This window comes from Hevea brasiliensis, chromosome 11, assembly GCF_030052815.1.
Source record: "Hevea brasiliensis isolate MT/VB/25A 57/8 chromosome 11, ASM3005281v1, whole genome shotgun sequence".
Classification (NCBI taxonomy): domain Eukaryota; kingdom Viridiplantae; phylum Streptophyta; class Magnoliopsida; order Malpighiales; family Euphorbiaceae; genus Hevea; species Hevea brasiliensis.
The window spans coordinates 11352864-11424952 of NC_079503.1; the positions used below are offsets into that span (position 1 = coordinate 11352864).

At 31.6% G+C, this 72089-nt stretch overlaps 1 protein-coding gene and 2 pseudogenes across 6 annotated transcripts; 2 read left to right on the plus strand and 1 right to left on the minus strand.

Annotated features, from left to right (window-relative positions):
- Positions 1-2906: 2906 nt before the first annotated feature.
- On the plus strand, positions 2907-10567 carry LOC110650819 (nicotinate phosphoribosyltransferase 1-like; annotated as a pseudogene).
- Positions 10568-12801: 2234 nt separating this feature from the next.
- LOC110671691 (uncharacterized) lies at positions 12802-37179 on the plus strand (annotated as a pseudogene).
- Positions 37180-37904: 725 nt separating this feature from the next.
- On the minus strand, positions 37905-43246 carry LOC110671716 (clathrin interactor EPSIN 1). Of its 6 annotated transcripts, none has more exons than XM_021834265.2 (12): positions 43122-43246; positions 42920-42968; positions 42767-42818; positions 42405-42483; positions 42205-42283; positions 42004-42087; positions 41739-41884; positions 41398-41655; positions 40869-41020; positions 39486-39682; positions 38576-38996; positions 37905-38350 (listed from the first exon to the last, which is right to left on the minus strand). In XM_021834265.2, the coding sequence occupies exons 5-12, from the start codon at positions 42268-42270 to the stop codon at positions 38124-38126; spliced, it is 1551 nt and encodes a 516-aa protein (XP_021689957.2). In that variant the 5' UTR covers positions 42271-42283; positions 42405-42483; positions 42767-42818; positions 42920-42968; positions 43122-43246; the 3' UTR covers positions 37905-38123. The 6 variants fall into 6 exon arrangements, with proteins under 6 accessions (XP_021689957.2, XP_057985852.1, XP_021689961.2 ...); XM_058129869.1 differs by having other exon boundaries at positions 42748-42818; XM_021834269.2 differs by having other exon boundaries at positions 42920-42945; positions 43122-43186.
- Between the last annotated feature and the right edge of the window lie 28843 nt (positions 43247-72089).

The window sequence follows — 72089 nt, forward strand, 5'->3', positions numbered from 1 at the left end:
TTAGATACTCACCGTCTGCTTAGGGCCGTCCAAGTTTTTGTCTTAGCCTATGTGTTTGCAGGCCACAGGACAACGGCTTCTTCTTCACCTGAAATTTATCCAGTTGAATTTCTGTTCGGCACTTCTTTTCGGAGGAGTATATGCATATGGGATACATTGTATTTTAGGAAGGAAAATTGAGTCACCCGAACAATCCTAATTATCCATTAAAGATCTTGGATATTGTATGTATTTTTATCTTAAATAAAACAAGAAATTTTATGTTCTCATCCATTTATTAAAAGAAAATGCATTTATATTAATGCTTTATTTTTATGATAAGCGAAAATTTAAATTTTTATAGAAAGTAAACCATTTTAATAATGTTCTTGTTTTAAATTGAATATTTTAAACAATATTCACTCTATGCAATATTTTAAATATTTATTCACTAAATTTCCACATTAATGCTGTTAGAAGAAAGAATACAAATAATGAAGGAAAGGATTGTGTATTTGTCTGTGTCTCATTTACAGAGATATTACATCTATTTATACATGAGAATATGAACTAATTTGGACAAGAATAATAATTGCTATAATTATGCTACACAAATCTCTTATAATCATGCTAATTGCTGTAATTATGCTACACAAATCTCCTATAATCATGCTAATTGCTGTAATTATGCTAACACCCCCCTCAAACTCAAGGTGGTAGCACAGGTGCCAACTTGAGTTTGCTTAAGAGATCCTGAAAGCGAGCAGGAGGATGCGTTTTGGTGAATATATCAGCGGTTTGGCTGACAGAGGAGACAGGAATCAAACATATGGTGCCATGAGCAACATGATGACGTACAAAATGACAATCAATTTCGATGTGTTTGGTACGCTCATGAAATACATCATTATGAGAAATCTGTATGGCACTTCTATTATCGCAATGAAGCATTGTGGCAGAAGAATGAGTGACACCCAAATCAGTTAATAACCACCGTAACCAAAGTAATTCAGATGTAGCATCAGCAAGAGCACGGTATTCAGATTCTGTGCTAGAACGTGCAACAACACTTTGCTTTTTGCTACGCCAAGAGATAAGAGAATTACCCAAGAAGAAACAATAACTAGTTGTAGAGCGACGATCTGTCAGATCACCAGCCCAATCAGCATCAGAGTAGCCAGATAATACTAGGGAGGAGGTAGCGGAAAAGTGCAAACCATGAAAAAGAGTGCCTTTGATATAACGAAGGATTCGAAGTACTGCAGAGAAATGAGTTGAGCGAGGAGCAGGTCAAGTAACTGTGAGAATCAGAAAGATAATGAGGAGTTTCTCTTACACGGGTAGAACGACGAAGAGTAGTGCTAGGAGGAGATGCAGGCGCAGGTACTGGATCAACAACTGGTGCCAATTCAACAGGGGCAGGTGTAGTTGGGCTAATATTGAGCACATCACAATCACTGATCAGACTTGAAACGACTTTTGGAGGAGTCGATGAAAATAGAGAGTCAGTATTGACAGAGTGATGAAATTTGGAAAGAGAAGAGAACATAGTATTTTCTCAAAAGGTAACATGACGAGAGATGCGTAACTTAAAAATGCATTAAAAAATGATGTTGCGCTCCAAATTGCATGTTAGATTTGGACTGGACCACCACGCATGCCAGTAAGCCGGCTGGGGTGGGATGATCCTATCGCCGGGTTTGATCCTTCACATCAATATAATAGCATCGGCTTTACTCGTAACTGAATTTATTGTGAGATATCTCAATGTACATCAATGGGGACTTACTTTAAATTTAATGATAGGTCTTCTTTTATGTAAAAGAGTTAAATCGAGAACAATAGTTAATGATTCTGAACTTAAGACTTTAGAAACTACTATCGTTATGTTTAAAAGTTTTTTTTTATTTATTAAAAAAAATATTTTAGAATTGATTCAAAAGAAAAGCAGGATGGACTAGAAAGAAATTGAGAAAGTGAGTAGCAAATCTGTCTTCAATCGTTAGATTTATACAAAATTAGAAAAAGATTTAACCTTTATTTTTTTATATATATAAATTATTTAATTTCGATTTGAAGTGCATGCCATTTTTTTTTTTGTTGCATAATGGACATAAATCAAACTTAGTATGGAGTGAAAATCTAGTTATGTTCAAAATGATGATTTTTGTGGTTATTTTGTTTTGACCACTATTGGAATGGTAATAATAATTGTTCATCTTATAAATTAAAAAAAAGAAAATTTATAATTTAATCTCTAAATTTTAATTTACATTATATTTTAATTTTTAAATTTAATTATTTAATTTTTAAATTTTATATATATTATATTTTAATCCTTAAATTTTGATAAATTTATTATTTAGTTATTTAATTTTAATATATAGAATAATTTAATTTTTATAATTTTAATATTTATAATAATTTTATATAAAATAATTAAATTATTTTATATATTAAAATTATAAAAATTAAATTTAAAATATGATATAATGTAAAATTTAAAAATTAATTTTTTAAAATTTAGAGATTAAATTGTAATATAGGATTAAATATAGGAATTAAATAATTAATTTTTTAAAATTTAAAGACTAAAATCTAGAAATTAAATTATAAATTTTTCATAAAAAAAATGAAAATAAAATATTAGAAAATCAAAGTAAATATAGAAAGCACAAAAAATAGAAATTAGCATTATCTAGTATAATTATCATATCTATACAATAAAAAAATATTAAAAATGCAAAAAAAAGAAATATGAATTTTCCGATTTCCATTTCCATGTATCTCTAACCAAAAAAAAAAAAAAAAAACGACCTTCGCTTTTGACGGTCTTTTCTAAGCCGAAGCTTGTGTCTCCTCTGTCTTCTTCGTCACGCTCACGTGTTTCTGCTTTTAAAGACTCCCTGTATATATATGCGTCGCTGAGCAAACAAGCGAAGCAAAAATCACAAACGATTCCTGTATGCTAGTGCCCTAGAAGGAAAAATAATGGAGGTGAAAGCCAATGGTCCGAATGATGAATCGGGTCGGATACCGGACGGCCCGACGAATCCTATGGTCACGCCTCTTTTAACGTATCTCTATCAGTTCACCATGGCTTATGCTTACTGGAAAGCCGGCAAGCATCAAGAGCGAGCTGTGTGAGTGTTTTTTTTTTTTTTTTTTTTTCCTTCCTTTAACTCTGTTTGTTTGCCTAGAAAATCGATAAGGATAATTGAGAAATGGAAAGATATAAACTCAGTTCAGTAGTTAAATCTTTTTGTTTTTTTGATATGCAAATGTTGTTGTTGTTTATTCTTTAACTGCTATAATACGAGTCTTCTGTGTATTGCATTATTTTCTTCAGTTTTGATTTATATTTTCGGAAGAATCCATTTGGTGGTGAGTGTACAGTCTTTGCTGGATTAGAAGAATGCATAAGGTTCATTGCTAATTTCAAATTCACCGAGGATGAGATCTCTTTCATCCGTGAAACTTTGCCTGGTTCTTGTGAGGTAAATAAAATTGAAAGCAGTTTATTCCGATTCTAGTTCATCTCTAGATTTTCAAATTTTCTGGAATTTTTATTTTTCAATAGAACATTCAAAATTGTTTTTAAATTTTGAGAGAGGAAACTCGAATTTGCATAGTTTGAGCAACGTAGGAACATTGATATAGAAGGCAGGCAGTGTTTACTATTTTCTCCAGTTAAACACGTTTTAAACTTAAAAGTATGAAATTGAGGCTAATTATGCCAATTGCACATATCTTTAATGCTTACTTGTATCTCTAGTACTGGCATATCTAACAATCAATGTGATACATGAAAATTTGGATTCTTTTTTACATTCAGGATCATATGTGCTTTATTTTTTATAAGCTGATGTATGTTAATATTATCATGACATTGCGCATATGCATGTTAACTTCAGGTGTAGTAAATGTTTCTTGCACTGTGAAAAAGTTGCTAATGTTTTTTTATGGCATGAAAAGAATTGACATCTAAGTTCATAAAGGCTGTTGGTATGATGCCCATATTGTGATGCTGATGCACCAGTTAAAAGGAACAGTTTAACTTGGACACGTTTGCCACTTAGGTATTGAAGCAGCATGGCTGCCCTAGAACTAATTGATGTCAGATTCAGACTGAGATGGACATTTGCAAAGGCCTAGAAATATCAGAGGCATCCTTTTGTTTCCTTTAACCAGGATGAGCTCTTTGCCCGTGGTTGTTCTTTAAACTTGCACCCCATTCTATGGTTTATAATAATGTGAAATGATTTCATTCAAAAAGTTACCACGTTTTCTAGTCTTAGTTCTCTCTAGTGGTAGTTCAAAATGATTTTTGAAATGTTGCACTGCCATTTATTTGATCTGTAAATTTCTACTGAAAAATAAATACCTGTCTAAGCAGTATTTACTGTTAATTGTAGGATGGCTTCTGTGATTATCTTAGAGGACTTGACTGCTCTGAAGTTGAATTGTATGCTGTTCCAGAGGGGTCAGTCGTCTTCCCAAAGGTTCCCCCTGCTACGAATTGAAGGGCCAATTGCTGTGAGTAACAAAATTCTTGTTTTTGCTCCAATTTTTTTGGCAGTTTATCTATGCTTTAGGCTTTGTTTGTTTCACATAAAACAACTTGTATATGGAAAATATTTTTTTAAAGGAAAATAATTTTTGAGAAAATAACTCATTTTCTGCTATTTAGTTGCAGTACTGAGAATTAGTTGGAAATTTTTTGACATATAGGGTACTTTAAAGTCATTAACATGAATACATGTATGGAAAAATGTATGGACCTATAAAGACTTCATATTTTTATATTTATAAATGAATGTGAGATTACTCAAAAAATGATAAATTGTGGTTTTATGGTTGGCTGCCATCACTGTTGGAGATAGCCAGAGAGGATCAGCGGTGGTCAATAGACTAATGAGTATGTACATATGCGGTCTCCATACACACACACAAAAAGTCTTTTTTTTTTTTTTTTTACCAATCTTTCTAAGCATTCCAAACACTGGAAAATATAGAAAACATTTTTTGGAAAAATAATTTCCATGAAACAAATAGAGCCTTAGTTCTGGTTTATTTGTATCTCTTATGGTAAAACATTTTTACAGTGAAATAGACGTTAATGCTTATATTTATTGTATTAGGTGGTTCAATTGCTGGAAACTCCGTTACTGAATCTTGTTAATCATGCATCACTGGTGGCAACAAATGCAGCAAGGCATCGATTTGTTCTGGTTTATATAGAAAACATTTTTTGGAAAAATAATTTCCATGAAACAAATAGAGCCTTAGTTCTGGTTTATTTGTATCTCTTATGGTAAAACATTTTTACAGTGAAATAGACGTTAATGCTTATATTTATTGTATTAGGTGGTTCAATTGCTGGAAACTCCGTTACTGAATCTTGTTAATTATGCATCACTGGTGGCAACAAATGCAGCAAGGCATCGATTTGTTGCTGGAAAAACAAAAATGCTGCTAGAATTTGGGCTTTGACGGTCTCAGGTTTCCAATAGTTATTTCTTTTTTTTTTTATCTATTTTTTGTAAAGCACTGAACTAAGTTCTTTTTATGAAAAAGATCTCTTTATCTTACATATAGGGCCCCGATGGTGGAATAGGAGCATCAAAGTACTGCTACATTGGAGGATTTGATGCAACAAGGTAATTTCTGGTGAAATTATCTTGCATCATGCATTCATCTTTACTTCCATAAGATAGATTCTCTTAGTATTATTTTGCCTTTCTAATATTCCTTCTAATTCATATGATGACGATCAATTCTTACATATACTTACTGATTAACCGTCACATGAGAAGTTTCTTGAATCAAAGTTAATCATAAAATGCCAAGGAAATAGTTCCATTTGAAATATGATTGTCTAATACGGGGAAGTTCTTTAGTGTTTAATTAAATTTGAAAATTTAAATATCTTTAAAACCATTCATCCTAGCGCTTGGCTCAGATGATATGAGTCTGGGTTGGGAGTGGATAGGTGTGTACATCGATCTCTTTAGTTTGGTTCTGTATGAAAATGACTAAAACCAAACAACTGAAATTACTAAATCCATAAAGTGAACTGAACCAATTTTAATGGAAGAACCAAACCAGTTCTGTTTGGTTCATCAGTTTTAGCTATCAAAAATGGAGGAATGCACGGAATTTGTAAGCAATCAAGGCAGCAGGCACATGATTGTTATCGCATAAGCATTTAAAAACAATTCCCAAAAAAAACAAAAAAATAGAAGACCCAATTTAAATTTGAGGCATTCAAATTCATCAGTTTATGACATGTTAGAAATTTGAAGACAATAGAGTGTTTCTGTGTTAGGTTTTCGAAAGAAAAAATCACAAACCCAATCATGGGAATCTTCACATTTGGCCTTTGGCCATGCAGGTTATTGCAGTTTTGTTCGTTCTGAAAACTGAACTGAACTGAATATACAAACCGAATAGTGCTCACCCATAGTGGTGGATATTGGTTTGATTTCTTCTTTCGAAGACAAGGGAATATATCTTGGTTTACTAGAAAACATAAAGGGTAAGGATAACCTATGCATAAATTATCTTATAAATCATTAATGGTGGTGATGTCAATTGACAATTTGTTTCATAATGAGCATGTCAAATCTGAAGCCTCATCAAGGTTTCACATCCCATTGATTTTCTAGTATAAAACTTCCAGATCTGGAATACCTTTTCCTTTATGGTTGGTAAAATTTGGAATTGTTCTTTCAGGTAGGAATTATCTTTCCTTAAGAATTTCTTTTATGCATGGGTTGGCAATCCCTGGTGCTCTTTTGTTTAATTCAGTTTCATAAAAAAAAAGTAGAAAAGAAAAGAAAAAGCAAAGAAGCATTGTTCTTTTGTTTTAGGTTGACCTGGAGATTATTTGAACTTTTAATACCATATACTAATTCTTTAAGTTCTTGATCTTGACTAATTTTTTATATGTCTAATTCTGCAATTCTTTGTCTCTTGACAGCAATGTTGCAGCTGGGAGGTTCTTTGGGATACCTCTTCGTGGAACACATTCCCATGCTTTTGTTAGTTCATACATGGTTTGTAATCATCACAACTAGCTTGAGACATCTACCTTTGTTGTTATGATGAGTAATTTCTAAGCTCAGTACTTTAAAATGATGCATAATTTATTTATATGTGCTTTGAAGTAGCATCTTTGTTTACAATGCATTCTCTTTTAATGGATATGCTTAAATTAGGATGGCAGTTCTATTTCTATTACCCTTATTTCTGGAAATTTTATTTTATGAGAATTTGTTTTGTTTTTATGTCTCTCTCAAATAGGCAACCTCTGCTTTTGCTCTTTCTTCTTGTAATCAGTATGGTCATTATTCTTGTTTTCTTTCATCTGGAGCCTGTAGCTGCTGGTACTTGACATTGACACTGAGTCATTCTTACTATGTACTAAAATTCCTTTGTATGATTGTTATTGAGGATCTAAGAAATACCTTCATGTCTGACCATGTAAAATTTATATGCCTATATATAACATTTTATGATAGTATTTCTTTGCTTTGAGTTTAGTTACTCTTTTGCCTGATTTATCCCTCTGTTTGCAGAGCCTTGATGAGATTGTGGAAAAGTCACTCCAGAGCTCTGACGGCTCAAGCAGCTGTGAGGATTTTGTCAGTTTGGTTCAGACATGGTTGGACAAAATTAAGGTGTCATGCATTGCCTTTTAGACTAATATTATTAGTTGACACAGTCCACATTACGTTTGTTTATCTAGAGATGACTACATAAACTCACTAATTCTAGTTAAAAATTTTTGCACAATGCATACCAATGAAACCACTCCATTTATTTATTCGCTCATTAATAAAGTTGGGCAATCATGTACTGGATTGTGGTTATAATATGTAGTGAAAAATGTCAAGTTTTTGCACTAGTGGTCTTAATTTAACCTTGCGTCCGTCCATACAAATGCACACCATAAAACTCTTGATATAATGGATGGCATGGCATAGCAAGTGAGGACATATGAAGTCTGAAATTCTTTAAAAATAATTTAGCTAGTTTTCTTAGATAGGAAGAACTAGTGATGGCAATGGGAATCTTGCATTAATCTCAAGAGGGGTAGAACATATCAGGTCTTATTATATAGAAAGACAAGAATGTGATCAAGGATTCGATTTTGATTGAAGTTAAAAATGGGGATGTCATTCTTTTCTGCTAGAAAATAAATGTGCACATTGCCTGAGCTTATTTGTGTTAAAGCGCCATAATCCGCTTTTACTACAGATGCAGATGTTTTCATGTTTTTATTGACTGCTAATTATGTGAATAATGGCTTGTTTAGCATTTCTCTTTCTTTCTTTAATCCTTCTATTTGCCATAATTTTCAGTTTGTTAATATTTTACATGATATGCAGTGGTCAAATTCATTACGTGGCGTTTTTGTTGAGACCAATCAAAGCGAGCTTGCAGCTTTCACCTCATATGCGCTGGCATTCCCAAATAATTTCCTAGCTCTTGTAGACACATATGATGTGAGTGAACATTTTGCATAGTGGCTTATCATTCTTCATTGCGTGGATGGGGTCTATTTGCCTCAACTTTCTGTTCTTTTAAAATCACACATGCACGAACAAGTGTATTTCACACTTAATGTGCTATTTTGTAACTGAATAACTTAGTTTTGATACATTTAACTGCAAATGCTCAAAAGAATGAAGTCAAAATGGAACAGATGCTTAATTGTAAAGATGGCATTTCTTATGAAGTTGGTATCATCAAAATGCTTGTATACTACTTAAATATTTGGTTTTTTCAAACCATATATCCTTTGGTTAATTTAGGCATTAAAAAGTCTATAGCAGTATGCTAGTGTCCATAACTATAGTTCAATCAGTATATAGCATATATGCATCATATATATTGTCCTCTCTCTACCCTTCTGTGTGTGTCTCTCTGCTGCTTGTTATTTAGTCCAGGTGTATTTGTAATTAAGGATGGCTTTACCTCACTCTATCAACATCTATTTTACCAGGTTATAAGGAGTGGAATCCCCAACTTTTGTGCTGTTGCTCTAGCGCTCAGTGATCTGGGGTAATTCTGTAACTTTGCTAGTGTATATACTTTTTAACTATGTAACAGTTTCTTTTTTTAGATGATGACAAGGTTGAACTATTTCTTAAACCTTACTTTCACCTCGGTGACTGTATCTCTATCTTGATGCTCTTGGTCTTTTATGCAATAATTATTCAGTTGTTGTTAGGCTGAATCAGCATTGTGATGAAGATGATGATAACCAGAATTATTTATATGACGCATTCTTTAAATCTGTGTTTTAAACACATTAAGAGAAGATCCATTACTAAGACAAGAAGCTGCCATGCATAGTTGCATAATGCACACCATTTCAAATGTCTTTCTTTTATCTTCATAGCATGAGCATCCCTATGACATATAATGTCGGTAATCTTGTCCATATGATTAAGCATTTAATTGTAATTAGTTTTCATTAGTGAGTTTAGATGGTGTGCTGTGCAGCTACAAAGCGGTGGGCATTAGGCTGGACTCTGGTGACCTAGCATATTTGTCATGTGAGGCCCGAAAATTCTTTTGTGCCATTGAGAAGGAATTTGGAGTGCCCGGTTTTGGAAAGACTAGTATCACTGCTGGTAATGATCTCAATGAGGAAACTTTAGATGCTTTAAACAAGCAGGTAATTATTCTAACTCAAAGGTGCTTTAAGCAAATTGCATGTGTTTGCTGCTTTGGAACTTAATGAAGGCATTTATTAATTGAAGAGAGCAAATATTACAATGGCTTCATTCTTGAAATTTCTGTGGTATTGTGTTCATCAATATATACAATATATGCCGATAACCGATAATGACCTTTCTTCTGACTCTTCAGCTGCATTCTAAGAAGAGATGCTCATCTCTGAGTATTCCAATCTCACTGTTGAAAATGAGATAATAAAATTATATGACAGAGATAAGTGAGGGAGTCAGAAACTCAGAATATAAAGGGTGACCTAGTGTACAAAGCATCCCACACTTTTGGGCACTGGGGAGGGAATCAGAATATCTTAGGGAGAAAAAAAGGAAGGAAAATGAACTTGTGTTTCAGTTGATGCTTCATGATTGAGGATAACGGGTTTATAATATTTAACCTTCATGAAAAAAATGAACATAAAAGAACTTCAAAGCATGTTGGATAACATTCTTAGTCCTTGAGGATTTGCGAATTAGTTGCTTTTTACTATAAGCACTGATGGGTCAGTCACCTTAATGTGTCTTGCAATCCTCCCTTTGTAACCAACTTCATCCTTGCCCCCCTTTTTTTAAATAGAATGCCAATTCTTCATACCTAGAAATTGCAAGTTTTGTTCTCCTTCATGCTGTTTATTAATTTGCCCTTACTTTTTAATTTGAGTTCTCAATCCAAAATTATAATTTCTCCTCTTTAAATCAATTTATATCAAATATAAATTAATTAATTAATTAATCTCCATTAATTAATTTCTCATAATTAAATTCATATTTAATCAAATTAAATATAAATTTAATTTATACTATACATCCAATAACCTAGATTTGATTTCAAGCTATGCTAGGGACTTTGCAATTTTATTGTAAACTAAACCTCTTTTTAATTAATTAATTAAACTCTTTAATTGATCAATTAAATCACATTTTAAATGGCGATTAGCTTGTGTAAATGTGTGACTTACTAGGCTAATGAGAAATATTGGCAATGAGAAATATTGGCAATGAGAAATGATATTAACTCTTAATATCATTAGAACTCTTTCTTACTGTAAATGATTTCTCTAAATCATTTTTGGCATCTTATAGACTATGATTGACACCTAGCATAGTATGCCATGGCCACCCAATCAGTAATAAGGAATACCTTAAATGAACCTTTAATCATATGTTATAATGCACTAAAATCTCTCCGTTATAAAATCTCAATTCGAGCTGGAGTTATGATTAATGTCAAACCCCATTTGCTATGAATATTATGTTCTTTTTTAATTTTAGTTCTTGATTAATTAGATTTTATTGTCAGAAACTCTTTTCTGACTAAATCTTTCTATTCTGGCCAAGAACTTGAAACATCAAGAACAATTAAATGAACATAGGATTTTATCCCTATTTACTTAGGGTAACGGATTCCATCTTGATCAACACCTATCTCCATATATAACTAATAGGAGCCAACACATGCCCATATACTCATACACAATACAATTATGAAAGCAGTATCAAACTCAAAATTCTTTGTTTTTTACTTGAAAATCTATTTGAATAAATGTTGTGAATAAATTGTGATTATTTTGGCTTTGAGAATTTTAATTGAAAAATAATGTGTTGTCCACTTTGTAAATGAGAATTTTGAAATGAATTATAATTTATGAATAATATGAAATAATTGAATTATGTCATGCCAAGTGTGATTTGGAAATCACACTTGGCATGACAGTTCCATTGTGTTCTTTCTCCATTTATGGAGTTGAGATTTATTTTATTCTTCCCTCTTTGGCTTACCAGTTTGAGATTGAGATCGGATGAGTACTCATATATTTGAATTTGGATTATGTGATTTGAATGTGATTTGGAAATCACACTTGGCATGACAGTTCCATTGTGTTCTTTCTCCATTTATGGAGTTGAAATTGATTTTATTCTTTCCTCTTTAGCTTGTCAGTTTGAGGTTGAGATCGGATGAGTACTCATATAGCTAGCTAGCCACCTCCCTCATTAATTTCGGTTAGTGAGGTTGTAGATTGCTTTGTCGTAGTGTACAACACGGCAATGATCTTGAAATTTTGTGTCATGACCTAAGTTGTGTATTTATTGGCAACACCATGGTTTACAGTTTATTTTGATAAATTGTTATTAAAAATCTTGACAATAATTTTGTAAACTGTGATTGTGAAAATTTTAATTTCTTATTATCAATGAATAATTATATTTTTTATGGCTTTAGAAATTATTATTGTACACCACTGAGTAAAATTACTCAGCGATTGCTTTTTCTTACTGTCGCAAATAGGGAGAAGGATAAAGCAGCGAAGTGAGCTGCTAAAGTTGCAGGACAAAAATCTATTTTTGGGTTTTGTATGGGTATAACACTTTATACCCTTGTGAATTTCTTTTAATATAAATTTTTGTTCATATGTATCTATTGAACTAGATAAGCAGTTGTACAATCAAAATTGTAATAATAATATTTTGTTCTCTCATTTTGGAATTCCAAATTTTATATTTGAATTGTACTAAATTAAATGAGATTGAGATTGTTTGAAAATGTGTTGGATTGTGTTGACCTTAAATGGAGTTGTGGGTATTTATATGCATATTAGAAGTGTTTTTAATAAATTTTGAAGAACTGTTTTCTCCATTTCTAGTCGGTATTTTGTCGAAATTTTTGTAAAATTTTCGCAACACTAAATTAATTAAAAATTGTAGCTTATGTTACAACTTCAATTAAAGGCTTTTAATAATTATTCAATATTACTTTACATTTTAAAATGATTATAAATTGGTTTAAAATTTCTTGTAGTGTATTCAATGGGTTATCGGTAGGCGAAGTTCGATAATTCATTAGGTATACTACGAGATCATGTTATGCCTTATGGAGGGGTAAGGTGTGATATGTTTTAATAGTATCAGAGCCACGTTTTGAAATGAGTTTTGAATTATGAATTTGAAATATTTTTTTGATTAGTACAACTGCTTAAATGTTCTTAATTGATACATATGATATATTTACATCATGAATATTAACTAATGGGGATAATTCTTTTTGTGTTGGTTGCCAGGGAGTAGAATTTTTTAAACTTAAATGGAATTAAGGGATCGCTCAGTTGAGCAATTAGTTAACACTGAGGTACAAGAGGAAGTCCCAGCTCTTCAAAATGTTAGTGAGTCAGCTGCAGTAGCCCCACCCATGCTACAGTTTCTTGCTCAGTTCATTCAGCAAATGGTTGCCTTATTCCAACAGATGGCTAGTGTAGAAAGAGATGATTCTCATTGATATCAATTAATCTGTACATGGGTATTTATATACAATTGATTCCTATAATTGTGTTATACTAATTAAGAAGAAATCCTAAATAAGAAATCCTAAATAGGAATACAGAATACAAAATATACACAGAAATAATATAATGATTGACTTTCCATAACACTCCCCCTCAAGTTGGAGCATAGATGTTAATCATGCCCAACTTGTTACAAATGTAGTCAATCCTAGCTCCATTTAGAGCTTTTGTGAAAATATCTCCTAACTGCTCTCCAGTTTTGATATGTCCTGTTGAGATGATCTGTTGTTGAATCTTTTCACGAATAAAGTGACAATCAATCTCAATATGTTTGGTCCGCTCATGAAATACCGGATTAGAAGCAATATGGAGAGCAGCTTGATTATCACACCACAATTTCGCAGGCTGGAGGGTCTTAAAACCTGTCTCATCTAGTAATTGAAATATCCACATTATCTCACATACTGATTGTGCCATGGCTCTGTATTCGGATTCAGCACTAGATCGAGAAACTACACTCTGCTTCTTGCTTTTCCAAGACACCAAATTTCCTCCAACAAGCGCAATATCCGATGGTTGACCTCCTATCAACCTTAGATCCAGCCCAGTCGGCATCTGAAAAACATTCAACATTCAAATGCCCATGATTACCATATAACAAACCTCTTCCTGGAGCTCCCTTCAGATAGCACAAGATTTGTCCCAAGGCTTCCCAATGAGCAACAGTCGGGGAAGACATAAACTGACTTACCACACTAACGGCATAAGCAATGTCAGGACGAGTGACAGTAAAGGTAGTTCAATTTTCCTACCAATCTCCTGTATCTCTCTGGATCTTCAAACAACTCACTATCCCCTGCTAACATTTGTAAATTTGGAGTCATTGGTGCACTACAAGGCTTAGCACCTAATTTTCCTGTCTCTGTCAATAGATCGATGACATATTTTCTTTGAGATAAGAAAATACCATTCTTACTTCTCAAAACTTCAATACCCAAAAAATACTTTAATAATCCCAAGTCTTTGGTCTGAAACTGGGTTTGGAGAAAGATTTTAAGAGATGAAATACCTGCAGAGTCACTCCCAGTGATGATAATGTCATCCACATAGACTACCAGGAGAATTAGACCAGCCTCAGATTGCTTATAAAATACTGAGTGATCACACTTACTCTTTTGCATACCAAATTCTGTCTTGCTTCCTTTGAATCTCCCAAACCAGGCCCTAGGACTTTGTTTCAAGCCATAAAGAGACTTCCGAAGCCTACAAACTTTACCCAACTCCCCTTGAGCAACAAACCCAGGTGGTTGCTCCATATACACCTCCTCCTGAAGATCACCATTAAGGAAAGCATTCTTGATATCCAATTGGTGCAGGGGCCAATCATATGTAGCTGCTAAAGAGATAAACAAGCGATGCAGTAAGTTTAGCTACGGGAGAAAAAGTGTCGAGTAATCAACCCCATATGTCCGAGCATATCCTTTTGCTACAAGGCGTGCTTTTAACCTAGCCACAGAACCATCAGATTTACCTTTCATGTAAATACCCATTTGCAACCAATAGCTTTCTTACCGGTGGGCAAGGCACGGTTCCCATGTACCATTAGCATCTAAAGCCTCCATTTCCTCTTTCATAGCGACACACGGCCGAGGATGAGACGGTGCCTCACCAATGTGATTAGGGATAGGAGCGAGTCTAAAGAAGTAACAAAACACCGAGAACAAGAAGACAATTGATTATAAGAAACAAAAGAAGAGATAGGGTAAGTACATGAACGTTTACCTTTACGAAGAGCAATGGGTAAATCTAGATCGTAATCATGATCGGTATGAGGTATAGGATCTCCCAACGAAGTAGGCGGTGGAGGATGAGTCGGTAATCTCAATCTCTGGAATAAACATGAACAACGGGAGGCCGAGTAGGTCTAGAGACAGAAGAAAGCAGTGTGAGAGAGGACTAGACATTGGTTGACAAGGCGGTATATATTAAGATATCATCCTCCTCCCCGACTCTCATACACGGATGATTGAGAAAAAATGGAGTGGACTCAAAAATGTGACATCTGCAGAAACAAGATAACGATTAAGAGTAGGAGAGAAAGCTTGGTACCCTTTTTGAATCCGGAGTACCAAGGAAGACACATTTGAGAGACTTTGGATCCAATTTAGTAACTGTGGACGAACATCACGTACAAAACAAGTACAACCAAAAATACGGGTTCAACGAAAACAAATATTTTGTAGGGAACAAAGCAATTATAAGGAATATCCCCATTAAGAATGACGGCATACGATTGATCAAAAACATGCCGTAAGCGCATCCGCCCAAAAGTGTTTAGGAACTTTCATCCGAAAAGAAGAGCACGAGTTACCTCAAGAAGATGCGATTTTTCTTTCGGCCCACGCCATTTTGGGATGGGGTATCCACACAGGAAGACGATGAAGAATGCCATTTTGTGTCATGTAAGATGAAATTGTCTTTGAAAAATATTCTTTAGCATTGTCACTTCTTAATATGCGCACATAAAAATTAAATTGAGTTTTGATTTCATTACAAAAGGCACAAAAGATAGAAAACAAGTCAGAACGATTCTTCATTAAATATAACCAAGTAACACGAGAGTAATCATCAACAAAAGTAACAAAATAACGAAATTCAGTTTTAGAAGTAAGAACAAGGACCACAAACATCGAATGAACTAACTCAAAGGGGATGAAGCCCGGTTTATTGACTCTAGACACGAGAAGGCAAACGATGATGTTTTGCAACCGACACAACTCACATTCTAGTCTTGATAAAAGTGGATCGAGGACACAACTTCTTCATGGTAGACAAAGAAGGATGACCCAATCTACAATGAGCTTCAAGAGGTGTTACTGATCGGAGCAAACAAGCGACGCGGTAAATGATTTTCGAATGTAGAGACCACGACTCACGTCCTCTACCAATAACTGCTTTACGTCGTAAGATCACGAAACAAACAATGATCGAAAAAAGGAAATAGAACAATTTAAGGTGCGAGTAAGTTTACTAACAAAGTAGATTAAAAGAGAAATTAGGTAGACAAAAAACAGATGACAAACAAATATACGAAGTCGGAATCGCACTTCCAGAACCCATGACACCATAAGTAGAACCATCATTAAAGTAATGTGAGAGGAAGTGGGATTAGGTCAAGCGGATAGAAGACTAGAATTACTGTCATGTGATGCATTGCACCGAATCAATAACCCATTTGGATGAGGAAGACACAAGGCATGTAGTGGATTTACGACTCGGCGATCGTAGTGATAGGGGCTGGTAGGCTTTAGAGATGCACGATCTTTGGGAAAGCGTGCAAAATCCTCTGCAGATACCAAAGCAGTTTTCTCGGAGGAAGATCTTGTAGAATCCTCTGCGCCATATTTGCCATATGTGATCGCTGATTTTTCCTCTGAAGTTGCGTACAATTATATTTTGTATGGCGGTGCTCATGACAATAATAACAAATGACTCCTCTTGAGTCTGATTAGAACTAGCCTCTCCATTCTGATTACTTACATTGCTGTAATTCCTCCTCTACTTCCTCTTCTATTACCACGTTGTCCATTTGGATTACGGCTAATAAGAGCACTCTTGTGGTGTGAAGATTGGGTACTCTGCATGCGAAGGACCCGTGTGAATGTTTCATGCAAAGAGGAAATCTCGAGCTGGAAAGAATCGAGATTTAGCGATCTCATACTACGAAGGAAGGCACAAGAAAACTCATAACGACGATTGCTCCGTTGGGCTCTTTGAACTTTCACATCGAACTAAAAGGCAACAATACATTAAGTTCCTCATATACGTTCAAAATCCATAAAATAAGCCGTGAGAGACTTATTCTCTTTCTCAAGACGGTAGAATGCCTTACAAACATCATAAATACGGAGATATTCCCTTTACGAATCTGAGAAAATCTAAGTAATCCATCAATTCCTTAACAAATTCACGGTGATTAATTAAACTAATTACCTCACTTTGTGAATCGAGTTCCATTTGCAAAAACAACCGAGCATCCTCCCTTAGCCAAGTTTGTTGTGTATCATCAGTAGGTGGATCTTTAGTAAGGTGATCATCCTTATCAATGCTACGCAAGTAGACCCTAACAGTCTTACTCCACTCCAGGTAATTCGAACCATTAAGTTTGTGTTCCGTGATCTTAGTCATCATCGGAATCACATCAGAAATAACATTCTTATTGTCTGCCATTTGTTGAGACAAAGAAAACTAACAAACGCTAATCCAAAGTCTTGTGATAACAAAATAATCCAAAATCACAAATCAAGTAAATACAGAAATAGGATCCGAGAGCCAAACCTCGGAAGCCCTTTAATGGTGTCTTTGGATCGTGCAACAGCGACACAGTGGTGGAATGAGGGGATTGAGGCGTGGCAATGTTGATCGGTCGAAGCAGTGGTCGTGCCAAGGTCTCTCTGGAATGGGTGGTGAGAACAAATAGTCACCCTAGATGGCCTGCTCTGATACCATGTAGAAAGAGATGATTCTCATTGACATCAATTAATCTGTACATGGGTATTTATATACAATTGATTCCTATAATTGTGTTATACTAATTAGGAAGAAATCCTAAATAAGAAATCCTAAATAGGAATACAGAATACAAAATATACACAGAAATAATATAATGATTGACTTTCCATAACAGCTAGAAACATGCCAACACAAGCCCCAACCCAAGTACCAGTAGTGCAACCACAGCCTCCAACCAAACAGTATAATAAGCTGATAAAATTTGGGGCTACTGAATTTAAGAGCACTGTGGATCCACTAGAGGCAGAGCAGTGGATTGAAAAAATGGAAAGGGTATTTAAAAAGCTATACTGCACGGAAGAACTAAAGTTTGAATACTCAGTCTCTCTGCTACAAGGGGATGCATATAAGTGGTGGAAGACCATCCCACATAGTTTATTAGAGGCCCCAGTCCTAACCTAGTCAGATTTTCTAAGGAAATTTAGACAGAAATGGGTCCCTGATACATTCTTTGACATGAAACTACAAGAATTTTTAAGTTTGAAGCAAGGGGATAGAACAGTAGCAGAATATGAGAGGGATTTCTCCAGGCTAAGCCACTATACTGGAAGCCTACTTACCACTGCTAGAGATAGATGTAAACGCTTTGAGGCCGGTTAAGACCTAGTTTGAGAGTGCAAGTTGTGGGGTTCAGACATCAAAACTTTTCAGAGCTGATTGCACAAGCCCTGGAGCTAGAGAGAATTGAAATAGAATGGGCACTTAAAAAGGGATTAGAGAAAAAGGAGAAGGGTGGAAAGGCTACTGGTCAAGCTTCTGATAGTGGATCAGGAAAGAAGAAAAATTTTGAAAGATTCAGATCTTGCAAGTCTGGTAGAGGTAGATGCCACCCAGGTCTACCCAACAGACATCCAAGGGGACATTGTCAGTTCGCACCTGTGAGACATGTGGAAAGGTGCATGGTGGAATATGCTACAAAGCCACAGGGGCATGTTATAATTGTGGCGACACTGGTCATTTTGCTAAGGATTGTACGAGTACTCATATGCTATGGATTGTAATAATAATATTTTGTTCTCTCCTTTTAGAATTGCAAATTTTATATTTGAATTGTACTAAATTAAATGAGATTGAGATTGTTTGAAAATGTGTTGGATTATGCTGACCTTAAATGGAGTTGTGGGTATTTATATTTATATTGGAAGTGTTTTTAATAAGTTTTGAGGAACTATTTTCTCCATTTCTAGTTGGAGCTTTGTCGAAATTTTTTTAAAATTTTCGCAACACTGAATTAATTAAAAATTGTAGCTTATGTTACGACTTCAAATAAAGGCTTTTAATAATTATTCAATATCATTTTACATTTTAAAATGATTAGAAATTGATTTAAAATCGCTTTTAATATATTTAATGGGTTATCGGTAGGCGAAGTTTGATAATTCATTAGGTATACTACGAGTTCATGTTATGCCTTACGAAGGGGTAACGTGTGACAATATTAATTTATATAATGAGATTGCAAAGTTAGAGTAATGTGAAAGAAATTTATTTATAAAATTAAAAAATATGATAATTTTTAAAATGTATTTTTGTGGCTTAGTTATTATCATTATACAATTTTCATTTTTATTATATTAATATTTTGAAATTTTATATTGTGATGTTATTTAATATAAATAATTTTAAAACTTACTTAATATATTATTTAATATATTTAATAAGTATTTTTATTTTTAAAATTATAGATTATATTATATATGTTATAAAGGCATCAATTATATATTAAAATATAAATATAAATTTAGTCTAATTAATTCATATTAATTATATAATTAATACTCTTGAATAGCCAATTTTCTTTTTCTTATCCTTCTTATATGTCTCTCGTTTTTATCATTTTAAAAATCTAAAACATATAATAATTTAAAATTAATATTAAGAGGTATTTATCTTTTCACATAAATATGTTCAAAAATATAATTAGACTTTCTTATAATTTTATGGTCAAAATCAACAACTTAATTAAGATTGACTAATAAATTAAAAATAAAATATATTTTCATAAACATAAGGTTGTTGATAAATTAAAATAAATCTACATTTAAATTAAATAGACCTAAAAAAATTTAAAATATCATGCAATTACATGTATTGCATCAATATTAGGCAACAAAAAAAAATCAATATATGTTAGTCTATATAAATATTATTGAATTTGCAAGAATTGATTTTATTTGGTATTAGCAATAATGACAAAATTCTAAGTATCACATTCATGTGCAACTGCCCTCATAAAATGATACTTGTAACATACAAAAACTTAAAAAATTTAAAAAATATAAATAGATTTTGTCTATTGAAAAAGAAAATAACAAAAAAAAAAAAAAATTCAAATTATAAGTTAGTTAATTAAGTTTGAGTTTTATTATACGATAATAGAGTATGTAAATATAAAAACTATTCATTGCTAATTTTAAGAAAATAACAATAAATTTATAACAAATAAAATATTGATCATTGAATAGAATTTTATAACTATTGTTATAAATACTAATTTTTTATTTAATTAAATAATTAATTTTAATAATAATTTTATAATTATGTTAATTAAATAGTTATTTTTAATAGTAATTTTATAATTAAATATTATAAATTTATAAATATTTAGAATAATTATAAAAGTAAATTATTGTAAGTGAGATTCAATATTTAATATTTATTAATTTTATGTATTAAATTAAATAATTTTAATTAATTAATAATACTTATAATATTATAAATATAGAATTATAATGAAATTTTTATTATAAGTATAATTACTACTAAAATAATATTAAAATTTTAATCAATATTAATTACAGTAACATTAGAATTGAAATTATTAATAAATTTAGAGACGAATGATTCGTTACTAAAATTTATTAGTAACGATTTTATATTGAATATCTTCTCATTATTAAAAGTATTAGTAATGGATAACTTATCATTGAAAGATACAAGCCACAGGTTTGTATAGAATAGCTCACCTGCTAAAAGTATCAGATCTATTATCATTAAAGATAATTAATGACAAATTTTAGTCACTAATTATATAAAAATAAAATTATTATTTATTAAAAATTATTTCTGCATAATAAATTAAAAAAAAATCAATTATATATAATACTTATTAAACAAAAATATTTTTATTATTTTTTTCTTTTTCTTTTAATTATATATATATATATATATATAATATTTTTTCTTTAAAAATATATTATATATACTTATAAACTTAAAATGAAAAAAAAAAAAGTTCAACGATTGCATAGCATAATTAAGGTTTTTAAATTTTTTAATATCATAAGTAATATGAAGAGAATCCTAACAATTTTAAAATTGATTTTAATTTTTACTAATCAATTAAATTTAATAATTCATTATTATAATTAATTTTAAATTACATAACTAATTAAATTTAGTTATTTCATTATTATAACATTAAATTACTATAGATTTTTTGCATGCACAGGGGCGTTCGACATTTAGAATTGAAATTAGAATCAATTTTCAATTCTTTGATTTTTAGAACCAAAATCAGAATCAAGTTACAGTTTTAATTTTAGTTCGATTTTAAGTAATTTTTGAATATGGTTTCAGTTCTTATTTTAGAGTTTTGGCTCCATTTCTATTCCAATTGTTATTTTAATTTCAATTTAAATCTTAATTGCACTTAAAATTATATCATTCTTGTGTTCATTTTAAAAGAGTGAAGATAATCTTAAATTTCTAACATCAAAATAACAATTAAAATAAAAATATTAACATCAAAATAATAATGTAACATACACACATATATATAATCCTTAATAAGTAGATTATATTATCTTATAAAGGAAATATATATAATTAAGAATTAAAAGTATATTAAATAATAATATGTGATTTAATCATATGATTAAGGATTATAAAGTAACTTAATGTATTTATTATTAAAACTATTAAAAAAATTAAAAATAATATTAAATTATATAAACTATAATCATATATGATAATCATAATCATATAAAATTATATATAATTTTACTTAAATTATGTCTAAAAAAACATATAATTTAATATTGAGTTTAATTCTAATTTAATATTCGATTACAGTTTGATTCTTACCAAATCAAAATAATAAAAACAAGTTTAGTTCTATGCGATTTTGTTCTTACAATAACATTTTTTTTTCAATATTATTTAGTATGATTTTTTGATTTGATTTAAAATCCTATGAACCATGCACAATCCCTATATTAAATGTTTTATAATTTATAATAATTTTATTTATATATATGAATGTGTGTTAAATTTAATTATTTAAAATTAAATTAAATTAATATTGAGAAAATTAAAACTCAATAAAAAAATATAATTTCATAAAAATATCTGACATATTTTAATATTTATATATATATATTGAAATTCAATATTAATAATTAACGGTGTCTAATATATTTTAAATTATAAAAAATTGTGATAAAAATTAAATATTTATATTCTAATAAATAATTAAAACTTAAGAATAAATTATGTTCATCACAAAATTTTAATACCTATTTCGAGAAGAGCTAAATCTTAACAAAAATAAGAGTTCAAATTCTTTCCATGCATTATATAAAAATTAATTTGTAATAGTATATTATAATATTCAATTTAACACTATAAATAATATTAAAATAAAACTATTTTTATATATTTACAAATCGCTTCTTCATTTATATGTAAAATAAGTATACAGGAATCTTATAATTCACAAAATTTTTCAAAAATATTTAAAATTTTATATTTTACACTTATACCCTTTAAGGCCTTTATTTTCTTTTTTTTTTTTTTTTGAAAAAAAAGGCCTTTATTTTCTTAGTAAAAGAAATATGATTTAATAATTCTCATGGTAATTTGAATCAAAATCAATGCCAAAGACTCATCAATAAATTGCACGATGCTCAACTCAATTCAACTCAACTCAACTCAACTAAGCCTTTATCCCAAAAATTTTGGATCGGCTATATGAATTCGCTTTCTCTACTCTAAACGATTTTAGGTTAAATCCTCAGAAATGTATAATGCTTATAGGTCATGTTATACTACTTTCTTCCAAGTCATGTTATACTACTTTCCTCCAAGTCAATTTAGGTCCACCCATTTTTTTCTTTCTATCCTCTAACCTAATGTGCTCTACTTGTCTAACTAGAGCCTCCGTATGTCTACGCTTTACATAACCAAACCATCTCAATCTTCCTTCTCTCAACTTATTTTCAATTGATACCACTCATACCTTTTCTCTAATACTCTCATTATGGACTTTATCTAGTCTAGTATGGCCACTCATCCACCTTAACATCTTCATCTCTGCAACTCTTATCTTAGACGCATACGACTCTTTTAGTGCCCAACAATCACTACCATATAACATAGTCGGTCGTATGGTTGTACGGTAAGTTACACGATGAAAAATAAAAACACGTAAATGCCCACATATTGAATTAATATGTTAATGAATAATAAATTTTTTCGTAACATATTTTTATCAACCACGAGTCGGGTTCAGGAATTAGTCCTTCTGTACTTATTCCGTAGAAAATTGGGTAGAGCACGCTTTCTAACTAAAATATTTCTTTTTATTTTAAGTTATAATTATATAATATAAATTTATTTATTAAAAATATAAATTATAAGTTAGGAATGTAAATTTTAGACATAAATACTTTAATACATTAAAAAATTAATTTTAACAAAAAATAATAATATACTACTATTGGATAAGTTATAAGAATTCAAGGTAAATATATTTTCTTTTCGTCACTGTCTTATACAGTATGAAAGTCATAAAAAATTGATCAAGTAAGATTAAAAAACAATTATCCTCCTATTTTAACTCTACTAATGGGAATCAATACTTAAAAAATATTGAATAATTAATGATTTTAAAAAATTAAAAATTAGATATATAAATTATTAAAATGCAATTAAATATTAGCAATTAATATTAAGCATTGAAGTAAAAACCTACACAATTAATTTTAATTAATTTGATATTAAGATTTAATTGTTATTTTGCAGTATAAAAGTATAATAAATTAGTGATAGAAAAAATAAGAAAAAAATAAATAAATAATTCTAAAATAACGCATTTTCGTAATGTCAAAAGTTGATATTCAATTTTTCTTTTAATTGTGAGATTCACATATACGGATTTATAATTTTTTTTATAAAATAATATTTTAATTGTAATTATGTAAACTTCACAATTTTAAAAATAATTAATATTTCTCTTCTAGTGATCATGTAAACCCTATGAATTTCAATTTTGATTATTGAATAAATTTATAACTAAATTCTAAAATTAATATAAATTATTAAAATTAAAATATTTAAATATAATTAAAAAATTCACATAGATTTATTTATTTATTTATTTGTTTTTATTAAATAGAATAATAAATAGAATATTTATTTATTAAATAATAAGTTTTAAAATCTTAATTTTTCTTTTTTTTTTTTAAAGACTAACAATTGGGGACGGGTGTGCATTAGGCTTTAGCAGTATTTAGTTTAAATTGATAAATCAATCGAATCTCACTATTTTACTTTAATTGATTCGGTTTTTCAATCCCAACAATTTAGTTCGATTAATAATTTCTAATAACTTTGATTTTCAATTCCATTTTCTTACCCATTATAACCGAACAACAAATTAGACAAACTAATGACTGCATTTTAAGTTTCGTTGGCCTTTTGTATCGTTTAATCCTACAGGTTCAGGTCACATTTCTTTTCTATTCTCTTTCTTATTGTCATCTTTCATTCTCTCTCATTTCATGTTCTCCTTGGTACTCTTCACTCCCATTGACTTTCTTTCTTCTTCTCTCTTTTTCTCCAATCGCTAGTCCCACTTGCCTAGCCTCTCTTCTTCCTCTCTTTCCAGTGCGTCTGTTATCCCTTGGAAGGCCATTCGAAGGTTACACCTCCTGAGCACTGCACTGATGAGTGAGCTCCCATTCCCATTTTTCTATACTTTATTGTTTATTTTCTTCATCTATTTTTGTACAAATGGATTATTGTTTGAATAGATTGTCCCTTCATCCAATGTAGATTTTAAAATGACCTCCTCAATTAAAATAGTTTTTGTTTGAGGTTTGAGAGACTTCACTAGTTTGATGGTTTCTACTTATTAGTTTGATGTGATCTTGTTCATACTTTATTTCCTTTGCAGAATATTCCTAAATGAGGTTGGGTATAAATGTTTAGGTGGTTCCCTTTATTTTATTTTTATCAATTAGACTAGCTATTTTTGTGATGTTGTCATGTTGGATTAGTAATTTTTGTGATACTATGATCTGGACTAGTCATTTTTTGATGTTGTGATGCTGTTTTATCTTTATGAACTTTTATTTATGGATTTTAATCCATTATGGTTATAGACTTGTAGTGAATATAAATTTGTATTAGATAATACATCATTTAGTTTTAAATTTTAAAATAAGTTGATTAATAGATTATTTTATATTATCATTTAAATTTGTTGTCATATATAAATGAAAGTATAAATAAAGTATAAGAAAAAAACACATATATCATATGTGTTTAAAAATATTATTTTTTAATAATATAAATAAATGATATTAAAAATATTATTCTTTTCTAATTATATTTTTAATATCAGATAAAATTTTACTTATTAAAATTAAAAAATTTAAAATAAAAAATTGATTTTATTTCAAATATTAATATATAATTTTTCTAATAGTAGTGAATACAAATTTGTATTTGATAATACATCCTTTAATTTTTAAAATAAGTTGATTAATAGATTATTTTATATTATCATTTAAATTTGTTGTCATATATAAATGAAAGTATAAATATTTATTTATAAAATATATTAAATTTTTATAAATAAATTATTGTTTTAAAAATATTATTATTTAAATAGAAAATATATTATTAAATTTCATAAATAATTTTTTTAGTGAATATATATATATATATACACACAAATTAGATTTGAATATTTTATATAACTAATAATTAAAATAAGACATTTTTGAATGATTAGATAAACAAACCATCTTTTTTTTTTCAATAAATATTTTTTATACACACAAATTAGATTTGAATATTTTATATAACTAATAATTAAAATAAGACATTTTTGAATGATTAGATAAACAAACCATCTTTTTTTTTTCAATAAATATTTTTTATATTTTAAATTTCAAATATTTTTTACAATTAATAATTAAGAAAGTTAAGAAGTTAATTAAAATAAAAATTTTAAAATTTTTTATTGTTTAAATTCTAAATATTTTATATTTTTAATAAATTACTTTCATGATTTTGTGAGTTTATTTATATGCTTTAGCTTTAATATATATAGAGATTGAAAAAATTTTGTAATTGAAAATGTAAATTATTTTAAAATTACTAATTAAATGTGAGTTATATTTCATTTTTAGCATTTAATATATATAGAGATATTAAAAAAATAAAAAAAAATGTAAATCATATTTTAAAATTATATAAAACATTTTTTTAAAATTTTAATCTCATTTAATTTATTAGTTTATGACATTTTTTTTAAGAATGTGGCCCATGTTTTACTAATATAAAAAACATTCATTATTTATTAGAAATATATATTTTTTGCCCAACTGGAAAAAGTTATTGGCCATATTAGAAATTCAATTGAATCTTAAGTTTTTCATAAAGCACTAGTTTTTAAATTGAAAGGCCAACAATTAAATTTTTGACACACTTTTAAAGTACTAATAATTTAAAAAAAATAATACTTAAAAAAATTTTAAGCTTTAATTGTATATATGGTAATTAGTCTTTAATTTAAAAGTATTATGTTTCTTATCGACACTTTTTAAAAGAAATCTTTAAAAAAAAATAAAAGTTAAAAATTATTTTATTTAATTGTATATAAATAAAAATTAGATTTTTATATTAAAAAATTGAAGGCCATGATAATATGCTAATGTAATTAGAATATGTGGGCCAATAAAAAAATCTTTTAATTAAAAGAACTTACCAAATGAAAAAATTTAATGATCTTATATTTTAATAATTGGAATGTACACATTTAATTTTTTAAAGAAATTTTACTTGTTCAAAAATTGAGTGATTCATTGAAATAAAATACTTGCAACTAAAAATATTATAGAAACTATACGATAAATATTATCTTTTGTTTCAGCTGCAAACAGTTTTAATGGGATAACGGATAAGTTTTTTAGAGATGTTGTGGAAAATGGAATGAGTTTTGGTGTTGTTGTGGTTGGTGCAAGGATGCATTATAGATAAAGTATCTATTAAGAATGAGAGAAATGGATATAAAAAAAAATGTATACAACTTATTGTGTTCGGAAGCTTTCAAACCAAATCCCTTTTACATTCAAAACTCACATACACAAACTAGTCTCTCATTTTACTTTCTATACATTTGCTTTCAACTCACTTGCCTCCAATGCATTGTAAAGACGGCTATTTAATTGTGCGTTGCCTTGTCCCACGTCATAAATTAGAAGATTTAACATATCCTTAATCAAATCTTAGTCAAGGATTTGTTCAAAAATTCATTCAACCAAAATCTTACACCATGTCAAGTGTAGAGTACGTGACGATTATGTGGACTACACATTTCAACATATGTTCAACAGTATCTATAATTGTTGTTGATATTGTAAGGGATGCTCTGGTCCATGTATATATAAATAAGGCACTTGGTAAACTATGTAATTCTTTTCTTCGAGAATATATGAACATTAGTTTCATATCTTCACTGATGTTCTTGGTTCTTATAATACAGTAATCACATTAACTATTCATCTAAAATGGTGAATCATGCAAATGACAAAAATTTTGTAAAAGTTAGATAAAAATTTTGTAAAAGACAGATAAAAATGATCGTAGATCACTTAAAAATAAAATAGTATAAATTCTATTAAATTCTTAATTTATATTGATTCACTCACTGTTAAAGCTATGAAAACTAAATCAGTTTTAAAAGCTTAAACTAGATCAAGGCGAAAGTTGAGAGTGATCCATATAAGCCTGTGTCTTATAAAAAGAGGACAATCTACACAAGCATGAAATCACAAGTGTTTCTTACATTCAAATGATTCGCTTGAATTCATGATCCATAGTATCATGAGAATGGCAAAAAATTTTCAAACAAAATTGATTGCAGTTCATCTAAAAATAAATGGCATCAATTCTGTTCAGATCTTTAATTTATTTTCATATGGATTTACTATTAAAGTGACAGAAGCTAGTATATATAAGCGTATGGATGAGGGACAAACTTCTAAACAGACATAAATATGCTTACTTTTTAAATGATTTACAAAATTATAAATAATTTATTACAATTTATTTAAATTAATTTTAAAATTTATATAAATTTAAAATTCATAGTTCTAATTGTGGTTAACATCTGTTTAATTAAGTTTTCTTTTTTTTTTTCGCAAGTCAAAATAAAATTTATAAATATGAATTCATTAAAATTATAAATTATTTTTTCCATAAAAAATCGCAACTTTCATGTTCTTTAAAAAAATTTATAAAAAAAATAAAAATCAAATATTTATAATTATAATTATAATATAAATCAAACTCAAATCATGTTACTTAAAGTGCTTTTAATATTTTTTTTTCTTTTTTTAAAGGTTAATTTTTTAATTAGTTATTAAAATTTATTGCTTTATCATAATATATGAAAAATATAAATGATAAAAGCACATCTATCCATAATTCAATATTAATTAATAATATATATAAATGTAATAATAAGTGGGTAAACTTTTAAACGGATAAAAATATCCTTAAATTTTATATTATTTATAATTATACTATTTTTAATTATTATTTATAATTAACTAATTTTAAAATTTTATATTAATTTAAATTTTTAATCTTAACAAAAATTTTAATCATACAATTAATTTTATTACAATTTAAATTAAAATCTTACCAAAAATTAATTAATAAATTAATATTTCCTTAAAAAAATCTTGAATTTATGTTAAAAGAATCAATTTCAAATTAAATAGCTTTTAATTACACTAATAGTTAATACTCTAAATTTTAATTAATAAAATTCTATTTTTCTTTAATTATATTCCAATTTGGAAATGTAAAATTAACAAAATTTTAAATAAAAAAGTAAATACTATACGTAGGTAAAGGAAAATAAAATTTATGGAATTATACCAAGGACTTCAGCGATAAAAGAAAAAAAATTTTCAAATCTTTTTTAACAATATATGTAATTTGGTAGTTTAAATATATTCACTAAACAGTTATATAGATAGATATGGCAAAAGTTTTTATATACACTTAAGAGCAAACAAAAAATAAAAAAATACAGGAAAACAAAAATTAAATAGTTATATAATTATTATAATTAATAAAAATTTATAAATTATACATTTATCAAACAATAATCATGATTTTTTTATAAATTATATATTTTATTAACTTTAAATAATAAAAAATAATCTAATTAAAAAGTCCATAAATCATAATTAACATTTATTATAATACTTTTCAGCCGTTGATTGAGAAATTAATTTTTAGAGAATTTAATTTATGATTTAAGATTAAAGAGTTAAAGTGCCATAGAAAAACTAAATTTAACGTTTAAGATTTTAAATGAATAGGTATATTTTTAAATTAAATTTTGTTTAAAATAATAAATTATAATAATTTTTACAATTATAATTATTATAATAATTATAATTTTTAAAATAATAAATTATTTTTAAAGTAATATTTTAAAAAAAAAATAAAAAATGAGTACGAGGGTTTACCACTATGTACAACATTGATAATAAAAATATAAAATATTCAAAAAAATTAATAAATTTTAATATATATATATATATATATATGTATATTTTTTAATTATAATAACAATTTTTACGTAGAGATAATTTTAAAAGTATATCATTTGATATTTAGTATGTTATCATTAAACTGACGAAATTTTTATTTTATTAAATTAATATCTTAAAATTTAATGCTATCATATCATCCATATATTATTTAATAGAGTATTAATATAATAATAACACTAATAGAAATGAAAAAAAAAAAAAGTTGTCATATTAGCATTACGTTAATTGATATAAAGATAATATGATAACATAAAATTTTATGATATTCATTTAAAGAAAATAAAAATTTTCTCTCTTAAATAATCAAACAATAAACCACTTAGTGTATTTTTTAAAATTTTCTATTTATATAATTATATTTATATATAGAGAGTTTTGTCATGTTTTATTAGTTGAGATTTTTAATTCAATAGAGTTTTTTTAAACATTATATTTGATTTGTTTCAAAAAAAAGTATTTTATATTATTTTTACGCTATTTTCTTCCCTTTTTTTTATAAACTTTGTATGTTTTGTTGTAACATTTCTCATTATATGTTGGTTTGTAATTAATTATTTAAATTTTATTATTATTTATTATTATTACAATTAGATCAAAAATTTGAATAAATTAAAAATAATTTTTTAAATAAAAATTATAACTTAAAAACATATTAAAAAAAGATAATACGAATATGTAACTCCTGTGCCATAAAAAATTAATTTATATATAAATGTATGAAGGGAGAATATTGACCTTATTCAAATAGTATTTCATTTTTAAAATTAATTATAATTATATTTTTATAATTTAAATTAATTTTAAAATTTATATATATTTAAAATTTTTAATCCTATTTATATTTAATTTTAGTTAAATATAAAATTTTATAAGAAATAATTACTTAAAATAAGAAATTAATAAATAATAAATATTATTAATCTATCAATTATTTAAAAAAATATATATTTATGGCGACGGATAAATAATTTGTCATAAATAATCTATTGCTAATCCATATAAATTTATCTTTAATACTATTTAATTACAAAAGATATGTCGTTAATAATTGTAGTAATAGTGGTATTCAAATATTATCATCTCTAAATTTTTAGTGATAGAAAATTTATCGCTAAATTCTTGATGATGCTAATTCTGTAATATACTATATAATCATTAATAATTTTTAGCAATGAAATATTTATCATTAAATATTTAATAATTTTATTTTTGAATATCAAATAATTAATGTAAATTAAAATTTTAATATTAATTCTACTTATACTAAAAAATATAGTATAATTCTTAATATAAAAATTTTATAATTATAATTCTTATTAATTCATTAAAAATTATTTAATTTAATTTTTTAATTGTTTTAAATATCTATAAAATTATAATTTTAAAATTTTATTTAATTTTTTAATTTTATATATATATATATGCACACACACTAGAAATGAGGAGAATAATTGGAGGAACAAAAATATTCTTCACATTATCATAAAATTATTACTAAAGGAAACGAATTATTTAATTAATAAAATTACATAAATATTTTTTAAAAAAATTAAATATTTAATTAAATTATTAAAATGAAGAATTTAAATTTTTAATCCAATTGAAGTACATAACCACATTATTGGTTATAAATTTATATTTTTTTTAATTATTTATATTGATAAAAGTATAATTTTAATCAAACTTAAAATTTATTTTTATATATAAACAAATTTTATTTATTTCATTTATTAAGGATAAAAAAATAATTTTATATTCTCAAATTACTATTCAATACAATAAATTAAAAAATAATTTTAATTGAAAATTTTAATGAAATTATTATAATTGCATTTCAATTTTAACTAATTTAGGTAAATAGAATAAAATTAGTAATAATTTTACCATTTAATAAAATCAACTAAAATTTTAAATAAAATTAAAAAAAAGTGCTTAGAGTTTTTTTATTAATTAGTCCTATTTTCAAATTAATTTTATTCTTTACATCAATAAAATATTATAATTTATAAATATATTAAAAATTGTAAAGAAATAGTATTTATAAAAATTATTTAGATTTTATTTAGATAATTAATTATTTAAAATAAAAATAAAATTTAATTTTATACCAAAATAAAATTGAAAAATCATAATATCAAATTTAAATGCTTATTTGTTTTGAATTTTTATCTATTTACATAAATTTTATATTATTATTTAATGGCTAAATGAGTAAAACGATCAAAACATTTATAAGTTTTTTAATTTTAGCCCAACCTTTTAATCTTATCAATTTAATTTCAAATTTTGACATTAGTTTTAATTTTATCAATTAGTCTAATTGGATTATTTAATTAATTGATAAAAGCAATTCAAATATTTACATATATTATTGATATTAGCTATTTTTTTATTTTTATATCAATTTTGACGGTTATTTTTAGATTGATAAAAATATTATTTTAATTAATTTATCTATCGTTTTAAAAATTATAATTATATTTATTTTAATTTTATTATTTGTTTACATTTTATTTTCAAATATTTAATTTTTTTCTTTTTTTTTCTTAAATTTGAAATAAAATGATAGGAAAGATGTGAATTAAAATATAAGAAAAAAAAAGAGAAAAAAAATTTAAAAATTCAAATAATAATACTAGATATATTATTTATTTATTATTTTTTTTTATGAATATGGAGTTTGTTAAAATTAATAAAAATACTAAAATTATTGATAATATTAATAAAACTAAAACAAGTAACTAAAATTGATAATAAATAAAAAAAATTGAATTATTTTTGCAAATTAATGAGTTCAATTTTTTTTAATTAAATTTTTGTTAAAATTGAAAATATTTAGAAAGATTTATGATTAAATTGATATAATTAAAAGTTTTTACTAAAATTGATAATTGACATAAAGATTTTGATTTTTTTGTCATTTAACCTTATTTAATTATGTAATATATGAGTATTTAAAATTATATTAAAAAATAAAATTACTATAATATATAATTATAACAATATATTTTTAAATTATATAATTTAACTTTTCATTAACTTATTTACCACTTTTTTTAATTTTTAATGCACATTACGTATATTTATATATATAAATATATAATAAAAATTCATTTAATCATTAACCTAACTTTTTATTTATAATATTCTATTCTTTTCTAATAATTAATTAATAAATATAAAAATATGAATAGAAGAATATACAAAATATCAAATTATATTTAAATTTTTTAATTTACAATAAATAATAATTGACATATTAAAATTTTAGTTTTATTATAAATCTTATTTTGGACCTACATAGATAAAGATTCTAATTCGTAAATAATTTTATCAATAATAAATGATAATACATAATTTAAAGACTTAATATTTTTTAAAAATTTTTTATAATTATAGCTAATTATTTATTTAAAAACTCTTAGCTCATAAATAATTTTATTAATAGTAAATGATAATTTATAATTTAAAGGCTTAATATTAAAAAAAAAATTCAAATTTTTATAATTATAGCTAATTTTTTAAAATAATTTTAGCATGATTTTAAAAGTTTTTTAAAATTATAATTAAAATTGATTTAAATCAGTTAATATGATGTAATTTTGATTGTTATTTTCTCTTTTAATTATAATTTTGATTATCAATTTATTTTAATCTTCATTACTCACTAAAATAATAAATATTTAAAATAAGCTAAAATTCTAAAAAATTAAAGAATTGACTATCATAGCAAAAAGTAGAAAAAAAAAATTAAAATGTGGAAAGGGGAGCATTAGGATTTCTAAAAGCACTTTCATTATTTTTATTATTTATAAAAATACAAAAAAAGTATTTATAAAAAATTGTTAGTTTAAATTCTTATTGCATTAAGATAAAATTAAATAATAAAATACATTTTTTTTATCTTTTACTTTCTATTTTAAATGGACTATAATAATTTTATTAGAAAAATTGAAATTATTTTGAAAATAATTTTTAGTAAATAATAAATTTTAATTTGTAAAATTAAAATATTCATATTTTCATAACCTATTTATGGTATTTTATTTATAATATTTTAATCACTAAAATAATGTATATTAAAAATTCTATTTCATGTATTTTATTTATAATATTTTAATTAACTAAAGTAATATAACTTGTTAATTTTATTTTCTTATAATTTTTTTAAATCAATTTTAATCAGAAGTAAAATATAGTTATACTAATATATAACTAAATTTAATTGGATATTAAAAATAATATATAATGATAATATTATATTACATACAAAAAATTAAAAGAAAATTATATAAAAGAATTTTAAATCACGAATCAATATACCTTAAAAAGATTTTGAGTTTATTCAATAAAAATAATTATTAAATTAATAATTAAATGTAAAAAATAGTGATATATATTCTTTACCTTAATCAAATCAACACTACCTAACTTCTGGAAATTAAAAAGGTCTTTACTTCAATTAAAATTAGACTGATGGTGGTAGTTTCACATTCAACATAGAGTTATTAAGTTGAATATCTTACCTATTTCTTTTTTCATTTCTTTTTTCCCCTCTTTTAGACTTCTAATGTTGTTCAATGTTCATTTTTCTTTAAAAAATGTATGTTCAATGTTCATTATAAATTGGTTGGTTTTTGGCCCAGGGTTATAAACCAATGAATTTGATTTGCACATAGTGTTGATCATTGTCTGGATTAATACATTATTTGAGTGTAGCATATCATGTTTGGAGAAGGAAGAGGTTCGCGTGCTTCTTAGACAGGTTAGTCTAAACTTCTTATTTTTCTTGTGGAGCTTGTTTTTATGTCACTATTCTTAACTTATGTTAACTCTGCCCATGTGAGCTTAGCGTAGTGTCGCTGTTGTCATATGGACTAGTTTTCAATAATAGTGGGTTTACATTAAGGATCAGCTTCAAGTCCGTACTTGTTTACTTTAGTTATAAATGAATTAATCAGTCATGTTCAAGATGATGTCCTATGGTACATGTTATTTGGAGATGATGTAGTCTTAGTGGTCGAAGCTGGTAAAGAGTGTTGTGGAGAATGCCTCTTGAGACTAAGGGTTTTAGGCTAAATAGAAGTAAGACAAATTATATGCATCATGAATTTAGCTCTCGCAGGAGGAATGAAGGTGAGATTCAATCGGATGGAGTTTTGGTTCCAAAAAGCGACCAATTCAAGTTTTTAAGTTTTATCATGCAGAAGAACTGAGTAATAGATAATGATGTAATTCACAGGATCAAAACAGGATGAATGAAATGGTGGAGTGTTATGGGTGTGTTATTTGACCGTAGGAATCTTGACAAAGTAAAAGGTAAGTTCTATAAAATTGTGGTCCAACTATGTTGTATGAGAGTAAATATTGGGTATCTAAGGTATAATATACCCGCAAGATGAGTGTGATAGAAATGTGAATTTTGAGATAGATGTTTGGTAATACGATGAATGATAAGATTAAAAATGATCACATTTACCAAAGAGTGGGTATTGGAGATAAAATGAGAGGGTCAATTAAGATGGTTTAGTTATGTCTAATTTATAACATCAAACACGCCAGTGCGGAGGTGTAATAAGTTAGTGGTGAAATGAGTGAAAAGAGAAATAGAGAAACTAAAATGACGTGGATGGAAGTAGTGTCAAAAGATTTATAATTTTTGGTTATTGAAGCAGAATTGGTTTCAAACATAGCAAAATAGTTGTATTCTTATCTTTTGTTGCAGCATCATCACTTTGCAATATCTTCTAGCTTGTGTTTCTAACATATGTTTTGACTTTCCAGTATTATCAGGACCCTAATTTCTGGACATACAGGCCATTATCCCAATTGATGATCCGCGCAGCTGCAGATGATGTTTGATTTATTCTTTACATCTACCATAAGATGATGAAGAAACTAAACCAAAGATTATTATGGTATCTAGCAGTTCGTGGTGCTTTGTGTTGTCGATGTTTCTGCATCAATGACAATGATTTTGCTGATTGGCCATCTGTCCCTCCCAATCCAGGTTCTGTTTTTAACTGGCCTTACAAGTGTATTTAAGACTTCTTCCTTCTTCATTTTGGGTCAAATGGACTCTTTTCTTTCCCCCTCTCTTTTCTCGGGGTTTTTAATGGGAGTCGGGAAAAAAACCATTCTGAAATTGAAAAACAATCTAAGAAAATCAGTTAACAAAAAATGATAATAAATATAAGGTAATTTATAGTGGTGGAATATTTTTTTTTTCAGTGAAATAAAAACAAAACAATTTGCAGTTTTTTTTTTCAAATGAACTAATTATTTATAGATCATCAATAATAATAAAATTTACGCAAAAATAATATGAATCATGATATTGATAAATTGTCAGGAGAAAGCAATTAACTAATTAAGCTGGTTAACCGATATTTGGGTTAGGTTTTAGAAGTTATTTCTGGCTAACAGAACCATGTACTTTCCTAATCATTGCTTCAAAAAAATATGTTCCTGAGTTTGTAATGAGATGAAGATTTTCTGGTAGATGAATACAAGTCTAAATTTCAGAGGCAGCTGGCTATTTATAAGCTTGAAGCTACCATGTCAAGTGTGAAAATATACAACTTTAAAATAAGGGTGTATGTAGAGAAAAATGTTGTTTATACATGGGCACTCAAACAGGCTACCTGGTTATATCATGGAATTTTGTTGTTAAGGCATGTAAAAGTGCTTTAATTTTTTATTGAAGACTGGTATCTTGACATATTTTGTCTGTGTAGATAACCTTATAGCTGGTATCTTGACATATTTTGTCTGTGTAGATAACCTTATAGCAGAGGGTGGTGATCCTGAGGAGGAAATCCTATCAGTTCTTGATGTTCCCCCTGGAAGGATGGGACAGGTTATTGGAAAGCGAGGGGCTTCCATTTTGTCTGTAAAGGAATCTTGCAGGACATACCTCTCTCTCTCTCTCTCTCTCTCTCTCTCTCTCTCTCTCTCTCTCTCTCTCTCTCTCTCTATATCACGCTTCACACTTTTACATGTATGCCCTATGTTTTGCGCCTAGCAATATGGATATCTTGTTTTTAACATCGGGGTCATATTTTTGCAGTGCAGCAATTTCTTTGGAGGTTCGAACGGTCCACCTGACGAGGTAAGTCTCATAACCTATGAAACTTTACGTGACATAGTTGTCACATGATCCACTTGCACAAAATGGAACAGAATAGTTTGTTTTGTATCATTGGCAATTCAGTATGTTGATGTTACAAACTTCAAGAAAAATCAGAAGTTTGTTAAAATCTAACAACTAATTACTTGAAAGTGTTGGATTCCTAGATTTAGGAGCTGTCTATGAGAGTTGAATTCAGTTGTAGCTAGGGATCTCAATATAATGCAGATTAGTTTTATTCCATTCTAGTACCTAATGTTGGTAATTTTCTTGTAGGTATTCATAGTTGGACCAGTGAAACAGGTGAGGAAGGCAGAGGCCATGTTGAGGGGGACGATGCTGGAAATGTTTTAGAGAACCTTGTTTGTCATGCATCACAAACAGAATCTTCAGAACGAAAATAAGTTCCATGCATAGAAATTGCAGCTTAAATTTTTCAAGGCATTACCCGTACCCTTTATGATTTACTATGACAATCATTTGCTCTTTTTTACACTGGCTTCATACAGATAAAAAAACATTATGTTGTCTGAGGTAGGCTCACGAAGAAAATCCAAAAACCTGTAGAGGGTGTTCTAAATGAGTCGTGATAGAAAACTTAAGCCACTGAAGGATCTAAAACAATTAAAATCCAGCTTTTGTTTGCCTTAAAATCTATTGCAGACTTGTATTATACTAATCCAATGAGATCAGCTGCCATCGCGTCGCATTTCAAACATGTTAAATTAAATATTGCTGTAAATTTCGTTGTAATAACTTCAAAGCTTGATTGAGCCCTCGGCTGAAACCTGGCTAGACCGTCACCGCTGATGGGTTTTGGAAAAAAAATATTCATTTGCTTGAGCCTGATCCACTAATGCAGATTCAACAAGCATGTTCAGGGTTAGATTTAAATATCGTTTTTAAATAGGTCGAAGCATTGATGATTCTGGCCAATTTCCTTCCTAGTTTCATCGACCAATACATGTGATATCCTTTTCTTATGCCTGATAAGCCATGTTATGTAGCAAGTTTTTTCTAAACCTTTTAAAAAATGCCGTGGCAGGACAAATGGGGATAGCTGGTAGCAGCAATACAACAGCCCACCCCCACATGATAATTAGATAAGGGGCTTGATCTTTTTGTCAAGGCAGGCCATGAAGTTGGCAACAAACAAGAATCAATTCCATTACCAGCCCAGATTTTCAAACTCTTAAGCAACACCGTATATCAATCACCTTGCTTGGACTTGTTCAATGCTGTTTTCTCAACTATAATCAACGGAAGGAAATAAAATAATAACAAAAATTACATTTCTCCTGCTGCAATTACAAACAAAAATGCCACCAAAACTCGCGACTTTAGAAGGATGCTATCTTTACAATCAATTGAACATAAGCAGACTTTTAAAAAGTTATCCGCTCAGTGACAGATACATTAATCAGATCACTACGTTGTTTTCATGTATGAACAAGATTTAGCACACAAATTTGCTCAACATTTCAAATTTTCTTTGCCAAATGGGCAAAAGAATATTGAGAAGATGATCAGGGGAAAAATGTCAAATGGACAACAAAATTTACTTCTTGAAACTACCAAATTGGTATTGTTGGCTGCTGAGGCTTGAGAAGAAGTCTGCATCCATTGCCCGTGACTGTGAAGATATAAGCCAAGATCTACCAAGGCCAGACTCTGTGCCGATGGCTCTTCCCATATAAAACGAAGTTGGTGCTCCCTTGTCCTTTTCATCTTGCCCATCACTCAGATCACCCACAACACCAACATCCACCAATGATACCTTCTTAGCTGCAAGTAGGTTTAAATGGCAAGACAGTTAGAAAGAGGCCTTCAAATCAAAGCTAAACACAACTGGACCAGAATATCAAGAATCATAGTGCTAAATCCAGAACCAAATATGAGAACAATTTTCTCAGAAGAATAATGTACATATGCAAAACACTGATAAGCAGAGCACATGTCAAAGCACGCATGCGCAGAAAATGAATTGTTAACGAATAAATATATACTCACGAGCAGATATGTTAAGATCAATCAGTCCACGGCTTAGTGAATCTGCCCATATTCCAGATTTGACTTGGAAAGTCTCCTTTGGCGGAGGCTTGGAGTCTGAAGCATTCAGATTCAAAGTATTAAGGCTTCCATCATTTATGGGATCTTTTTCAGGTTTTGTAGAAACTGAATTGGAACTAGAAGATGCACCGAAAAGATCAGATCCATCAAAATTGTTCAATGGAACTGTCACAAATGGATCAACAATGTTATTGTTTGTAGAATCAGATTTTTGAGCCTTGGTATCTGGTTGCACAACTGGATCAACAGTGGAAAAGAAATCAATGGTTTGAGGAACTGCAGGAGGAACAACAGGTTGGGACGCAAACAGATCAACCTGAGTAGGAACAACAGGTTGGGTAGCAAACAGATCAACATGAGTCTGCTCAAATGATCAAAACAAAAATATTAGTGAATAATACTCTAGCACCTATTAAGTGGGCATACATTCCAAATCTAAACAAGTGTAATCATGCACCTCTAGGATTTGAAACTGAATTATTTTTTATTTTTGATTCCCGAATTTGCCTAGTCATTTATATTATCTGAGTAACCACATCAATAATTGATCATCTAGGAGAAAAGGTTCCAAGTTCCATCAACCATAGTCGGGCGAGAGAGGGAATGGGATACTGAACATTCATATCATCGTAGCTAAAATGACTACAGAATTCTTCACTCCTAGAAGTAAATGATTTAAATACACTCAATATTTCAATTTTCACAGATAAACAAAACAGACTAAATGGAAATCCTTACCATATGGTACCCGAAAACAATTAAACAGCTTTCTCAACTTTCAATAGGCATAAGAGAGCTAGAATACCATAGTTAATTTCATTTTCAGAAATTAGAATGAGAAAATACTGACCTGAAAATGAGAAGTTGCCCCCTTTTCTACTTGGGGTGGTGCTGATACGAATGTTGCATCAGCAAACAGATCGACCTCTGATGAGTTGCCATTCGTGGCTGATGTTTCTGTGGAAACAGATGTTGGTGCATCCACGAGGTCGCCAATCAAATTTTCCCCAAACAGAAAAACTTGGTTAGAAGTTTCAGCAGCTGGCTCTGTCAAATAGAATAAATCACAAAGTTGAGAAATGTATTAGTAACCATGACATGTGTATGACTTGCATGACAATGAATTACTACAGTACAAATGAGAGATCAACATTGTATGGCCAGTTGGCCACACACGAGGTTTTTAATAACTGAAAATTTCATATAAGAGAGAGAGTGTGAGTATTCTGTGTATATATATGATCACCAATTTTGGAATAAAAGTCATGTTATAAAATTCAATTTAATTCTATAAATTGAATTTAACTCAATTAATTTTGTGATAGAATTCACATGTTTCGAAGAACTCTTAAAATGATAGAGTTCAATTGAATTTTAGTGTTTGGAATAACTGAGAAATGATTTGAATTTATGTAATTTCCTATGCTAACCCAATTAAGAATACACAGTTGCTTTTAACGGCCTTTTGTCTTTCTTTTTCAATGATGGGGCCCACCACCACTAAACCAAACGGATTAAATTGTTGTGAAGTCACTCCATTTTTATAGTGATTTCCAATTGTTGCAAAATGATTCTCTTAAGAAATAAATTCTCACTTAAAAGAGGTTTTCTAGCATGAAAATGAGCAAATAAAATAGAATAGAGTAGAATTGAGTTCTCGCATAAGACTTCAAACATGATTTATATATTATATTGTTCATTTGTTATATAATTCATCTACTATTTTCTTGTTTATTATTGCCTTCTGGTTACGTATGAATGATGGGAACTAACTAAACCAGCCTCCAAGGCTATGCATTCAAAAACACTGCTTCACAATTAGGAAAAGATTGTTATATGCTCATCTTCTTTATTCATTCTTTCTCTTCCTCCTAGCCAATGCTATAACAAAAATTGTATTCTTTCCACATGAGAAGGCTCAAAGGTGTTCTTTAAACCATTATTGTCCAAAGCCTCTGATTTGAGAGTCTGAAAAAATGGACTTAATCTGTTTACATTTGTTTAATATTTCAAGTGTTTGTGCATCTGCAACAACTACAATGAGCAAGCAAGTCTGGAAGTACGATTTTCATATAAAAAAAGAAGGTTCACAAAGGATTTCCTAAACAGGCTTTGAATAGAGTGCATTAGGGCTTCTCACTAACTGCAGAAATGTATAATACACCAAACAAATTTAGCAAATATATGCATCACAGACATTCTCTTTGTGTAAGATATTGTTCAGCAAACTTACTAGAGCTGGAAGTTCCCCTGGGATCAAAATCATCATCATAGTTACTTGAAGGGGCACTTGAGCATTGTGAAGGAACAGAATTGTTCTTGTGAGGGTCATTTAACTTAGATGACAACTTTGATGCATTGACTGACACATTATTCTGATCCCTGCTGTTAAGAAAGAGAAAATAAAAGGCAATATAGCACAGTAAAATAAATTTCAGAGCCAAGTCCATTTGCATATATATGGCACAGGTTGACTTTTTAACCAAATGATACAACAAATGACTGATTCACTAAAGCCATTAAGAAGTATAACAGATTATGACACAAGAAATCTTTATCCCACCACCATCAATAATATCCAAATTAGTGATGATAGAGATCAAGCTGAATTAAATGTTTTACGAATACTGAGATTTATCTACCTACCCTGCCATAAATATATTCATACGCATGTTGGTGCGTGGATACAGAGACACCCACACATACACACATACACATCTTTAAATTATGATTTCAAGCATAATGTTGATGGAAAGCCAAACCTGCCAACGCGTGTGAAACACTTCTTCCGCTTGTTCCCTGGATCGTCACTAACATCCCCTTGATGTGACTTATCATAGTTATCCTTTTCAGTCTTTTCATCTCTATAGTGATCCCTGTCTCTATAACTGTCCCTAAAACTATCACCATTTCTAGTACCACTTATGCTGCCATACTGACTGCTACTCTGGAAGCCACTACTACCATATGAGGCTGCACCTGACTTACATGTTATTCCCGTGGATGAAAGACCAAAGTACCTAAAAATAGCAGCATACAACAGCTTAGCACCAAAAATGCTCCAGTCAAAAACATAATATCAGTTCATGAAAAATAAACTTACTTCTCACGGTTTGCAGCAGCTTTATTTCTGGTTTCTTGTATTTTTTCCTTATTATTCAACAGGGCCACAATATTGTCTGCCTTCTTCCTCACATTAAGTCCCACATCCTTTCCACTTGGCTCCACGTATTCAAAACTTGTAAGTGACTTAGCCAACCAAAAAATTAATAGGGGAAATGGAATGTCAGAGAAAATTCACCTTCACTCTGAATGCTATAAAAATGAGCATTGACAATTTTAGTTGAGTATAAAACGGTAGTACTCACTGATATCTGGAATGTATGTTCTATTATGTCATCAACAGCACGCTCAGATCCATGTGCCACCAAATACTCTATAACAGATAATGCCTGAGATCAAAAGTATTTCAACAAGACAGCAAGGTTGGGAAGTACATACAAAATGAAGCTACTGCTTCAGTATTGCGACTTCTGAAGTATAAAATCTAAGAATACAAAAAGATTTACCTTGTAGACAAGACGCCAGTCCTTGCCTTTTTCACCTAATCTTGTCCACAGAACATTCATAACCATCTGACATTCCGTGCTAAGAGAAATTGCAGGAAAATAGACACGCACAAGAAAAAAAGTCATCTTTCACAAAAGCATTACCATCAAAAAGATTCCATTCAGGAAACCAAAACAGGTGAAAGCAAGTCGGAACTTACAATTTATTAGCGGCCTGCGCAATCTCTGCCAATGCAGTTCCATGAGGACCCCAAGGCGCATCATCAGTTGCATCAACACCTAAAAGGTCAAGCAAATAACAAATAAAACAAACCAAAAAACTACAGTAATTCAAACTCTATGATCTAAAAGCTGAAACTACGCCAAATTTGTAACTGATGGATAGTAGGAATTCATATAAAACATTAATATGGTAATCTATAGCATAAAATGAGGTTAATAAAAAAAAATTAGCATCGTCTTTTGAACTGATACTGCATAGATAATTAAAATTTTCTACTGAAACAGGAAACATTATTTAACAATTTATCAAAGAAAAACTACACCAAATGAATTGTATTGCCTTCTGTTCGATCTCGGGAACCTTCAGGACCTTAAGATTGACCTCTCTCTTTCTGGAATTAAAAAGAAAAATAAAAAATATGCAAGGGAAAAAAAAAAGCAACGCGAAGAGAAATTGTGAAGTAATAATGCAATGAGAGGATTGGAAACTCACATTTCACGGACTGTCTGGTCGAAGACCTTCATGAAATCCATGATTGGATCTGCGGAATCAAAATTAGAAAAAGGAAATGAAATATTCGATCAAATTGAGAGGTAATAGTATGCAGATATGCAGAACTACGGATTGATTAACGTAGACTTCATTAAGGAAAGGAAGGACAAAAAAAAGAGAGGGTAAGTGGGAGAAGTGGAACCTTCAAATGGAGATGTTAACAGCTAAGAATTGCAGACCTTGGGGACGTGTTCGTTGCAGTGAGGAGAGAGAAAAGATCCGCAGTCAGTTATTATTATTATTATTATTATTATGCCTGTGATTTTTTATTTACTGTATAAGATGGATTGATGGATGCCAGCATAAAAACAAAAGCAAAAACCGACGCTTATATTTTTATTTTATTGGGTAAATAATTAATTAATTTCCAATTTAACCTAGATAATTAATTTATTATTATTATTATTATTTTATCTGAAAACTGCTTTTATTGAAGAAATTAAACCATAACTGAATTGGGAGTCTCCTTAGACTGTACCGTTTTATCAGTGTTTCTTTTGAACGAAGACTCAGTGATTTAGATCTACTGAGAAGTCGCATGAAACTTTTCATAGTTAGTTAACCAGGCCTTTGGAAAACATTCTCAGAATCGGATGGCGGCAGCATCTTAAGCTGAAGAAAATCAATCTCCACGCTACAATTCTCCAATTTTTTGTTAGCAGCTCGAACGCCAAAACCTTTTGCCACAAGAGGAGAGCTACACACGAATGTATCAGCAACACCATCAACAAGGGATCTGTCTAATAACCTGAATTTTTTAAAATTATAAATTTTTATATTTTTATATAGTAATATTATTTTAATATTTTTTAATTAATTTATAAATTTTATAAAATTTTCATTCATATATGGATTTAATGTTATTTCTAAACATGTTTTATAAATTATTTAATAATTTAATTTTAATTTAAATGATTAGTTTTAAATAGTAATATTAAATCAATTAATAAAATATATTATTTTATTATTTTTAACTTAGTTTTAAGATTTGATTTATTATTATTAATTTAATTATTATTATCAATATTATTTATTGTATTTTTTTATATTTTAATTGTATATATATTTATATTTTGAAACCCAATTGAAAGGAGTTTGAAACTTATTTGAAGAACATAAAAAAGATCAAAGATTGAAAAAGAATTGAAATTTTCTAAAAATGAATCTAAACAAATCCTTGTTCAGATTCATTCCCAATTAAAAAAAAAAAAACAGCACTAGATTTCTCTCTCTCTCTCTCCCCCTTTCCCTGTTTCTCCCCTCTCTCTCTCTCTCATCACTCTCTTTTCCCCCCACCCTTTTGCAACTATCGGTGAGCCACCACTCACTGCCAGCGATGCATGCCACCACCTTGGGCGATGCCGATGAGTAGCCTGCTAGTCGGAGCAGCACTAGAAGAGGCGACAAACGAGGGAGGAGAGAGGAAAACACTCGCATATGGGTAGCGACTTTTAGGAGCGATTTCGGCTTCATCCGACTTCCGATCAAGGCGTTCTTGGTGGTGTTAGAAAGCTTATTCCGAAAGTTTTCTTTTGATACCTATTTTGCAGCAAATGGTGGTCGGAGGAGAAAGTTTCAATTTTTTCAAGGTTTCGGATTAGATCTAAGACAATCTGATCGTTAGATTGACGATTCGAGACCACCATTAAACTCAAAGCGATGAAACCTTCGAGATGGGACTGACCCCGCTTTAATTGGACACTGTTTGAAAAGGCGATCATCGGACGATCCAGATCGCTTGGTGAGATTTTTTACTTTTTTATACCCAAAAATTAAATATAATTATATGATAATTATTAATAATTTTTGGAATCTTTTTAGATGCGATTGGATCGATGATAGCTCATTGGTGCTCGGGATCGAGTTTTCTGCCTGATCCGACTACTCGATGGCCCGTCCAGGAATATAGTCAATATTACAGTCGATCTCAGTATTTTCAAACTCCCCGAACACATTCCAGGTGTTTGAATTGACGTATGTAATCCCGAACTCTAAATTGCCGTATTTATCTAATACCAGGCTTAGGATAAAAATTCATTAAATATTTGTAGACAGCTAGAAAATTATAATTCCTTTTACAATAGTTTAATAGCATCGTTAAGGACTATGGGGCATGTTTATAGAATTTTTGAAGTTGGGTTGGATGATTTTTGAAAAATGTTAGTTTTAAACCTTATAGCTAAATTGTGTAGTTACTTGAGAACTGTCTAGTTTGGCAGGCCCAGAAAGGGCCGTATAATGTTGTTGTGATGTGGACCTAAGGCCTTTGGTTTTAGAAGTATTGTTTAGATTGTCTTGCAAGTTGGGTAGGTCTTAGATACAAGGAAACTTTATCGGATTTCTGGCATAAATTAGGACATCTTTAACTCTTTAAACTCTTATTTTGTGTTGATACTAATGAATTCATTGATATAATTGTTTAGGTGATTAGAATCAGCTTTTTTCTTCCTCCTAGCTATCGTAGTGATATCTAATGGATTTATGAGTAAATATTGATTTTATTTATAATTTCAATATTATTATATATTCAAGGCATGTTCATGCATTCACTTATAAATATATTTATGTAGTTAAATATTAGGCACACCTTGTATTGTATTTTTATTTGATGAAACTATTGTGAATGTTTCCTTAAAGTAATTTGGAGTGGTGCGCATATGTCGGCGTGTGTGTGGTGTGATTATGGATATTGGTAGGACAGGTAGTCACGGCTAGAGCTTGACTCGCTTGGACCTGATCTTTATATGTGAATAAAGACAGGGTGAGTACAGTTTTGAGTTGATCTCACTGACCCTCTTATTTGGATTATTAAGAGAAAGTCCTGCTCGAGTTGATCTTGCTGACAGGTGTTGGAATTAAAAGAGTTGTATAGGGGATCAGCTTCCATATATATGCATACTTTGATATGACACATAGGTGTGTGAGTACTTCAAATTATCTTTCGTGTGAATATTATTTGAATTATTTGAAAATATATGTGTATGTTGTATTTCATACATAGAAATATATTAGGCTTAGATAATTATAGAAATTGTATTTAAAATCAATATCTTACTCTATGAGTCGAACGCTCACCTCTATTCAACTATTTTTTCTTAGGTAATAGGTGGACTCTTTTTGTGAATAACTTGCTTCCTTTCTCACAGGTTTACAAGAAGCAGCTTAGCTATATTTCATTTCCTTGATTTATAATCTAGAACTCCGCATGTACTAATAGTATTCTAATCTTGATTGGGATTATAATAATTTATTTCTTTGAAGTTGTAAACATATTATACGGGTATGTTGAAATGTTTGAGATGAGTATTTACCTTGAATGAGAGAGCAGAGCTCCCATTTGATTATTTATTATTTTGAGGATTGTGAGGGTGAGCTGAGCTCCCCAAATTGAGTTATTTTGTGTTTACAGGTCAAGTGAGTTAATACTCCCCATTGGATATTCTAATTTATGGTCGAACTCTGTTCGTTTGATTTCTTGAATTTGGACTATAGTTATGGGCCTTATGATTGGGCTAGGGATAGTTAGGCTTACTATGGGCTTTGGGGGTCTTATGCTGACCCAAGTCCTAGTGCCGGTCCGGTCCAAAATTTGGGTCGGGATAATCCCCTTAAATCACAAATTAAAAAACCAAACCCAGCCTGCAAAGTTTCTAAGTCAAAAGAAGCATCAACATTGATTGTAAGCATACCCTAGTCGAGCGGGGGACCAAGCTTCCTGGATTGTCATTCTCAATGCACTACCTATAGCAGTTCATCAACACCATTCTGCGCTCTACGAAGAGTAAGCATCAGATTCAGAGATCTATCATTAAAGACAGCCTCATTTCGAAACTTCCATATGCTCCAAGCCAAAAATTAGCTAGAATCAATTTCTTCTTCTCTCTAAAGGAGCTGAGATTTTGAATAGACAGCCACCAAACTGCAAATGAAACAAAATCTTTTTCACGAGGGCAAGAACTCAAATTTGACCCAAACCAGACAACTTTTGCGTGCTCACAGAAGAACAAGAGATGTTCTACTGATTCCTTCACTTGAAAACAAATTTAATTGATATCTATATTTTATATAAATTATATTAATTAATTAGGCTAAATCTCACTAGGAATCACTGAACTTTAAAAATAATTACAATACAGTTACTTAGCTTTGATTTTTTTTTTTCAAAAGTCATTCAATTTCAATTGGAATATCTTTAAAGCTAGTATTACCAGATAGTACAAGTTTTCAAATTGACCTGTTGACGTGCTATCCTTTTGTAAAAGAAAATTACATGATTACCCTTCATTTACATTAAAATTTTTTTTTCCTTTTTTTTTTCCCTTCTCTCTTAAGCTCTACCTTGCATTTCCTCCCTCTCTCTTATGTTTTGTCCCTCTCTCACACACATTCTCTCTCTCTCTCTCTCTCTCTCTCTCTCTCTCTCTCTCTCTCTCTCTCTCCACCACAAATACACACACACGCACGCACGCACACATTATGCCTCTTTCTCTCTCATTCTCCCTCTTTCTCTCTCACACATCCTACCTTTCTCTCTTTTCCCTCCCCCCCCCCCCCCCCTCTCTCTCTCTATCTCTCTTTTCCATAAACACACACACGTTATGCCTCTCTTTCTCTCTCTTTTATGCCTCCCTTTCTCTCTCTTGCTCCCTCACACATCCTACCTTTCTCTCTATTTTCCCTCCCCCCCTCCTCTCTCTCTCTCTCCTCCTCCTCCTCCTCCTCCTTTTCCACACTAGCAACCATCAACTATAAAAAGATTCTTAAATTTTCAACCCATCTAGTCAATAAGATAACAACCATTAATAGATAATAGTAAGCTCAAAATAAAGTTGATAAAGTAACAAAGCAGAAGAAAAACATGTAATGTGTTATTCATGCAATATATAACCGTGGCGAGTTGGCATTATTTGCAAGCAAGTTTTCTTCGAATTGATTCTCATAGAAATTAAAACTCTCTAATGGTAATCAGCATAACTCGTCAGGAATCAGCCCAGTCAAGTTGTTCATCGAAGCGTGAAGCAGTCTCAATGCGATCAAATTCTCTAAATTCTTAAGATTCTTAAGATGACTCAGAGATTCAGGTATTTCGCTAACTAGATTACACTCAGTGAGCCACAAAATCTCCAGCGAGAGTATATTAATGAAGTTATTGCAGAAGGAAATGGAAGTGAACTTTTAAAGGTGGTAGAGGGCCTCCTAAGTTAGAGTTGGAGAGGTCGATGGAAGTAAGGGAATGGGTTATAAGAACTAATGTTGAACCAAGACTAAGGGATGGTATCGTGGTCGGACTAGGAAAAAAGGGCAGAATTAGGGTCAAAAAGAGAGAGCCTAACTCGGTGGAGGTAAAGGCCTTCTTAGTTGAGAGAAAGGGAAGGGGAAGGAAAAAGGAGGGAAAGGAAAGCAAGGAGAAAGAGAAGCATAGTTGTTAATGTCCGTTGGAGGCTGTAGAGAGTTAACATCTTGATTGGAGATCTATGAGGTAGGAATGAGAGTAGGGCTTGAAGGAGGAGAAGGAGGAAAGCTTGAGGTGGTGTTTGGGCGATGAGAAAGTAAAGGAAAGAAAGAAAGAAAAGGAATTTTAATATAAAGGAAGGATAATTAGATAATTTCCTTTAGTAAAAAAGATTATAGATCGGCAAATTAATATGAAAACTTGCAATATTAGATAATAATGGCTTAATAATATTCAAATTAAAATTGAATGACTTTTAAGAAAGAAATTAAAGTTGAATGACTTTATTATAATTATCTTTAAAGTTTAGTAACTGATAGTAAAATTTAGCCTAATTAATTTCTAATTTTGAATTCTTTAGTGCAAGGGACAAATTAGAAAACTAAAACATATAATTTTCCTCTTGCAAAAGACAAAAACACACCTAATAAAAAAACAAAAAGAGTAATTAATTCTTAAAATAATGTGATTTAGAAAACTATTTACAAATTTAGTGATAATCTAAAAATATTTACAAAAATAGTATGTACTTAAGAAAACATCAATTAAAAAAATTAGTTTCAAGTTAAGGAATTCAAAAAAGAAAAAAAGGCCACTTGAAAATGCAATTTTAAGTGTCAATAATGCTTCAAGTCAAGAGGAAAATTTGGGCTTGAAATCGCCAATCAAATGAGTGTTTTTTGACACGTCACATCATGTAAGAGTATATGGAAATGACTTAAAAAAATATAATTTCATATGACATTTTTTTAAACTTTTGTTAGACATTATGTTGGAGTGTGCAATTTTAAAAAAAAATCATTTGAATCAGAAAATCTATTATTGTAAGTCTTAAAATTTTTTTTAAAATAAAATTAAAATAGAGTGATTTTATTTTAATAAATTAAAATTAAATAATTAAAATAAAATAATCATATAAATTAAGAGGCGATTAATGTAATTTAACTCTTTACTTCCAACAGTATAAAAAAAAAAAAGATCAAACAAACTAGTGTTTTTAAAAGTCGTGTCATGCAAAATGAAAATACTTATAATTTACCTTGTTGTAAGGATAATGAAATTACAACATTTGGAGCATACTTAAAAAGAAAAAAAACCCTTATTTCAATAAAAATAGCACCTGCAATGTACGTTGAATAGGTATGAAAAATATTGGTTTAATTGGCATTTTCAAAAGCAAAGTTTGAAACTCTTAATTGAACTGGCTTTCTCTTGTTTAAGTGTCTTCCTAAAAACCTTTTTTTTAGTTGACATTTTTTGAGAAAAATTACTTTTATAAATAGTTTTAAATTTACATTATTTTCCTAAATGGTTTTTATTTTGATATTATTTTTATAATTAATTTACATATAAATAGCTTTTTGATTTATGTTTTTCTCTCATATTTTTATCGAATAAGAAGAGATTATAAATCAAAAATCAACATAGAAAATATAATAAAAGAGGGAAAAGAAACTAATTGTAATGGAAGGTCACAACAAATTCGAAATAGTATTTATCAATTTCGCATTTGAAGCAAATTGAAAGTTGTAATAAATTACAGTTATAAAAAAAAAAAAAACCAAAAAGAAGTAATTTGCACTTAGTTTATTAATGCGCAAGCAACACAAGCTCTTTTTGTTTTGAGTTTATTGTCCAAACAACTTTGAAGTTGGCCAATTTTTGCAATTAAATTATATAGTTTGCATAATTATCTATTAAACCTTCACGTTTGATTAATGTCTCAAATTAACATGATCGTCAAAAAATCGTTAGTATACTTAACGGGAGTTACACGTCAACTTCTATATGATCATTGTAGAAGTCACATCAGAAACTCCAAATTAAGATTAATTGCCCAAAAAACCATGAATTTTGTCAATTTTTATAATTAAAATTTAAAGTTTACACAATTACTAATTAAACCTCAAGTTTGATTGATGTCTTAAATTGACCCGACCTCTAACAAGCTGTATTTGCTAAACATACTCTGCTCTATAAATTATTAATTAATGTATTATTTTAATCACATTATTTATTGAGTTGTATCCATTTCTTTGTGATTTTGTTATTAATTTTCTCCAACTCTATGACTTTCTCTTTAAGAGTATTTTTTTTGCTGAAGCAAATATGTCTGTAGTTTCTTCTTCGGGCCATTATAAGATGGGTCAAACTATTGGAAGAAAGAACAGTTATTATCCTTAATCAACTGTCTATTAATATCAACTTTCAACAAACTTATAAATGATGTGGCCCAACCGCAAGTGCACGGGTCGTACAAGTAATATAGATAAGATATCGTTCCCACGAGGAGTTGTATTAATGATTGAATTTTTGATATAAAAAGTTGACTAAATTGAACTATTTCTGAAATTAAAGCAATAAATTGATGGGTATTAGAGTATGAAATCTATATGTGCAAAATTAATAATCTATCCAACAATGTATTAATTAAACTAAAATTGCATCAATTTGAAATAAGCAAGTTCAAATATGGCAAGATTTTAAATGGCAAGCAATTAAATTCAATTGGAAATTAACAATAATAAAAAGGCGATTCCGGAGTTCGGGATTTCATATTCGAGCTATTTTGGGATTTTTAAATTGGTTATCCAATTTTGCGAAACTTATGGGTTTTAAGGAGATTAATTCTTAAATCCTTTGAATACCCTTTCGAGTGAGACAAAGAGTGCCTTAATCAATCTAATCCTACTTTCGTGGAGTTAGAGTTAATTAAGACCCATTAGGTTCTTTAATTAATCTGTGAATCCTCTTAATCCTTAGTCTATTTCTAGATCTAAGTTAATTAAGTCCAATTTCTTGATTATCTATCACAAGGCCTTCTCCTTTCGGTGCCTCAACCATGGATTAAGAACATTACTTAATGGGATCCTACACTAAGCATGTCATTAAGCACACAAGAAATGAATAAAACTCATTAAGACCACCAAATATGGATTACCCAATCAAAATCCACAAAATATCTCAAATATTACAACCCTTACTCCAGAATCTAATTAAACTACTCACTACCCATAATGCTTACAAGATATTCTAAGTTTAAATGGAAATAAAGCTTTAATCTAAGCTAAGAAACAAGAAACTAAACACTAGAAATGTAGGGAAAATGTAAAAAAGGAAAGAAATCTCCAAATCTGGTTGGAAATGGTGTGGGAGAGATTTGTGACTCTTCAGCTGCCCTTTTGCTCCTATCCCTTTCCTTTTCTGCTCTCCTCCTTCCTTGTCCCTTTCTAAAATGGGAAATGGGGCTATTTATAGCATTTTCTGACATGGAGCCCTAAAATGGTGTGTTTAAGGAGGGATTTTCTGAGGGAATCTTCTGCCAGCTCATTAATGAAACCTTTGTGGGACTGCATAAGTGGACTGCATAAGTTATGCAGTCCCTTATGCAGTTTTCGGCTGTTTCTGGTTCACTTATGCGAAACTGCATGACTTGGCACATAGGTTATGCACAATTCTGTGAGAGTGCATAAGGGAGGCGTGAATCTGCATAAGCCATGCACTCTCCTTATGCACCATTCGGCAGGTATTGGAACAGTGATTTTCCTCCTTATGCAGATCTGCATAGCTTATGCGGCAAGTTATGCACAATTTGGTCAATGCATATTTCAGCTTGAAAACTTATTTTTGACATCTTTGGCTGTAGAAGTCACTCCTCAATGGCAAAATTTCTCTTCAGTCCTTCAAAAATACTATTTTTCCTACAAAACAAAGTAAAAATTATAAATTAATGCAAAATTGACAACTATGAAAAACTAACTAAATAACTAATGAAATTGGCTAAAAATGACTAATAATAAAATAAAATGGCTATGAAATTAGACCTAAATGACTATGCAAAATGTATGGATCAAATACCCCCAAACTCAAGCTTTTGCTTGTCCTCAAGCAAACTTTAAAATGTGATGCAAAAAAAATTTTTAGGGGTGCCTTATCCAAAGAGCTATGAAAATCACCTATTAAAGTAACTTAACACACCTTTAGCCATTCCAACAATCCATATACCCATCCTTCAAAATGCAAAGAATCTAATGCCTATCCAAGCTTTCACCGCTTAGCCATCAAGTCAATTATCATTCAAAATCTCCAAACCAACCAATCAAAAGAGAAAGTCATGCTCAAAAGGAATTCTAGGACAATCAATAAGCAAAGTGTCTCTATATAGAATGATGGAATTAAATGAATGAATAGATAATTTCTCCAATCCCATAGGCGAATTCCCTACTCCTATCTCCACTAATGTAGTAAGTACTATCAAGAAATCAAAGGTCTTTTTAGAGACGCAATGGGGCCATGGGGTTTAAAATGAGGCTAAGAAGAAAGATGGGTAAAAAGGATTCAAAGCATGAGAATATTTTCAATTTTTGACAACATAAGGTACATTTCTTATTTTATTATATATTTTTCTCTTTTTTTATATATAAGGGGGAGAGAAATACACTATGAGGATTGTCAAGTGCTAGCATAGTTTACAAAACACATAAAAATGGAGGGACATTTGATTCTTTAAACTTGTATTTTGCATTTTCTTTTGATGATTGTCCCTAAAATTTGCCACCCCCAAACTCATTTCTTTTAATACTTTGGGTGGATTTCTTTCATTTTGAATGACAATGGTGAAAAGCACATATACTAGCACTTTTACAAGGTGACATGTCACACCTTACCCCTCTGTAAGGCATAACATGATCCCGTAGAATACCTAATGAACTACCGAACTTCACCTACCGATAACTCATTAAGTACCCTACAAGGGATTTTAAAACAATTTTCTTATTTTTGACAAGTGGTGAGCATTTTCTAGTAAGTACTTAAAACATTTAGTTGAAATTAAAACTAGTTAATATTTTGGTCCATTTTAGTTTTTCGCAAATTCTATAAAAATTTTGACAGAGTTTCCTCTGTATTTTGAGAAAAATCGTTCTTCAAATACCTGTAAAAAGCACTTCTAAAAATTTTCTCAACCACTACTTCAAATTTCACAATCAAACTCAATAAATTTCTCAACATACTAGCAATACATTTCATTAGTGACAACACAATTTATATACATTCTTACAAAATTTACATCAAAAGAAATACAACTAAACTTTATTACAAACTTCATACAAATTTTTGTACAAGCTGCTCAAGACCCATTTTTACATGTCCATACATTTATGTGCAATATATACATCAAAAGAAGTATTTACAATTGGGGTATAAATTATGCCCGAAAACTTTAAGCTGATGCTCCTCACACCTCTAGTCTCTCAGATCTCATGACAAAGAATAGAAGCTATCGCTGAGTACTAGGACTCAGTGGTGCACAACATACTAAAATAATCTTTATGCAAAACTTAAATCACATTTATTCAAAAATTTGACTAAACGTGAGCATTAAACACAAAAACATAAATTATGAGATTTTAATGCAAATCAGGTTCATTTCAAAGTATCAAAACACATTTCATAAAACCCACAGTTAGATCATGCCATTCGAAACAAATAGAATCTCAATAGCCAGAGGCTAAAGAGAAATCATATCACAAGGCTAGCTAGCTCAAATATATGGATATCCATTCACATTCTCTTCTACTGGCACACCTCAACACTTCTCCAGAGAAGGAATCAAAATTCGAAACTAATTACCCCCACTAGTCGTGCTAGTAAGGTGTTCAAATATATGGTCATGACACTGTGGTTTCAAAACTTATCTTAAAAATTTGCTAAACATTTTCATTTCAAATATACACAATAACTTTCAATAATTTAAGTCAAAACATCATAAATAATGTCACAAATAAATTTTTAACAATTCGAAGCAAATGTAAAATACATATTTCATTCACTTTATCAATAACTTTAAAACATGGTGATGTTGTGCACAAACCTCAAGCGAGTCGCCTCTTAGCCTCAACTCGGTTCCTCGGGTTCCTTCCCGATATTCTTTTCAACTGAAACACACAATTTTACAATGTTTCAGTACTAGAACTTAACACAAATCCAAAATAAATTTAACTTCACATTTACTTAGTTCTAACATGTTAAATTCGACGTTCTCGAAATTTTTGTGTTTTGGGTTACTATTCACTGCACTATTCAAGTCAAATAGTTGATTTTCTAAGGCTTAATAGGTATGGGAACTCCAACTTCACCCACATACCACATTTTGATCATTAAACTTGTTGGTTTTGGTCATTTTCTCAAAGCTTAGGTCATTTTGGCAAAATTGCCAATTTTCGGTTTTGGTGCTCCGAAGTTGCACTGTTCCATTGGTCTATCTACTGTTGGAATTTGACAAAACTTCCTTCATAGAAAATGTTCCTTATTGTCTTAAGTGTATTCTCATTTTTGGATCACCTCAATCGGAGTTTTGTAGCTCAAGTTATAGCCAAAATAAGTTTACTGTTCACGTGCACTGTTCATACTGGTATTTTGGGTCTGGCAGATTTTTGGTCCAACTTTGTTCAGTAATTTGATCAAGTTAAGTTCATAATTTGGTCTAACTTTCTTCATACGAAATGTTCTACTATGTCTTAGGTTTCCATCGATTCAAGAATCACCTAAATCCGAGTTTCCTAGAGAGAGTTATAGCCCTTCAAACATTACTACTCAAATAGAATTCTGCAGAATCGCAGGTTTGGAAACTCAACTTTGCTCAATAATTTGAATGGGTTAATGGCATAATTTGGGTTGGTGTTCTTCATGTAAGTTTTAGGTCTATATCATATCTAATTGCTGGTAAAATTTCAGGTCATTTTGACCTTCCTAACTCGATTTATGACAAAATGAACAGTTACTGTTCATTTGATCAGTTTGGTGCAGTGGCAGCCTGCTCTCATTTCACTTTGGTCAATTTTTTCACCAAGTTTTAGTCAGTTTTTGGCCATGGTTCCTTAATGAAAATTGTGCTATTTTATGTCTATTTTCATCTCCAATTGGTGGCATATCAATTGGGCTTGTAAAATTTGAGTTTTGGTTCTTCAAAGTGGGTTTGGTCATGCTGCCAGCAGCATCACCATTTGACCTACGAATTTGATTTTCATTCCAACAATTCCCACACATCTCTTTTGGTCATTATTGACCATTTTTCATCTCACAATAGACCAAGGTCATCATTTATGCATTTCTCCAAAATTTGGTTCACAAACCCTAGCCTCCAAACCCTAATTCACTTAAATTGTGCAATTAACTAAATTCAAAACTTTAAACTATAATCAATCAACTAAGTAGGGTTCCTAAACTCATTCAAACCCATTAAATTCATGCAATCCATACTCTCTTTAGGCTGGCCGAAATTTCAGTTTAATCCTTCTCCCATGTTTGTTTCATTTCAAGTTTATTTACAAGCTTTTGATGCCACACTAACACTAATTAAACAAAAAAAATTGAAGTTTATAGTACTATACCTTGAGCAGAATTTTCTTCCTCCTTTTCTTCAAATTTTTCTTCTTTCTTTTCCTTGAATCTTCTTTCTTAGTTGCCCAAACAAGGTCTAGTTATGGTAGGACAATTTTGTATGGTTGGATTTTAGTTTTTCAAGCTCAAAAATGAGCTTTCATGGTGGTTTTGTGAGGGAGAGAAGAGAGTGACGTTTTTGAGAAGATGAAGATGACTTTTTGTTGTTAATTTTTTTCTTTTCTTAATTTATTTTAGTTGATGGAAGACCACAAAATCCCATTTAATAAATAACTTAATTAATTTCTTATTGACATCATTCGTGATGTCATCACCTTTGACTTTTCTATCTTCTTCTTCTTCTTTTTTTCTTTTTTTTATTAGTTCTTTAATTTAATTATCGATTCCGAAATTTTCTTTTCTCCGATTTTATTTGACAGTTAGGTCAGGAGTCAGCTCTCGGGGTCAATTGACCAAATTGCCCCTCGCCGGTTCATCCCAGTTTGCAAATAATTCCATATTTCTTCCGGCTCCCTGACCTAATTATTTGACTGACTTAACAGTTCTTTTTCGTGATTTTCTCTTTTTCACTGTGTTCATAAGGGTCCTAAGGACCGCGGTGTCACTTTTTACGGTTCGAAATTTGAGTTTAAAATGACTTCGCAGTCGTTCCCGAGGAGGTCACCCATCGCTGTGACTCTCGGCTCGTTTAACTTCTTATGTTCTGTTTTTCTTATTTATAGTTAACTAATTGAACATTACTAATTATTTGTGTTTATGGCTTCTCAAGTTGTCTTAAGTGTGGCTCTAATCTCCTTAATTGTCCGGACCGACACCGGTCACCGGAACAGTGAAATCTACCAGGCTATGCAAACGGGGGTGTTACAATTCTCCCCCCCTTAAATAAATTTCGTCTCGAAATTTTACCTGGTATCAATCTCTGAACAGCTGTGGGTGCTGTCTCCTCATGTCCTCTTCTCGTTCCCAAGTAGCCTCCTGGCCCGAATGATGGTTCCACAGCACTTTTACCAACGGTATCTGCTTGTTTCGTAGCTGCTTCACCTCATAAGCCAGAATCTCTATGGGTTCTTCTTCATATGTGAGGTCTGGATTCACTTCAATTTCCTCTACTGGTAGTACATGAGATGGGTCTGATCGATACCTCCTCAACATAGACACATGGAAAACATTATGTATCTTCTCCAACTCTGGAGGTAGTGCCAACCGATATGCCAAAGGACCCACTCTTTCCAGAATCTCATATGGCCCAATGAAACGAGGACTCAGTTTTCCCTTTCTGCCGAATCTCATAATTCTCTTCCAAGGAGAAACCTTGAGGAAAACTCTGTCACCCACTGCATACTGAATATCTCTTCTCTTCAGATCAATGTAGGACTTCTGATAATCTGATGCAGTCTTAAGTCGACCTCTGATCACCCTGATCTTCTCCTCAGTTTGCTGAACAATTTCGGGTCCAATCATCTTTCTTTCACCCACGTCATCCCAACACAATGGGGTTCTACACTTTCTTCCATACAAAGCTTCATATGGAGGCATCCCAATGCTTGATTGGTAGCTGTTGTTGTAAGCAAACTCAATCAAAGGCAAGTGTGTATCCCAACTACCCTCAAACTCAATCACACAAGCCCGTAGCATGTCCTCCAAGATCTGAATTACCCTCTCAGATTGGCCATCTGTCTGTGGGTGGAATGCAGTACTAAAGTTCAATCTAGTTCCTAGGGCTCTCTGAAGACTACCCCAGAATTTAGAAGTGAACCTAGGATCTCTGTCTGCCACGATGGATACTGGCACTCCATGTAGTCTCACAATCTCATCGATGTATAACTTGGCCAATCTTTCTAAACTGTAGTCCATCCGGACTGGCAGAAAATGAGCAGACTTAGTCGATCACAACAATGACCCAAATCGCATCATGACTCTTCTGTGTCCTCGGAAGTCCCATCACAAAATCCATCGTTATTCTCTCCCATTTCCATTCTGGTACTGGTAGTGGATGTAACAACCCAGTAGGTACTTGATGCTCTGCCTTTACTTGCTGACAAGTTAGGCATTTGGATACAAACTCTGCCACATCTCTTTTCATACCCATCCACCAGTAATGCTCCTTTAGCCCTCTATACATTTTTGTGCCACCAGGGTGCATGGCAAAAGGAGACTCATGTGCTTCCTTCAAAATGATCTGCCTCAAGTCAACATCATTGGGAACACATATTCTGCCCTGGTGTAGCAGTAGACTGTCATCTCTGATTGAGAATTCTGGTTTCTTGCCCTGCCTGACTTCTTCCATCAACCGATACTTCGATCATTCGAGCGACCATTCTAATCTGATCAATCAACACTGGCTGTACATGCCATGCAACTGCTGTCTGCCCATCATCATTAATCTCTAAGCTGGCATGCAATGATCTTAACTCATGTACCAAAGACAAAGGAGTAACCCGTAGATTTGCCATAGTCTTGCGACTTAAGGCGTCAGCCACAACATTAGCTTTCCCTAGCTGACAGTCTATCAGACAATCATAGTCTTTTATCAACTCTAACCATCTCCTCTGTCTCAAATTCAGCTCCTTCTGGGTGCCCAAATACTTCAAACTCTTATGATCTGTGTAGATGTAACACTTTTCCCCATACAAATAGTGTCTCCAGATCTTAAGAGCAAACACAATAGCTGCAAGCTCCAAATCATGTGTTGGATAATTCCTCTCATGCGGTATTAGCTGGTGTGATGCATAGGCAATGACATTTCGATCTTGCATCAACACACAACCTAACCCGTTGTGAGAAGCATCGCTGTAAACTGTATATTCTTCACCCGGTGTGGGTAAAGTCAGGACTGGAGCCTCTGTCAAACATCTCTTCAATTCATCAAAACTCTGTTGGCATTTATCCGTCCACTGAAATTTTACATCTTTTCTAAGCAACTTGGTCAATGGAGATGCCAACATGGAGAATCCCTTCACAAATCTACGGTAGTATCCGGCTAAACCCAGAAAACTGCAAATTTCTGTGACATTTCTGGGTGGCCTCCAATTAAGGACAGCTTCAATCTTACTTGGATCTACCTTAATGCCCTCTGCTGATACTATGTGCCCCAAAAAGGATATCTCCTTCAGCCAAAATTCACACTTAGACAATTTAGCATATAGCTGTTTCTCTCTCAAAGTCTGTAGTACAATCCGCAGATGTCTATCATGCTCTTCTGCATTCCTCGAATAGACCAATATATCATCTATAAATACCACAACAAACTGGTCGAGGTATGGTCTGAAGATAGTGTTCATCAGATCCATAAAAGCAGCCGGAGCATTAGTTAACCCGAATGGCATGACTAGGAATTCATAATGGCCATATCGGGTTCTGAAGGCAGTTTTAGGAATACTCTGCTCTTGTACTTTCAGCTGATAATAACCTGATCTCAAGTCAATTTTGGAGAACAATTTACCGCACCCTCAACTGATCAAACAAGTCATCAATACGGGGTAATGGATATCTATTCTTTATTGTCACCTTATTCAACTGCCGATAATCGATGCATAACCGGAGAGTGCCATCTTTCTTCTTTACAAACAATACTGGCGCTCCCCAAGGTGACACACTAGGGCGGATAAAGCCCTTGTCAAGCAACTCTTACAATTGTACTTTCAACTCTTTTAATTCTGCAGGTGCCATTCTATATGGCATTATGGAGATTGGGTCCACACCAGGCATAACTTCAATTTCAAACTGCACCTCTCTTTGTGGAGGTAATCCTGGTAATTCATCAGGAAACACATCCGGAAAATCACATACAGTAGGGATGTCCCTTAGTGCTGGACTCCCTACTTGGGTGTCTATTACATGTGCCAAGTATGCTTCACACCCCTTTCTGATCATTCTTCTGGCTAGTGCAGCCGAAATAATGTTTGATGGCAGTAAATGCCTCTCCCCGTGTATTACCACATCACCGTACAGAGGTAGACCAAAAGTGACTGTCTTGATCTACGATCCAATCATGGCGTGTTGCACGCTAACCAATCCATGCCCAAGATGATATCATACTCTCTGAAGGGCATTTCAATCAAGTCTCGACAGAAAACATGTCCTTGGATTACCAAAGGAGTCTCTATAAATTGACGCTGACCTCTTGTCCTAATGGACTAGTTACTAGCACTTCGAAACCCATTTGCACACATGGAACAACAAGTGAACTAACTATGCTAGCACTAACATATGAATGGGTTGAACCCGGATCAAACAACACAAATACTTCTTGATCAGAGATAGAGAATGTACCAGCTACCACATCAGAAGTCTCAGCCTCTTCTCGCGGTCTCATTGTGTAGATTCTGGTTGAAAGCACTTCCTTGTCTGGATCGACCAATCGTGCTCGATCGCTCAAGTAGTGCCTCTACCTCTGCCTCTTCCTCATGGCCCAGTGTGAACCTCTCGAGAGCGGGACTCGAATAGATCCTCGGCGTAGTAGGAGCTGGACTATATCTCGAGCACTAGTACAGTCTTTAGCTATATGGCCCTTGCCTCATGATTAAAGCGAGCTCCGGTGGCCCATAACACTCCCCATGAATCTTGCCACAAGTCTCACGGGGCGGGCGAATATGAACCCTCGCTGATCGATCGGACCTAGGGGTCTCTCCAGGAGAATCGGCCCCTCGAATCTTCCACCTCGACCCTGGGTCCACTAAACTTCTTTCTCTTTCCAGGTAGCACCGTAACTCTGTTCAACCGATTTTTCCCTTGTCTTTTTCTCGATTTCTCGGCTTTTTCGATTTTTCTTTCCTTGGGGTTACTTCGATTCAATTCTCTCCAGTTCAAGTGCTTGCGACATAAGGTCTGAGAAGTTGCTGTGTCGAAATCCCACAACTTGCATCCTTATGCTGGGCTTCAAACTCGTCTCAAATCTCTTGCATCTTGCCTTGCTGGTAGTAAGGAGGCTTCCCGCATAGTGACTCAGGCGGGAGAACTCCCTCTCATACTCTGCAACCGATCAGTTTCCTTATTTCAGACTCAAAAATTCTTGCAGTTTCTGGTCAACATACGCATCTGGGATGTATTTTTGTCTAAAATCTCTGATGAAGTCATCCTGTGTCAAGACCGTGGTTCAACCAAGCTGTGGGGGATGGTCTTCCACCAATCATACGCATCCCCTTGCAGTAGAGACACAGAATACTCAAACTTCAGCTCATCTTGGCAGTGCAGTTTCTTAAACACTTTGTCCATTCTTTCAAGCCATTGCTCTGCCTCTAAAGGGTCCACTGTACCCTTAAATTCTACAGCCCCATACTTCAGTAGTTTATCATATTGTCTGGCTGGAGGCAGTGGTTGTGCCACAGGTGGTTGGGGTGGAGCTTGAACAGGCATACCCCCAGCCATTTGTTGAAACATTGCCATCTCATTGCGAATCTGTGCAGGAATCGCGGCATTTGTGGGGTCAAATTGACGACCCACTAACATTCGGTAAAGCTAAGGCTTCCCCTTATGCCTCAGCTTCAACAGACTGCTCAACTGAGCGATCCCCTTCTTCCATAACAGTCTGGAGTAGGGTATCTCCTGAATAAGTAACACATGGAGATTTCCCTCCGTTAGTTCATATTCATGATGTAATGCACTGTATGTAACAATTATGGACATTGAGCAGTTATACTTAACAAAGAAAAGACACAAATTCATAGGTTAAAACATACTTCAAAAACTTGCTCTGATATCACTAAAACATGTCACACCTTACCCCTCTGTAAGGCATAACATGATCCCGTAGAATACCTAATGAACTACCGAACTTCACCTACTGATAACTCATTAAGTACCCTACAAGGGATTTTAAAACAATTTTCTTATTTTTGACAAGTGGTGAGCATTTTCTAGTAAGTACTTAAAACATTTAGTTGAAATTAAAACTAGTTAATATTTTGGTCCATTTTAGTTTTCCGAAAATTCTATAAAAATTTTGACAGAGTTTCCTCTGTATTTTGAGAAAAACCGTTCTTCAAATACCTGTAAAAAGCACTTCTAAAAATTTTCTCAACCACTACTTCAAATTTCACAATCAAACTCAATAAATTTCTCAACATACTAGCAATACATTTCATTAGTGACAACACAATTTATATACATTCTTACAAAATTTACATCAAAAGAAATACAACTAAACTTTATTACAAACTTCATACAAATTTTTGTACAAGCTGCTCAAGACCCATTTTTACATGTCCATACATTTATGTGCAATATATACATCAAAAGAAGTATTTATAATTAGGGTATAAATTATACCCGAAAACTTTAAGCTGATGCTCCTCACACCTCAGCAGCTCAGTCTGCTGCTCTTCTAGTCTCTGTATCTGCGACAGCAATAGAAGCTATCGCTGAGTACTAGGACTCAGTGGTGCACAACATAATAAAATAATCTTTATGCAAAACTTAAATCACATTTATTCAAAAATTTGACTAAACGTGAGCATTAAACATAAAAACATAAATTATGAGATTTTAATGCAAATCAGGTTCATTTCAAAGTATCAAAACACATTTCATAAAACCCACAGTTAGATCATGCCATTCGAAACAAATAGAATCTCAATAGCCAGAGGCTAAAGAGAAATCATATCACAAGGCTAGCTAGCTCAAATATATGGATATCCATTCACATCATCTTCCACTGGCACACCTCAACACTTCTCCAGAGAAGGAATCAAAATTCGAAACTAATTACCCCCACTAGTCGTGCTAGTGAGGTGTTCAAATATATGGTCATGGCACTGTGGTTTCAAAACTTATCTTAACAATTTGTTAAACATTTTCATTTCAAATATACACAATAACTTTCAACAATTTAAGTCAAAACATCATAAATAATGTCACAAATAAATTTTTAACAATTTGAAGCAAATGTAAAATACATATTTTATTCACTTTATCAATAACTTTAAAACATGGTGATGTTGTGCACAAACCTCAAGCGAGTCGCCTCTTAGCCTCGACTCGGTTCCTCGGATTCCTTTCCGATATTCTTTTCAACTGAAACACACAATTTTACAATGTTTCAGTACTAGAACTTAACACAAATCCAAAATAAATTTAACTTCACATTTACTTAGTTCTAACATGTTAAATTCGACGTTCTCGAAATTTTTGTGTTTCGGGTTACTATTCACTGTACTATTCAAGTCAAATAGTTGACTTTCTAAGGCTTAATAGGTATGGGAACTCCAACTTCACCCACATACCACATTTTGATCATTAAACTTGTTGGTTTTGGTCATTTTCTCAAAGCTTAGGTCATTTTGGCAAAATTGCCAATTTTCGGTTTTGGTGCTCCGAAGTTGCACTGTTCTATTGGTTGATCTACTGTTAGAATTTGACAAAACTTCCTTCATAGAAAATGTTCCTTATTGTCTTAAGTGTATTCTCATTTTTGGATCACCTCAATCGGAGTTTTGTAGCTCAAGTTATAGCCAAAATAAGTTTACTGTTCACTTACACTGTTCATACTGGTATTTTGGGTCTGGCAGATTTTTTGTCCAACTTTGTTCAGTAATTTGATCAAGTTAAGTTCATAATTTGGTCTAACTTTCTTCATACGAAATGTTCTACTATGTCTTAGGTTTCCATCGATTCAAGAATCACCTAAATCCGAGTTTCCTAGAGAGAACATTACTGCTCAAATAGAATTCTGCAGAATCGCAGGTTTGGAAACTCAACTTTGCTCAATAATTTGAATGGGTTAATGGCCTAATTTGGGTTGGTGTTCTTCATGAAAGTTTTAGGTCTATATCATATCTAATTGTTGGTAAAATTTCAGGTCATTTTGACCTTCCTAACTCGAGTTATGACCAAATGAACAGTTACTGTTCATTTGGTCAGTTTGGTGCAGTGGCAGCCTGCTCTCATTTCACTTTGGTCAATTTTTTCACCAAGTTTTAGTTAGTTTTTGGCCATGGTTCCTTAATGAAAATTGTGCTATTTTATGTCTATTTTCATCTCCAATTGGTGGCATATCAATTGGGCTTGTAAAATTTGAGTTTTGGTTCTTCAAAGTGGGTTTGGTCATGCTGCCAGCAGCATGACCTTTTGACCTACGAATTTGATTTTCATTCCAACAATTCCCACACATCTCTTTTGGTCATTATTGACCATTTTTCATCTCACAATAGACCAAGGTCATCATTTATGCATTTCTCCAAAATTTGGTTCACAAACCCTAGCCTCCAAACCCTAATTCACTTAAATTGTGCAATTAACTAAATTTAAAACTTTAAACTATAATCAATCAACTAAGTAGGGTTCCTAAACTCATTCAAACCCATTAAATTCATGCAATCCATACTCTCTTTAGGCTGGCCGAAATTTCAGTTTAATCCTTCTCCCATGTTTGTTTCATTTCAAGTTTATTTACAAGCTTTTGATGCCACACTAACACTAATTAAACAAAAAAAATTGAAGTTTATAGTACTATACCTTGAGCAGAATTTTCTTCCTCCTTTTCTTCAAATTTTTCTTCTTTCTTTTCCTTGAATCTTCTTTCTTAGTTGCCCAAACAAGGTCTAGTTATGGTAGGACAATTTTGTATGGTTGGATTTTAGTTTTTCAAGCTCAAAAATGAGCTTTCATGGTGGTTTTGTGAGGGAGAGAAGAGAGTGACGTTTTTGAGAAGATGAAGATGACTTTTTGTTGTTAATTTTTTTCTTTTCTTAATTTATTTTAGTTGATGGAAGACCACAAAATCCCATTTAATAAATAACTTAATTAATTTCTTATTGACATCATTCATGATGTCATCACCTTTGACTTTTCTATCTTCTTCTTCTTTTTTTTTCTTTTTTTTTATTAGTTCTTTAATTTAATTCTCGAGTCCAAAATTTTCTTTTCTCCGATTTTATTTGACAGTTAGGTTAGGAGTCAGCTCTCGGGGTCAATTGACCAAATTGCCCCTCGCCGGTTCATCCCGGTTTGCAAATAATTCCATATTTCTTCCGGCTCCCTGACCTAATTATTTGACTGACTTAACAGTTCTCTTTTTCACTGTGTTCATAAGGGTTCTAAGGATCGCGGCGTCACTTTTTACAGTTTGAAATTTGAGTTTAAAATGACTTCGCAGTCGTTCCCGAGGAGGTCACCCATCGCTGTGACTCTCGGCTCGTTTAACTTCTTATGTTCTGTTTTTCTTATTTATAGTTAACTAATTGAACATTACTAATTATTTGTGTTTATGGCTTCTCAAGTTGTCTTAAGTGTGGCTCTAATCTCCTTAATTGTCCAGACCGACACCGGTCACCGGAACAGTGAAATCTACCAGGCTATGCAAACGGGGGTGTTACATGACAAGCATTTCTTCTCCCTTTTATTACATTTTTTTTCTTTTCTCTTTTTCTTTTTTTTTTTTTTGAATATACCTAATGTTATAAATAATTATTCTCATGAAAAGGGTTGGAGTGTTTGGTTCATTGGCTAGGTAACAATAAGGATTTCAAGAAAAATTAGGAATAAAAAAGCTCAAAGGGGTTTGCAAGTGTCAATTTTAATTAGGAAAAAGGGCCAAAGGTTTAAAATGAGAAGGTTTAAATCAAAGAATGCCTAATCATCTCTCTTTTCAAGTATAAGCTGGTATTTCGCCTTGAAAGGTTTAGAAAATTTGTTCTAGGATTGGTGAGACATCATTTGACTACCTTATATCCAATAACTCCCTCTAAACACTTCCATCTCTAAATGACTAGTTGGGTAGCTTTTTGGCTAAGAAGATATAGGCAAGGGATAGGCACTTCAAAACCTTGCACCTCTTAGGAAACTTTCAATCCACAAACCCAACTAAAAGGTGAGTCAAATCACTCTCATAGGCAGCTTTTCAATACTCAAGGGATTTGGCAAAAAATTTTAATGCATGATGCATGATTCCTAAAAATGAGTAATGCATTAACTAAATAACTAAATGGAGGGAATCTATTTGTGTGCAATATGTACAATTTCTAAGTGATGTATAATGTGTGTGTAAATGTGTTATGTGTATGTATGTAAGGATGTATATGTAAAATATTTACAGTATATGCAAATGGAATGGGATGAGATGTTTCTATACTCAATATGTGCAAAATGAAGCAAAAATCAAAATGTGCATCCCCAAATTCAAAATTGGACATTGTCCTCAATGTCTCAAGCAATGCATTATCAAAATTCAAAGCAAATAGTGATTACCAGGAATTGTGAAAATTAAGAGCAAAAAGAAAGGGTTACCTGGTATGGAGCAGAGGAGAATTCAAGATATAAAGGGATGCATAAGAAGCTGCACAGGTTATGCAGAGTAAAGTGTTGTCCAGAACAGGTGCATAAGGAAGGTGCATAAGTCATGCGATTCTCAAGGAGTGGCAATAAGGACTGCACAGGCTATGCAAAATATTTGCATAGGGGATTCACAGCTTGTGCAGTATATTCAAAAGCTGCTGCAAGATGATGAGCAAGGGAAAATGTACAACCAGCAGTAAAAGCATGCAAATATATACAGAGTATGGACAAATAAGCACAAAAGGGCAATAAGTGCAATGAAAATCAAAGAAAACTAATGTAATAGCTATCCAATAAAACTTTAAGAAAAACAGAATTCAAAACAAACTAATTCAAAACAAACAAACATAATTCAAAACAAACTACAATTGTTTGATCATATTTACAAAGAAAAAGTCCTACAAGTTTGAACAAAAGTAAAACAGAAACTAATCTAGTTCTATTGTTTTGCCCTTGTCCAAAGATGTTGCTAAGGGGCTGGTAGCTGCTGGTTGCTGTCGAAATGATGGTGCTAGAGGAGGTGATGGAGGTGGAGGTGGCATTCCCAGAAAGATCATGAGCTGCTTCATCATCTCTTTCAATTCTTTCTGCTTGTCTCTGGTTTCCATGACAAGGTCAAATAGGTGATCATGACGATCCTTGAGGGTATCAAGACTAGTGTCAAGCTTCCTATCCACAAAATATATATCATCACTAAGCCTTTCAAGATAGGTGAATAAGGCTTTAGTGTTGAATGCAGGAGGGGCTGTGAATGAGGAGGGTTCAGCTGTAGGAGGTGTGGGCTGTGTAGAAGCTGCTGGGGTGTCCTGTGCAGGTTGAGAGGGTGGGGCAGTTGGTGAGAGTCTTTGTGGGACTGATGGGACAGGTTGGGCTTCTGGTTGTGCAATGGGTTCAGTTTCTGTTGCTGGTTGTGCAATGTCAGAATGTGGCAGGTTGAATCTTGTTTTGGATAGGTGTGTAGCATCAAAATATAAGGTGTCTACAAGTGCTGGTATTGGGTGCTCTTCAGGATTAAAACCAAAATGCTTGGCTATGACAGTTATGAGCCCACCCAAAATAATGTCACCTATAGATTTAGTGGCAATATGCAACACATGCTCACAAAAGAAATAACCAGGAGAAACCTTGACCTTGTGAAAAGCACACCATAACATGAATAATTCAGATTTCCCACACAGTAACTAGTCCCTCTGCCCAAGATAGTGCTAGCAATCAGTCTATGAATAAACCTAAGTGCAGGGTCAAGTATTTGAGAGGTTTTTGATCTGCCAGCAGAAAAAGTCTGAGGTTGTTTTGTGATAATTCTCCAAAATTAAGCAGCATTCCAAATACCTTTGTTTGCTACTTCTACCCCTGTATATGGCACTCTAAATAGCCCATCAATTGCAAAACCAAGAATGCTATGAAATTGATCCAATGATAACTCTCTATTTTGCCCCAAACATCTAAATTTCATAGTTGGCTTAAAATCTACATCATGCAATTTCAGGGTGGCAGAGAATGAGGAAATAAATTCCAAAACTAAAGTTGGATAAACAATTTCTTGCTTGTGCACAAATTCCATCCAACCCATACCATCAAGATAGGCAACCACATTATCAAATAAACCAAGTGACTGTAGAGAATCTATAGAAATATACCTAGTGGGTTGCACCCTCCTTTCCTTAAGTCTCTTAAAGGTTGCCTTTTGAACTGCATCAGGAAGAGGCCAAGGTAGTTTTGATACCAGTGAGGCTGCTGACATTTGCTTTTTGCTGGAAGAGGGTGATTTGGCTTGTGTGGAGGCTGAAGTTTTTGGGTTTTTGGGTGGTGGTTCTGAAAATGGGGTGGGTGGTTCTTTACGCTTTGAGAGAGGTGGTGCAGAAGCAATAGGTCTCGTAGATTTCGACCTAATTTTCCGCTTGTAGGTGGCTTTGGGAGGTGGTGGAGGTGTTTCTTGTGGAGGAGAATCGGGGTTGGGAGGTCGCATTGACAGGGGCGAAACTTCGAGAGGAGATGTAGGAGGGGAATGGGGAGGCGACTCCATTGGTTCCCGATAGTGAGGATGGAGGAGATGAGGGCGGAAATGAAAAATGCAGGGAGAAATTAGGGTTTACCCGGCGAAAATACGAGTGGAGAAGAAGGGAAGAGGAAGAGTTATGTCGGAATAAAGGTCGTGGAGGGAAAAGGAGTGAGCAGGGATATCGGGAGGTGGAGGTGGGAAAGAAAATTACCGAAAAGAAGTTTTAAACTGGACTTATATAAAACTGCATAAGGGGAAAGTGAATGTACATAGCTTATGCACCCTGCTTATACACCTCTCGGCAAGTTTTGGAGTTCAGAATGTGAGGTCATGCAGAAGTGCATAAGTCATGCACTCTCCTTATGCAGGTCTCGGTAAGTTTTAAATTTTTAAGGGTTCGGTCATGCAGAAGTGCATGAGTTATGCACTCTGCTTATGCACCTCTTGGCAAGTTTTAGAATTCAGAGTTTTTGGTCATGCGGAAGTGCATAAGCTATGCGCTCTCCTTATGCAGATTTCGGCAGAGAGAGAAAATGCAAGATTGGAAGTCATGCAGAAGTGCATAAGTTATGCACCCTGCTTATGCACCTCTCGGCAGGTTTTGATTTTTGGAGAGTTCGGTCATGCGGTAGTGCATAAGTCATGCACTCCCCTTATGCAGATTTCGGTGGAGAGAGAAAATGCAGGATTTGAAGTCATGCAGAAGTGCATAAGTTAGGCACCTTGCTTATGCAAGTTTTGACAGATATGAAATTTGACAAAATGAGGCTATGCAGAATTGCATAAGCTATGCACTTTCCTTATGCACTTTGCAATAGAGATGAAAAATGGCAAGAATTGTGGTTATGCAGGATTGCATAAGCTATGCACATTCTTATGCAGTTTTTAGCAGGGTGAGAAAATGGCAAAATTTGTGATCTAAAAGCTGCATAAGCTATGCAGTTACTTATGCACAATTTAACAAGAATGAGATTACAACTGAAAATGATTTGCAAGTGTGAAAAATACCCTAGAATGAAGAAATATAATTCTATGAAGCATAAACCATGAGAAATTTTCACCAAAAACACATCAATACATACAAAGTCCATCAAAATTTCATCACACAAGCTTGTAAAAGTGAATCCTGCATAAAAAAAAGCCTTTGTGAACCATGCCATTTTGACTCAAATTCTGCAAATCAACATTTAGCACAATAAAAACTCAATAAAATCTGCATAAAGTTGCATTTATCCATAAATGAAAATGGATTCCCCAAGTCATGCCAAGGAAATGCAGCACATCCACCTTGAATCCCACAACCCAAATAGGCTCAAAACTACAAAGATGACCCACTTACCACCATATTAACATTAAAAGCACAAATACTTAAAAGTTACACACCTAACCTCACCAAGAACATAAGTAATCTGCTGCAGACCCTTCCTTGCTGCAAAATGTCATTTTTCCTCTGCATAAACCAAATAGCAGCCCTGCACAGGTTATGCAGTGAAAACTAATCAGTTTTTGGGAGAGTTGAAGGACAAAATTTTCAGGTTAAGTATCACTCCCCAGGAATTCACCAACCTTCCTCTATTGAAATACATCTACAAGGGACAAGATTCAACAATGTCAAAATTGAATTTGGGGAGATTTAAGATAAAAAAACAAAAGCAATGAAAATAAAAGTAAATCAACAAAAAGGAAAATAAAAGAACTTGGGATGCCTCCCAAGAGGGCTAATTTATAGTCCTTAGCTGGACTTTTCATGCATTTTACTAAAAAGAGGTGAGGGATTGGAGAGCTTGTAACAGTTTGCTCCTTTTATTGGGTCTCCAGTTACGTAATGTTTCAATCTATGCCCATTGACCTTAAAATTCCCAGATTTTTCACTCCAAATCTCAATTGCTCCATAAGGGAAAACCTTAGAAACTCTATATGGACCAGTCCACCTTGATTTAAGTTTTCCAGGGAACAATTTCAATCTTGAGTTGAACAACAAAACTGAATCACCTTCTTTAAATTCCTTTTTTCTAAGATGCTTATCATGCCAAACTTTGGTTCTTTCTTTGTATATACGGGCACTTTCATAAGCATCCATCCTCAATTCTTCAAGTTCATTAAGTTGCAATAGTCTCTTTTCACCAGCTTGCTTAAGATCAAAATTCAAGGTCTGAATGGCCCAATATGCTCTATGTTCTAGCTCCACAAGTAAATGACAAGATTTACCATACACCAACCTAAAGGGAGTAGTTCCTATAGGGGTTTTGTAAGCAGTTCTATATGCCCATAAAGCATCATCTAGTTTGATAGACCAATCTTTCCGAGAATTGCTCACTGTTTTCTCCAAAATATGCTTGAGTTCTCTGTTAGAAATTTCAACTTGTCCTGAAGTTTGAGGGTGGTATGGGGTAGCTATCTTGTGCACTATACCATACTTCCTCATTAAGCTCTCAAATTGCTTATTACAAAAATGTGAACCCCCATCACTAATTACAGCCCTAGGACCTCTAAATCTACTCAAGACAAATTTCTTCAAGAATTTCACTACCACTCTAGCATCATTAGTTGGAGTTGCAATAGCTTCCACCCACTTTGACACATAGCCAACTCCAACTAGAATGTATTTATTACCATATGAAGGAGGAAATGGCCCCATAAAATCTATTCCCCAGACATCAAATAATTCCACTTCAAGAATATCATTTAGGGGCATTTGATCTCTTTTTGACAAATTTCCACTCCTTTGACATTTATCACATTCCAACACAAATTTCCTCACATCCTTAAAAAGATTTGGCCAAAAGAAACCAGCTTGCAAAATTTTACTAGCTGTTTTAGAGATTCCAAAATGTCCTCCATAATCAGAAGCATGGCAATGTGGCATAATACTCTGTGTCTCCTCATCAGGAATACATCTCCTTATTAAACCATCACAACATCTCCTAAAGAGTAAAGGATCATCCCATCTATAAAATTTTGCCTCATGTAAAAACTTTTTCTTTTGTTGCCATGTCATTCCTAGAGGTAAAACTCCACAAGATAGATAATTCACAAAGTCTGCATACCAAGGTAATTTAGCAACAAGAGAGAAAAGTTGTTCATCCAAGAAAAACTCATCAATAGGGACTTCATCCATTTCTTCATCATCAAATTTCAGCCTACTCAGATTATCAGCTACTACATTTTCAGCTCTCTTCTTATCTCTAACCTCCAAATCAAACTCTTGTAGCATCAGAATCCACCTAATGAGCCTAGGTTTAGCCTCCTTTTTACGGAGTAAATACCTGATGGCTGCATGATCTGAAAATATAACCACCTTTGAGTCAATAATGTAAGGTCTGAACTTTTCCAATGCAAAGACAATTGCTAAAAATTCTTTTCGCTTGTTGAATAATTTGTTTGTGCATCATCCAGTGTTCTACTAGCATAGTAAATAGCATAAGCCTTTTTGTCCTTTCTTTGACCAAGAACAGCTCCAATTGCATAGTTGCTAGCATCACACATAATTTCAAAAGGTAGGCTCCAATCAGGTGGTTGCATGATTGGTGCAGTGATAAGAGCTTGCTTCAACCTGCAAAAGGCATCCAAACACTCTTGGTCAAATACAAATGGTATGTCATGACTTAACAAAATAGATAAAGGTTTAGCTATTTTAGAAAAATCCTTGATAAAGCGTCTATAGAACCCGGCATGTCCTAGAAAACTTCGAATTCCCTTGACATTGGTAGGAGGAGCCATCTTTTCTATCACTTCAACTTTGGCTTTATCAACCTCTATTCCTCTGTTAGACACCAGATGTCCAAGCACTATCCCTTCCTGAACCATGAAATGACACTTTTTCCCAGTTTAACACAAGGTCAGTATCTGCACATCGCTGCAAAATTTTAGAAAGGTTAGCCAAGCATATGTCAAATGAAGATCCATAAACGGAAAAGTCATCCATAAAAACCTCCATTATATCTTCAATGAAATCTGAGAAGATTGCCATCATGCACCTTTGAAAA

What these genes read in the sequence shown, in the direction of transcription:
- LOC110671716 (XM_058129869.1), bottom strand. Translation starts at nt 42,960, where the DNA reads ATGGATTTCATGAAGGTCTTCGACCAGACAGTCCGTGAAAT. An exon ending in ACTGGCGTCTTGTCTACAAG is followed by an intron (nt 42,088 to 42,204) that starts GTAAATCTTTTT and finishes TTTTGATCTCAG; the next exon opens with GCATTATCTGTTATAGAGTA. An exon ending in TGTTTCACACGCGTTGGCAG is followed by an intron (nt 41,021 to 41,397) that starts GTTTGGCTTTCC and finishes CTTTCTTAACAG; the next exon opens with CAGGGATCAGAATAATGTGT.